This window comes from Rhagoletis zephyria, unplaced genomic scaffold (genome assembly GCF_001687245.7).
Source record: "Rhagoletis zephyria isolate East Lansing unplaced genomic scaffold, Rhagoletis_zephyria_1.1 Rzeph_scaffold_00689, whole genome shotgun sequence".
NCBI lineage: Eukaryota > Metazoa > Arthropoda > Insecta > Diptera > Tephritidae > Rhagoletis > Rhagoletis zephyria.
In genome coordinates, this window is record NW_016157773.1 from 51,126 (window position 1) to 121,199 (window position 70,074).

Below are 70,074 nucleotides of genomic sequence, written 5' to 3' on the forward strand. Positions count from 1 at the left end.
GCTCTCTACAGTAGAGGTGCAAAACTATCGATGGCACTATCGATAGTATCGATGTTTTTTATTTTTCCCTACTATCGATTGTTTTTTGGTCCTATCGATAGTCCGACAGACATGTGATTCAGTATTTATTTTAGTTTTATTTCTTCTTTTCTTTTCATTTCTCTTAAACATCCAAGTTGCATCTCTTAAAATACTGCTAAAAACTGATACAAATTAATTTATACCAAAACTTCCAATATTATCTATGCACCACTATTTACTATTTAATAAAAGGTAGATAAAAACCATTACTTCTCAGATAAAAAATGTTTTCTTCTTCTAGAATTGAAATTTACTTGATGAATGCCATATATGTGACGGAGGATATCGAAAACCACAAATATAAAATTTCAAAATTTTATTCCATTTCAATTCATTTCAAATTTTCAATAACTTTACTTCTTACTTAACGGTTAAACAATTAAAAAAAGTGTACAGCAGTTACAAGGTTATCGAAACGTAATTTCGGAATATATTCTTAAGGAAATCTTCATACGAAAATTGAGCCAAAACCATATAAATACGATACTATCGACGATATATCGATAGTTTTGAAAATAATATCGAAAACTATCGATGGCCTGACTATCGAGTTTTGCACCTCTACTCTACAGTAGTCTTAAAAACAAAAAGCACGGTCAACCAACAGCAATGAACGAATGTTTGCCTTTTACTTGCTGAGTGTTCCATCATTCAGCTCAGCAATGGCTTAAGCAATATTGTTGTCTCCACCATCCACCATCCATAACCGTAGTCGAAGTGAGGCCGTTGCCGTTGCCGTTGCCATTGCCGTTGCCATTGCTGTTTTGTTTAGTGAATACTGCTAGTTGCCACTGGTGCTGTTGTTGTTTTATTTCTTTTTTCTGTCGTGTGAAATTTGATATCTTCAAAAGAGCAGCAGCAGCCACGGCAGCATTAACTACAAAGCCAACAACAAACAACAATAACTGCTGCATACAAAGCCATGTACATACCTACATATATCTATTCGAAGAACGATTTTGACGATTGAGGCGCAATAAATGGGTTGATAATGGAATTTTGGTGGGGTCGTGTACGGGAAGGGGAGTGAGCGAGTGTGAGTTCTTAACGCTGTTAAGTCGTTTATGTACATACATATTTGTTGTTGTGAGGATGTTGATGCTAGATATGATAATTTCTATGGATTTTATCACAGCGTTGCCATTAGCAATTCTCTTTTCAATGGCAACAATTTGATTGGTATTAACCGAAACGTAATTATTTTATGACAGTGCTGAGAAAAACATTTTTTTTTCTTTGCTTTCAACGCGTTGCAATCGGTCGACAAGAGTTTGAGTTTACAAATAGAAAGCATTGCCCCAACAAATTAGACTGAACCAATGCAAATTAAAATAATTTCCTTTTCTTTCCTTTTTTGCAAAACCTTCTCCTAACACTTTTCTCGTTCTTCTCGTTGCAGTGGCGCATCGGACAAACAACACTTGGATTCATCCAGCGATTCAGAGATGGAAAGTTCTTTGCTACAGCAAACGCACATAGCAACCAATAATAATCATCACCATCAAGCGCATCAACACCAATCGCCCCATCACCAGCATCCCGCTGCGCATGCGCAATCACATCAGCCACAATCACAGCAACAGCAAGCGCAACAATTATCCCCGACAACGACGCTCAATAATCACCATCATCATCATCACCATCACCACCATGCCGCCGCAGCCGCTGCAGCTGCAGCAGCAGTTGCCGCACAATTACCGCAATCGCATCACACCAGTGCAGCGACGAGTATGGAACAAACGCATCATCAGCACCCGCACAGCTTAAACGCCACACAATTAGTGGGTCTCTCGCCCACCTCTGTTAGCTCAGGTGGAGGTACGAGTGGCGGCGGCACACTTAGTTCAGCAGCTGTTGCAGCAGCAGCCGCTGCCGCTGCATCGTCTACGAGTAGTAAAAATGGTAATAATGCTGCTGCAGCAGCAGCCGCAGCGGCTGCGGCTGGACAAATGGCGCCACTATCGGTCGCATATCCGCACCTGCACAGCGTCATGGGTTCGATACCCATCTACGATATGAGCGAATATCAGCATTTATGATTCTAGTTGGAAACATCGGCAGAGTGGATGACCAACGCAGCAGTGGCGGCGGCTGCGGCGGGGGTCACTCAGCGCACAGCAGTAAATTCAGAATCGGATGCAAGTTCGGCGACGACGGTGACGTCAGCAGCTGCAGCAGCGGCGGCTATGCGGCAAGAGTTGCAACAAACGACGAATTTTTACTATTAAGTGCTTCGGCTATAACTACATAGCAGGTACATAGATAAATGGCGGAGGTCACCAGTGATACGAAAGTTAATTGCCACCCCAAAATAAGAGTGTGCGCTTAGAGCTTTGCGTGCTGCACTGACAAATAGAATTTGATTGACAAGCGGAACAGCTGTTTACTTGCAGTTTGCTAACAGAATGGTCCGAAACGCCGTCGAAATTTTGGCCGCTATCCCTGTACGATGTGAACTGCGCGCAGAAAAGTTAAACAATTTGAAGTTTCAAGAGGAAAACCTAGATTCCGACTCTTATGTACATACTATGTATTTCGTATTCTGTATGGTAAAAAAAGAAAGTTGCATGAATTTTGTTGGCAATATATCCAAAAAAATTTAGTAGATACAAACAAATTGCAAATGCATGCATCCATGCATAGCAAGTAAATGTAAGAAGTTATCGTAATATGAAGCAACATGAAAAACTGAATTTACGAATATAAAATGTGTAAATGTTAACAATTGAAAAGCTGTAAAAATACATAATTAGGGTATTCCCAGAAAGTATGACAAAAAACAGCACAAACTTCGAAAGTAAACTTTTTTTCAGCTGTCAAAACATGTACGAAAACTATTTTACAGAAACAAGTTTTTCGAGTTTAATGGAATCACCCAACTGTTTATGAATTTAAATAAAAGATGTATTATAAGCTATTAAACAAACATACGAGGACATATCGTACCTATGCTGTACGAGTGGCATACTACAAAAATAAATTTTGCGGGTAGTCTGCAGAAATGATCGCAACCTTTTCTTCTATGTTGTGTAAAAATTGCATAGCTGTATCGATTAATCATTAAAAAAATGCCTTCTTTTAACAAGGGGAACGTACATTCATATGTATGTAAACAGTAAGCTTTAAAGCCGTTTTTCTAGAGATTTTGATTTTTTTCGGATTATGACACCCTTGCAGCAAACGTACGATATATGTACATATGTATGTATATGTAAGTAAATATTTTGTAAATAGAGGCAATTCGAACTAGGCTTAGGAAAATATTAAACATAATATCGAATATGTGCAAATTAAAATCATATTTTTCTTGTAGTTTTTAATTTTTGTTAAACTATCGAATATTTTAAATTATTTAAATATATTATGAATTTACTAAAAACAAGTTTAAAACACCATGCTGATAAAACAAAATCTTTAAAAATAATAAAATTTTAAATTCTGCAAAATAATAAAAGTCAGTGAATCGTTATTTTTTCTATTTGATTTAGATGGACATCACTATACCACAGTTACACACAAAAAATCAATTCCTCCTTTTTCAACAGAAAATATTATTTTGTTCAATCCTACAGAAAATTCTCTTTAATTTGGTACCATTTTATAATTCTACAGTGTAGTGAAATTTAAAAAATTTTTTTTTAATCGATCATAACCTTGAAATTTCAAAGTCAGCGGGAAATAACGGAAAAATTCTAGCCGCGGCGCGAAGTATAATTAGTCTGTTCCTTTGAACTTCGGACTAAAACCTCAGTTCCACAGGTCAAACTACAACTCTCAAGCGAAAATAAAAGGAGAACAGATGCAGAAGTGCACAGGAACGCAAAAAGCACTATTTATTGTAAAAACGTCAGTCGGTTTGTTTACATGTCATTTGTACAACACTGATTTGGCTGAAATATCACTAACTAATTATTACAATCTATACATATTCAAATATTTCGTTGTTTACTTCCAATTTTTTTACAAATATAAGGTCCTTTGCTGAACAACTCTGAAAGCTGTGGAGAAGACGAACTCCGAGCTGAGTTGATAAGGTACATGCATCAACTATTATGCAGAATATGGTCAGATGAACGCATTCCCGACGGCTGGAATTTAAGTGTGCTCTGCCCAATCCACAAGAAAGGTGACCCCGCCATACACGCCAACTACCGCGGGATCAGCCTTCTAATCATAGGTTACATGGCCTTACGAGTGTATTGTGTGAAAGACTGAAGCTCACCTTCAACAAACTTCATGGACCTTATCAGTGTGGATTTAGCCCTGGCAAATCCACCATAGACCAGGTATTCACAATAAGCCAAATCTTGGAAAAGACCCGCGAGAATAGGATCGACACTCACCACCTATTTGTCGACTTCAAAGTCGTTTTCGATAGCACTAAAAGGCACAATACGCCGCGATGTCTGAATTTGGCATACCCGCGAAACTAATACGGCTGTGTAAAATGACGATGAGCAATACCACCAGCTCCGCCAGAATTGGGAAAGGCCTTTCCGAGCCGTTTTCTACCCTACGGGGTTTCAGACAGGGCGACTCCCTTTCAAGTGACTTCTTTAATCTAATGTTGGAGAAGATAATAAGAGCTGGAGAGCTGAACCGCTTAGGAACAATTTACTACAAAAGCGTGCAATTGCTGGCTTATGCCGATGACATCGACATCATCGGCAACAAAAACCGCGAAGTCTGTTCTGCCTTTTCCCAAGTTGGATAATGAAGCAAAGCGAATGGGTCTTGCGGTCAACGAGGACAAGACGAAGTATCTCCTGTCATCAAACAAACAGTCAGCGCAGTCGCACTTGGCACCCACGTCACTGTTAACAGTTATAATTTCGAGAAAGTAGAAAATTTCGTTTACTTGGGAACCAGCATTAACACCGATAATAGTGTCTGCATGGAAATCCAACGCAACAAAACCGTTAGATTTTGTTACCAGTTTACATATAGACCATACACAGTAGTCAAAATCATTTAGATCGGTGCTTTATAAGGCATATCTTCCAACACTGATTGTTCAGTTATGAGATCTTTTATATAACTCATCCATCTATGTACATATGTTACATATACAATTTTTTTTTTAGCTCCCAAACAACTAATTTCAAATGCAGTAATCGGTTGAAGTATAATTTTCTGAGGTTCATGAATGAAGCCCTCGACATAGCACTGCCATTACTTGTTATTTTTTATGATTTCAGCTTTAGTTAAAGAAAAATGTCCTTAGTATCTACCCTGTGGGGAAAATCTCTAGTTCTGAACTGGTGCGCTTCTAGTACATTTAGACCCAGTACTGGTTCGCGATAAATCTCTTTTGCATGCAAGCAACTGGCGAATTTAACATGGCGATGTCCTAGGAAGTGTCAATTGCCCCCCCGCTGCACCCCTTTTTCGATAGTTCCGAACTAGTCCTAAATTCTATAGTTCCGAACCAGTTCTAAAATCGACAGACGAAAGAAAAAAGTATCATGATTTTTCAATGTTTTCGGTTCTTCCGTGTGCGATTTTACATTATTTTCAATTTGAAATTAAATTTGTTTGAATGATTGTAAGAAATGTACGTTTACATACCTTGCTGTAGCTGACTTTGCAGAGGTGCTCGCTGTTATTGGTTAGATTCCAGATGGCCCCAAAATGTTAATATGTTGACACAAAGCTTTGTTTTGTATTACCAAACTATGAAATAGCATCTGCGAAGCACAGAATAGAAGCGTATTTGAACGAAAAAGCCGCCGAACACATATCTATGTAAAGTAAACAAGCCCGCTGCATCCCTTATTCGATAGTTCCGAAATAGTTCTAAATTCGACAAATAGGATCTAGTGCGTTCTGCATCCCTTCTTCTATAGTTCCGAACTATTTCTAAATTCGTCACTTTGGATATAGATTTGTAGTGAAAAAAATTGTTTCTTAAAAGTACCACTTTTCGCCGATTTTGGCCGGGTGGGGATCTAGTTCCTATCGGACTAGTTCCTTTTTGGGGATAACGACCTAGTACGGAACTAGAAATTTGATTCACTAGTCCGCGGTTTCCCTGCAGGGTAGTAAATTTCTGATCATGTTTCTTTTTCTTTTTTGGCATTGCTGGGGACGAAGCCAGATAGTTTTCTGCACGCATTTTTACGCACTATACGATCTTAGAAAAGTTCGAATATTAAAATTTTTAATTTAAGTCAATTCTAGAAAAGAGAAGCAAACATATTAACACCAAAATAGGATTTAAAAAAAAAAAAACAAATGAGTTTATCCTAGGTCGAAGTGTTTTTAAATCTCGTATGTTACAATACTTTTCTAATGAATGAGACAAAACGACACTTTCATTCACAAGCAGGCAGTAATTTCTTGATTGCAACAACGCGCTTACGATGAAATTTTTGTATGAAACCACAAAGAAAAAAAGAAAAAGGCCAAAACAAAGCAATAAGTAGGTGTTAAGCGGAAGAAATCCGCTTAGAGGGTAATTTAACAATTAATAGAAAATAACAGAGGAAAAAGGGCTGATCTCTTCACGCCATCCGCTACATAAATATGTATGTGTGTAAGCATATGTGGCGATTAGGCCTCTCATATGTACATTGGCATACTTCCATGCGATTATAATCGGAGAAATGTCCAATGAATGAATGAATGTGTATAGTACATATGTATGAGGTTTATTTTCTATTAACGGTTTAGATTTGAAAGTCGTTGTTGTAGGTTACACATGTACATACATAAATACTTCAGATGGAAATGGAAATTTTTAATAAGAAAATTAAAATGGGTTTGCAAGATTGCTTATAATGCAAGGTTTTGTTGGGCAAAGGACAACACCTCTCTTCACTGGAAGTTAAAAAGAATTACAAAAAAATCTACATATGTCGCTTTATTTGCATAAAACTTTGTATGACTAACTGCTGGTTTCACCAGCAATTTATGTGAAAAATATTTTTTTCCCCTGTCAATTTGCTTATCAGGTTTTGCCGATTTTTTATTTTTATTTTTTNATGTATAAAAGTTCGTGATTTTATGCACTGCTTTTCGCTTTATTTGCATAAAACTTTTTATGACTAACTGCTGGTTTCACCAGCAATTTATGTGAAAAATATTTTTTTTCCCTGTCAATTTGCTTATCAGGTTTTGCCGATTTTTATTTTTTTATTTTTGTAATGAAAAGAAATAAACTCTCAAGGGAATGAGGAACTTGGTCTTGGATAGAGTCGTAGTCGGCGTTACCACAGTGAGAAGTATCTGAGACTTATCCTGGGGGTGCCTAAGATCAACGTACACCATGATGGTATAACCTAAGAGGCAGTGGCTTGAGGTTGATACATACAGCAAGGCGTCGAAGAGTACCTCTTTTATGGAGAGGCAAGTCCAAATGAGCGCACTCCCTGTAGTATACAAACGGCTCTGGTCAAATCTGAAAAGATGCAGGCTACTCATGGGGAGACCCAGGAGAAAGTAAGTATCACACAGACTTTTTGACGGGCCAGTGCAGGCTAAGAGGTTTTATAAGCTAGGAATCTGATTAGGCGGATCTACATATGCCACTTCTGTGATTCTGGCAAGTAGACACCTCCTTCTGTAGTGAGGAGGGGAGCATAAGGCATCTGTGNAGGCTCTGGAGGCTACTGGCGTAAGCGCATATAACCCCAGACTGTACCTGAGATCAACCTTCGCAGGAATTATCGCAGTGAGAGGTCCCTATCTTTAAAAGTGATAGTCAGTCTGAACTCAAGGCTCTCGTAATCTTGTAGGTCAAATCCTCAGTGGTTCTAGAATAGAATTAGAATACTATCCAATCGCTATGGGTACCATGGGCACATGCGAGTCGAAGGAAATGAGGAAGAGAATCAGCTGCTTCGACCCTGATAGGACCTGGGCCCTTTCATTGAGTAGTTCCCAACACGATAAAGGATGCACTCAGAAAGGAAAATACCGAGTTAAGGGAACTGCACTGGCGTAACAACACGGGTCTTCGTTAAGCGAAAAGCTTACTAGGGGGGGTCAAATCTGAAAAGATGCAGGCTACTCATAGGGAGACCCAGGATAAAGTATCACACAGACTTTTTGACGGGCCAGTGCAGACTAAGAGGTTTTATAAGCTAGGAATCTGATTAGGCGATCTACATATGCCACTTCTGTGACTCTGCCAAGTAGACACCTCCTTCTGTAGTGAGGAGGGGAGCATAAGGCATCTGTGGCGAAGAGTGGGGCACATACACTACCTGTCCCCTGAATCTATTCTGAAATGTATAGCCTCTAAACCGGGCACAAAAGACATATTGGTCGTAGTGCTTTATCTATATACATTAACTCAGTGACCGATTTTTTTTTAAATATGCCCAATGTTTTTCAAGTCAATTTTTTTTTTTTGTTCAATATTATTCAAGTTTTAGCCAAAACCATATAAATCATAAAGGGTCAAAATTTCATACAAAATTAAAAAAAAATTCAAAAACTTTTCATTCAATTTTCGAGCTTTTTAATGTGAATCTTTAGAACATTTTTGGACATGCATGTTTATAGCCAATAAAATTTTAGTCCAATTTCAAGCAACTAAAAGATAGCGTTGATTTTTAATAATTTTCTAATAATAATACTAAAATAATACTAAAATTCTATGGGCTATTAAACTGCATACCGGGAAATTTTCTAAAGATTCAGATTAAGAAGCTCGAAATTTAAATGGAAAAAATATAAAAAAAAACAACGCCAATTTTAGTCGCTGAAATTCTCACTTTGTTAGACTAAANTGCCTCTAAACCGGGCACAAAAGACATATTGGTCGCAGTGCTTTATCTATATACATTAACTCAGTGACCGATTTTTTTTTAAATATGCCCAATGTTTTTCAAGTTAATTTTTTTTTGTTCAATATTATTCAAGTTTTAGCCAAACCCATATAAATCATAAAGGGTCAAACTTTCATAAAAAATTAAAAAAAAAAAAATCAAAAACTTTTCATTAAATTTTCGAGCTTTTTAATGTGAATCTTTAGAACATTTTTGGACATGCATGTTTATAGCCAATAAAATTTTAGTCCAATTTCAAGCGACTAAAAGATAGCGTTGATTTTTAATAATTTTTTTTGCGACCGCTTTTGCGGTTTGTTTTATATAACAAGTGCAATTTACAAAAACTGGCGTTGATGTTTTGAAATTTCGTTGCGAGCGCTGTTGCGAATTTTAATTCATAAGAAATTCATGAAAAAAGTTCAAAAATTCGTCAGCAAAAAAAATATTAAAAATCAACGCCATTTTTAGCCGCTTGAAATTCGCACTTCGTTAATACTAAAATTCTATGGGCTATTAAACTGCATACCGGGAAATTTTCTAAAGATTCAGATTAAGAAGCTCGAAATTTAAATGGAAAAAATATAAAAAAAACAACGCCAATTTTAGTCGCTTAAAATTCTCACTTTGTTAGACTAAAATTCTATGGGCTATAAAACTGTGTGCCTAAAAATTTTCTAAAGATTCAGAATGAAAATTTTGAAATTTTGATGAAGATTTGTGGAATTTTCCTAAATTTTGAAGAAGGCTTTGAAAATATTGTTGTAGTCCTTTTTATGAAGAATACGAGTTACATACTGATATGTAGTCAGCATTTTTAACATAATGGTAAAGGTATTGGCCCAATGCACGCTTGCTTTGCTTGCTTTGCTTACTTTNGTTTGTGGAATTTTCCTAAATTTTGAAGAAAGTTTGAAACTTAGATTTAGGTTTTGGTAAAGGCTTTGAAAATATTGTTGTAGTCCTTTTTATGAAGAATACGAGTTACATACTGATATGTAGTCAGCATTTTTAACATAATGGTAGAAAAAATTGTTTTTTTTTACATGTATTTTTGGATGCTATGCTGAAAATACATTCATAAGNAACTGAATTAATGAAAATGGTTGTAACGCCAGAAATACTCATAGAAAAAATTGTTTTTTTTTTTACATGTATTTTTGGATGCTATGCTGAAAATACATTCATAAGTATGTAGGTAACCAAGCAATACTCGCTAGCAACCAAAATTATTCCATGCAACACGTGCCTAGCATTATCGTCACGTTAATAGGCAGCAGATGCATGCTGTGGGAATGTATGTAAGTATGGGCATGTGCATGTAACATTTAAGGATATAGCTTACAGTACTAAACTGGTGGTGTCACAGGTAAGGAATGATTATTCGTACAAACAAAAATCATAGAAATTAACAAATGCAATAATTAATTTAACTGAAATGAGATATGAGAGCATACAACTCAAATTTCCCACACATATGCATTTATTAGTGATGTGCCGAGTCGATACTGGTACCGATTTAAAAAGTATACAATTCTATCGATACTCGGTACCCAAATGCAGAGGAACTCTTACTTGTCTGAAGCATTTTTGTTCTTCTTCATCCTTTTTTTTGGCTTCTTCATCCGTCAAAGCATTTTTCTTGAACCTAGCCGATGTCATACAAAATAGTATTGAACAAATTTTTTTCTAAACTTGAAATATACATACATATATGTAACGGCGAAGATTTAGTGTAAAAAATCGGTATTGGATACCGAAAAGGAAGTTTTTTGTAGCGAGTATGGGGTATCGACAATTCAGCACATCACTAATATTTATGTATGTATGCGCATATGTATCCTGCCATCGCATTTATGTAATTTGCACCGAACGATGTTAGCGAATCTCATTAAAGGGTTGCTATGAAACTGGCCGCAATGGCTGTGTAGTAGACTCACTTTGAGCACAACAAAAACCAGAATACAAGCCACAGCGCCAGTGCGTATAAGAGGGCGTGTCGTCCTTGGCAACGCCATCTAGTGCAGTAAATTTCGCAGGATTTCTCACCTTATCCTTGGGTTTGTTGTTTAAAGTTGCACTTTTTTTTAGTATTCAAGACTTAACGGTCCATTATGCTTCCCTTTTTTACCATTATCCTGTCAAATTAAGTGCCAAATGCGGCACGCTGGTTGGCTAGCAAGTGTCGTGTTGTGTTGCCAACTACTCCGGTTGATTCACAGTTGTAGTTGAGGCTTGTTTGTGGCTGTGCGCTGGTTGCGGCGGCGAAATGGTTTGTTGGTCCGCTTTTTTTTATACAAACATACAATTATTTCTGCGAGCCTAACTACATTCACCTAATGTTTGGCACGTGTAGACAACAGCCGTCTTTAGCGGCGAGTAATAGCTGGTGCACATGTCTCTTCCACCACCCCCTCTTCAACCCGCTGCTGCTGTGCTACACTGTATCACATTTCATAATATTTTGACTTTGGCTGGCGGATTAATTAACACAGAACAGACGCTTTGAATTGATGAATGACTACAGGAGTATGTATATTTTTTTATATACAGTATTGGCCAATACAATAGCACCCCCATTTCAAAGTGATATTGTTTGCCACTCTGTTTATTTATTTATTTTTAAGAATTTTCAATTAAAATACAGTTCATTCTCTCACAAAACTCACATAAACTCAAGTTTAAAACTTTTTAAAAGACCGCAAAAAAGTGCAACAAATTTTCACCCAAATTTCAACTTTTTTCTCAGAAGCGGTAGAATTTTTTTGAATACACAGTTTTATAGCCCATTCAATTTTAGTCTAATAATGTGCAAGTTTCAAGTGCTAAAAATTACCGTTGATTTTTTAGAATTTTTTTCGCCGAGGATGTTGCGGGTTTCTCCATATAAAAATAAATTGTGTTTAGTCGTTATATGGAAGCAAACGAGAAAAAAAATTCTAAATCAACGGTAATCTTTAGCGACTGGAAACTTGCACATTATTGGACAAATTGAATGCGCTATAAAACTGTGTACTCAAACAAATTCTAGAACTTCTGAGAAAAAAGTTTGAAATTTAAGGGAAAGTTTGTTGCACTTTTTTTGCGGTCTTTAAAAAAGTTTAAAACATTGGTTTATATGGGTCTTGTTGGAAAATGAACTGTATTTTAATTGAAAATTCTTAAAAACAAATAATTAAACATAAGTGGCAAACAATATCGCTTTGAAAGGGGGGTGCTATAGATATGTCCAATACTGTATGTACATACATAGATACGAATGTTCATACATATGTACATGGATACATATTGCGAGTAAATATATGTAAAAACCAAACTCATTAAAAAAGAAAGAAGACTTTAAATGCTTTAAAAAAATATTGTATGAAAATGTCCTTTATAAAGCTTTGTAAGTATGTAGTTACGCATTCCCGACGGTCGAAAAATTTGTTAAAAATGTATTTTTGTTTTGCTGTGGCGCAGATATGAAATTATAGTTTGAACGCGCGCTAACTGCAGTAACTTTGTATTTTGGTTAAAATATTCTTAGCATGCATGTAGTATTTTCAAAGAGAAAATTTGCGATTTGTTATTTTTTTCCCGGCTCACACCTCATCAATCAACTGCACTCAATATTTTGTAAAACCTGGCGTCGTAAGAATCAGTTTGTGGTTCCAGCCATCTTTTCGGCTATTATATAGATGTTTAATAAAAAAAATAATAATTTGCATACCCTGACGTTTTGACGATTTTATTTATTTGTATTTACCATACCAAATTTTTCTAATTTTTTTTTTTAATTTAATTCATTCAACAGCAAAAACCGCAAGAATAAATTTTTTTACTTTACACGGAACCCGGGAAAATGCAATAAGTACCAATAAATTTTCATAGAAATTTTTATTTTTTATAGAAAAAATTTACTTGCAGTTTTGTAGCCTATTCAATTGTAAAAAATTTAAAGTGCAAGTTTCAAGTCGCTAAAAATAATTTTCAAGGTTTCTTTTTGCCAAGGATGTTACCGATTTCTTCCATATAACGTTTTAACACAATCTTTTTATATATTTTTCTCTAAATAACTTGATATATTCAAGGAAAAATAACCAATTTTCATGAAGGTAAAGGACTTATAGGAATGTCAGTGGCAAAAATACATCGATGTTTTTATTAAATTGTTACACCGTGCAACAAAACCCAAAAAATTTAAAGCACTCGAAACAGTCAATATATTCACGAAACTACGGGCTACATATACTTAGTAAAAGTGCGTTTTAAGTTTTTCTCTCTGGGGTAATAATTTTTTTTAATTGACTTTAAAATTTCAATGATATGATTAGTTCCAAAACATATTTAAAAAATGCATGCCCGGTTGCACCTATCAATTTTAATTTATGAGCCCGTTTAAATTTAAAATGGCAAAATTTGTTCGGAAAATTTGTCATTTTAATTTTAACAGTTTGATAAATTTTAAAATTGATGTATGAAACTGAGGATCAGTATAATCTATATAGAATAGCAAAAAAATCTTTGGAATTTAAAAATATGTATGAATTTTTTGGTTCACAAGGGCGAATTGGTATTGAAAATTATCTTTTGTTTTTATTTTTTAGCTATTAAAGTAGAAGAACGAAATTCGAGGATTTGGTCGTGTGTTATTAATTCTTAACCCGTAATTTTTTCCAAAATAAATACTGCAAATGTGCAAGGATACTAAAGGATAAAATTTTTACTTATTTAAATTATTTTTTTAAATTAATCACACATTTGAAATTTCGAAGACCTTTTAAAATAAAATCTGGGTTCGACTCGTAGCATCCGTTCACGGATCGGAAACCATACGAAATAAAATTACCTGGTAGATATATAGATAATAGAGGTATCACTGCGACGAAGAGATCTATTGTGCCCTCAACTATTTACAGTACCTCATCTAATCCTAGAAAATCCGAAAATTTTAGATCTCCTAACACCTGGAGATTCTATTTATTCTTCACTTGACCAGAGTTGGTCTAGGTACCTTTCCCGCCTGGCTATCACTCAATATTGAAATTTTCTCATTACGGTAATTTCTAGGTAGGTTAATCTCTGCACACAGCCTAATGGCATAGACGTCCACTTGAAAGATTCTCGGGGTTCCCCCATCGGTACCGAGAGCTCCCGCCTTGGTCCGTAGACGCCTGCCCCAATGGCGTCCGGAGTTTTGGATCCGTCTGTATGCCATTGCAACCAGCTCGCTTGTATATACCTCTCCATGAGAGAGGTGCTTCAAATTGACTTGGTGCAAAGCTCTATTTTGAGTTTCCTGTCAAAGTTAATCACCTTAGGCCTATCATCTCTGGGGAGCAAAGCTAATGGAATTTGTGGGCCTAAATGTATAACAGCGAATTCTCAGTAAACGGAAAAAGGAAGTTGCATTTAAATTAGTTTAAAGTTTCACAGAATCTGGAAATACTTTAATTTAATTTAAATAAATTTTCATTGAACCTGGAAATAGTTTCATTTAATTCGAAAAAGATTTCACTTAAGGGCAAATCCAAAAAACAGGTAACCTTCGTGTTATTTAGCTTTATTTTTATTGTTGTAAACTATACCAATTCATAAACGTATACTTGAAGCTTCAAAAAAAAAATTGGATCAATTTCCGGTTTTTAATATTACCTTAACTATTCCATAAAATCATCAAAAACGGGTCACTATAACATCTAGCTCTCATACAACTGATTGATCAGACACGTTGTTCTGCGTTATAACTGCTCCAATTAAGCAGGACAAAAATTTAGTATAGGTTCAATTTAACATATAGCACGCATACAATTTATTATTCAGATATGAATTTAGAGTTATGTCGCAATTCAGTTGATTTTTGAGAATTTTTTTGGTTAAATTTGTTTCACGTTTTTTCCATACAAAGTATGTCGACAATTTTCTTTTATATGGAGGACACTGCCAGCAAAAAAATTGCCAAAAATCAACGGAATTTTTTAGCCGCTTGAAACTTGCACTTCTTCAGACTAGAATTGAATGTGCTACAAAACTGCTTACCAGAATTTTTCTAAAGATTCTGATTAAAAAGTTTGAAATTTGGGTGAAAAATTGCAAAATTTTTATAATTTTTATACAAAGTTTAAAATCTGAATTTATATGGTGTTTGTTGTATAGCCAGCTAGGCTTTTATAAAAAAATAATAAACATTAAATAAACAAAAGACAAATAGCCAAAACTGGTCAAAATATCGCACTCCTATTATTTTGTGGACAACTGTATATGTTAAATTTAACCTATATCGATAATTTTAAGGAATCATTAAGGTAAAAAACCGTTATATGCAAAACTTCATTAAATTAACTTCAAAACTGAGGGAGTTATTTAAAAAATAGTTAAAATTTAATCAAATTTTCAAGTTCCGTTATCTCGAAAACCGGAGCCAATCTGGTAAAACGGGGGATGCCATTGAATTTAGAAAGTCCCAGTTAAGTGGGTTCAACTTTCAAAATCTTTGCTCAAAAGTAACAACTTGTACAGCGTAATTTGAAGAAATTTTTTTTTTTCTATTTCAGCGATCTAAATGTTTATTCCTCGTCTAACTTTTGAAGCACTTGATGAAAATGAATTACACTTATACTTATCGATTTATCAAAAGATTACGTATAGAATCATATATAAAACATAGATGTGCTCACAAATCAAAAAATTCAACTTTTTATTTTGAAAGGGCACCTGTTTTTTAGGTTTGCCCTTAACTTGAAAATGCTTTCATTTAAACTGAAAATGCTTTATTAGCAAATAACACGATACATTTTTAAATATTCATTCAACAATGTAGCAATAACAATTAAGAAATTTGTATTAAAACTACTCACCTTATCACATGTAAATCACATGATTTTGATGGTTATTTCACTTGATGAAATGTATGCAGTATGAATAAGTTGATTGGCAAATAGGTCTTAAAGAGTATTGATAGTATGTAGTAGTTGATGTCGCAAGTTGATTGTAGCTTATACTTTTCAAGTGATGGGAGTGTGATCATAGGACGTGATGTGATATGCCTACTTCTGAATAAAACATGTATGGAAAATTTTAATTTTCGCTGACATGAAGGAAAATCAAGTGATGTTAAAACTGCATATGATGTTATATTAAATCATATGATGCATGATGAGCAATCAGATTTCACGGTGTGATGTGAATATGATTTGAGGTGTTCGTTGCGATATGGTTAATGTTGCAATGGCGAAGTATTTTCAACTTGTTTTACGATTTTTTGGTTAGTAGCGTATCCTGATACAAAAATTAGTGCAAATATATTATTAAATGTATTTTAGTTTTCATATCAAAAATGTCCCATGAGGTTACGATTTTCACGAGCATGGATTTTAATATTATTTATTTTCTATTTAATTTCTAAACAGTGAAGATGAATTAAAAATTATATGATTATTCTAGTTGTAGGAATTGTGTTTAGTTACCTATGTATTTTAAGTTTTCTGCTAGTTACTAAACTATATTGAAATAATTATATTTGTAGAATATGTCGTTTATGGATTCAGTCCGTTCATTTTCGATTGCCACGTCCGCGCTTGCGCTGCGGATGTTGTTGCTCCGCATCATCCGAGCTGGCAGATTCTTCGATGACTTTACTGCGTGGCCCAGTGCGCGATTTATTTTCGGTCACACTTGATTTCGAAGCGGTTGCAGCTTGTCTGCTCTTAACACTCGCCGCTGACGCTGCTTTGCGTCCACTGTGCGCTGGTTGGGCAGTCTCTTCTTCTGAGGAGGATTCCGAATCCACAATTGCCACTCGATTTCGTTGTTGTTGTTGGACAGAGCGTGCTGGCGTTTTACGCGGTTGTTGCTTTTGTGTTGGCGGCGCTTCATCATCACTGCTGCTACTCGATTCGCTAGTAGACGATTTACCGCGTCGCTCACGGCGTCCGCCGCGCGCTTGTTGAGCACCTCGCGACTTAATGTTTGTGCGTTTACTACGTGTTTCGGCGCGGCCAGTACTCGAATCACCACCACCACCTTCTTTATCTTCACGCGTTTTACCGTCATTTACTTCGAGACACTCATTGATGCGCGTCTCTAATTCCGCAACGGCAGCTTTCAATTCGGGTTTAGCCATTTTGGACGTATTACTTATGATCAACTTGAATGATTGATAAACTTCGTCGATTTGTACCTTATCCTTGTAGTGCTGTAAGTTGTCTATTAACTTTTTGATGGTGCGTTCATTGTAGGAGAGCAAGCTGAGACAGTAGGCGATGTCGCGCCATTGACGTTCTTCTCGCGTCACCGGAAAACGCAAGCACAACTTCTCCACCAACGTTTCTACCTGGCGATCTTTCTGTATCAAACCCAGTATGTGGCGCATTATGATACGATACTTCTCCTCCTCCAAATTCAAATTAATATCGCTCAGTTTTGATATGATATCGGGTAATACATTGTACAGGATATTCGACTTGTTGGCAATTTCTTTGAAGAACTGCTGAGTGATGTTCTTAATTTCCGCATCAGGATCTACAATACACATTGCCAAATCAGCAATTTGTCCTTTAACGCGTATCATCTCATGCAGAATAAGATGTGAAAGCATCTTCACTGCTGTCAGCCGTAATTCTGTATTCTTTTCATGCAGCGTCGAGTAGAAGTGACNAGTTCATTTTCGATTGCCACGTCCGCGCTTGCGCTGCGGATGTTGTTGCTCCGCATCCTCCGAGCTGGCAGATTCTTCGATGACTTTACTGCGTGGCCCAGTGCGCGATTTATTTTCGGTCACACTTGATTTCGAAGCGGTTGCAGCTTGTCTGCTCTTAACACTCGCCGCTGACGCTGCTTTGCGTCCACTGTGCGCTGGTTGGGCAGTCTCTTCTTCTGAGGAGGATTCCGAATCCACAATTGCCACTCGAACCGCTGGCGTTTTACGCGGTTGTTGCTTTTGTGTTGGCGGCGCTTCATCATCACTGCTGCTACTCGATTCGCTAGTAGACGATTTACCGCGTCGCTCACGGCGTCCGCCGCGCGCTTGTTGAGCACCTCGCGACTTAATGTTTGTGCGTTTACTACGTGTTTCGGCGCGGCCAGTACTCGAATCACCACCACCACCTTCTTTATCTTCACGCGTTTTACCGTCATTTACTTCGAGACACTCATTGATGCGCGTCTCTAATTCCGCAACGGCAGCTTTCAATTCGGGTTTAGCCATTTTGGACGTATTACTTATGATCAACTTGAATGATTGATAAACTTCGTCGATTTGTACCTTATCCTTGTAGTGCTGTAAGTTGTCTATTAACTTTTTGATGGTGCGTTCATTGTAGGAGAGCAAGCTGAGACAGTAGGCGATGTCGCGCCATTGACGTTCTTCTCGCGTCACCGGAAAACGCAAGCACAACTTCTCCACCAACGTTTCTACCTGGCGATCTTTCTGTATCAAACCCAGTATGTGGCGCATTATGATACGATACTTCTCCTCCTCCAAATTCAAATTAATATCGCTCAGTTTTGATATGATATCGGGTAATACATTGTACAGGATATTCGACTTGTTGGCAATTTCTTTGAAGAACTGCTGAGTGATGTTCTTAATTTCCGCATCAGGATCTACAATACACATTGCCAAATCAGCAATTTGTCCTTTAACGCGTATCATCTCATGCAGAATAAGATGTGAAAGCATCTTCACTGCTGTCAGCCGTAATTCTGTATTCTTTTCATGCAGCGTCGAGTAGAAGTGACCCGTCCATGGCTCGATTATGTTGGGGAAACGGAATGTTAGATCAGATAAACCAATTACAATATTGCATTTAATTTTAATATTTTTGGTGTGGCTTAAGATGTTCATGAGAAATGGCATATTAGCTTCGCAGAAGCTCGAGGAAACGCACATGAATCGTATAAGTGTGAGCGTGGCAGCCTGCTGCAGTGACTGATCACGATATTTCACTGGGTATTTGCAGATCTCCATAACATAGGGAAATATTTTTGCAAGCAGTGCATTTTCGGAATAGAGAAGTACATTCTCGCAAATGTGATTGATAAGCTCAGCGATGTTATCTTCAGCGGTGGCACCAACAAGATCTTCATCGGGCTGAAAAATATAAGTCGATTTATATGAATTCAAAACGGGAAACGTTCAGCGTAAAAAGCCATTTCGTTTCTTCCGCCCACTTACCTCTTGTTGTGGTTCAGCAGCTGTGCCCGACAATCGCTTCAACGACTCGGTTGCAGACATATTCAAATTACCCGTCTTACGTCTATTCGTATTGAACGCGTTCTTTTTTTTCTTCTCCTCACATTCCGTTAGCTCTTGTCGAAACTTCATATTATTGTACACATCAATATCGAGGAAAATCATTTCCTTCAGCGTCATGTAGCCAATGGTGAAGAGAAAACGCGTCAGCAGGAAAACTGGCATGCGCTGTTGCTGGGCGTTCATGGCATCGGAGTTACGAACTGTCGCCTGGCTATCTGGTATTTGTTGCGAAAATGGCGTTTCCAGCGAATGCGCTTGTTGTGAAGGTGTAATTTCCGTGGTGCATACAGCGAAGTCACGGAATTTTTTTAGTAAAGCAACAACGATTTTCTGGCAAATCACATCTGGCGTTTGACACAGATGAAAGAAGAACTCAAGTGTTCGCATTGTCAGCCTATCGAAATCCGACACGCCGGGATGAAAGAAAAATTGCTGATATAAATCAGTGACTTTTTGTACAAGCTGCGAATCAGGCTCATAACGTTTGTAGAACTTTGAATGAATACTTGAATCGATCGAGGTCAGCATAAACTCCATGCAACCAGTATAAATGCGTGGATCAGATTTGGCGCGATCACCAAGGCCAATGGTTTCAATGACATTAATGTTTGCCGATGCAATAGACGACTTGGCGTTTGAGGCCATTATTAACAATTGGAGTGCTAGGCGCGATTCATTATCGGAAGTGCCCTCTAATTTCANGTCAGCATAAACTCCATGCAACCAGTATAAATGCGTGGATCAGATTTGGCGCGATCACCCAGGCCAATGGTTTCAATGACATTAATGTTTGCCGATGCAATAGACGACTTGGCGTTTGAGGCCATTATTAGCAATTGGAGTGCTAGGCGCGATTCATTATCGGAAGTGCCCTCTAATTTCAAAGTAAAGCGCTCGAAAAGCACTTGTATGATGGCAACATCAATATCATCAGTGGAAACCCATTCGCGCATTAAGCACTCCATGGCGGTGTAATGTCCGTACTCGAGTTCCGCAAGGAAGCGCATAAGATTTTGAACCACTTTGATGGCATGAGCTCTAAATAGGGGGATTGGAAAAATATTAAAGAGTTTAACATTTCCTCTCCCGCTTACCTGCCAGTTTGGTCGGTAGTAAATAGCACTTTCTTATAGGCGTTAGAAACAGCATCACGCTTNCAGGGGGATTGGAAAAATATTAAAGAGTTTTAACATTTCCTCTCCCGCTTACCTGCCAGTTTGATCGGTAGTAAATAGCACTTTCTTATAGGCGTTAGAAACAGCATCACGCTTCTCTTTGTCCGAGGACCAAACCAGATACAACATCCGACGCATACCACCTTCAGTGCCTTTTATACCAAACATATAACCAGTGGTGAAGAGATCAACGGCTTCAAATACATCTGAATTGGTTTTTGAGAGCAGCAGTTCTTGTATTTTCGGCACAGCCTTTGTAATGACCTTAGAGAACTCAATGGAGTCTTGCAGAAATTGGACGGTTTTTATTTGGGTGCCCAATTCTTCGTTCTATTATTAAAGATTAAAAAATGTTGAGTGTTATAGTGCCTTAACAGGCGTTAGAAAAAAACCTACACTATCCTTGCAACCGTTCGCCAAGAAGATATAAGACTTCAGTAGCGCCATGTAGTAAGCGCATTGCTCTTCCAGTTTCAAAGTGTGCCTGTGAGCAAATATAAGCAAACTATTTAATATTTTTATGTCGAATCATTATTACAATACATCTTGGGCAAAATCTTACCTCAATTCTGCATTTCCAGCCACCTGGTCAGCTTTACGTACCAAAACTACTGCCTCACGATATTNAAGTTGAGTAATACAATGCCTTCACAGGCGTTATAAAAAACCTACACTATCCTTGCAACCGTTCGCCAAGAAGATATAAGACTTCAGTAGCGCCATGTAGTAAGCGCATTGCTCTTCCAGTTTCAAAGTGTGCCTGTGAGCAAATATAAGACACACTATTTAATATTTTTATGTCGAATCATTATTATAATACAACTTGGGCAAAATCTTACCTCAATTCTGCATTTCCAGCCACCTGGTCAGCTTTACGTACCAAAACTACTGCCTCACGATATTTTTTTTCTAGCAAAAGTCCAGAAATGCGTTGTATCATGTCTTCGTAGTTTTCTTGTGTGTTCTCAGGTAGGTCTTCGGTGCCTGGAATGTAATAAAGAAGTATTAAACTTCATGAGTGGTTTTAATTAATTTTCTTTACTTACATTCCTTTAGGTGCTCTTCTACAATGGGTAATATTACTGGTATCAGAACATTCCACTTTTCATCCAGCTCATCTGCCTTTTTTCGCTCCTCCGCCAGCACTTCACTCAACTTTTCCATCTTCTCACACTCCTCACTATGCTTATTGATTAGCTCTTCCAAGGTAAGCTTCGCTGCAAAAGGATTGCGCTCCAAAAACGATTTGATCAACTGAACAGCGTGTTTTCGCACAGACGACGTTTTGTCCTCCAANATAGTTTTCTTGTGTGTTCTCAGGCAGGTCTTCGGTGCCTGGAATGTAATAAAGAAGTATTAAATGCACATCGACTTCATGAGTGGTTTTAATTGATTTTCTTTACTTACATTCCTTTAGGTGCTCTTCTACAATGGGTAATATTACTGGTATCAGAACATTCCACTTTTCATCCAGCTCTTCTGCCTTTTTTCGCTCCTCCGCCAGCACTTCACTCAACTTTTCCATCTTCTCACACTCCTCACTATGCTTCTTGATTAGCTCTTCCAAGGTAAGCTTCGCTGCAAAAGGATTGCGCTCCAAAAACGACTTGATCAACTGAACAGCGTGTTTTCGCACAGACGACGTTTTGTCCTCCAAACGATCTACTGCCTCACATAAAACTTTCAGTTGAAACGATAATGGCACTGCGTTTTCTTCCTTCATATTATTCCATATTTGGAGCACTTTAGCTCGCACGTGGGCTGAAACATCATTGATGTGTGCCAATAGATTTTCTAGAAACTCATTTCTAGCCTCTTTTAATTCCTCAGAGAGCTCTTCCGATGTCAGTTCACCCACAATAGCATCACCCATAATCTGCAATATGCAATTTCGCAGTGTGTGGGATTCGCAATTGAGCAGCTCATCGCATAGTGTTGAAAGATGAGGTATCATTAGCTTGGGTGCAATCGTAGCCAGTTCCATTAAAAAGTTGGAGAAGTTACGAGACACTGCCGTATCGGCTGAATCGACCGTCAACGTTTCTACAATATCCTTGATTAGCACCGAGAAAACGCTGGATATACCGTACTCTTCATGCAGCACATTTATGCCACTTGCAATAGATACAGCAGCATGCTCGGTGGTACGCAAAATTTGTAGCACGCGCACAGGAAAAGTAAGAGCATGATTGTAGCGTTTTATAGCAGTGCCGAATATTTGAAATACGGTATCTGTGATATGACGANCAAACTATTTAATATTTTTATGTCGAATCATTATTACAATACATCTTGGGCAAAATCTTACCTCAATTCTGCATTTCCAGCCACCTGGTCAGCTTTACGTACCAAAACTACTGCCTCACGATATTTTTTTTCTAGCAAAAGTCCAGAAATGCGTTGTATCATGTCTTCGTAGTTTTCTTGTGTGTTCTCAGGTAGGTCTTCGGTGCCTGGAATGTAATAAAGAAGTATTAAACTTCATGAGTGGTTTTAATTAATTTTCTTTACTTACATTCCTTTAGGTGCTCTTCTACAATGGGTAATATTACTGGTATCAGAACATTCCACTTTTCATCCAGCTCATCTGCCTTTTTTCGCTCCTCCGCCAGCACTTCACTCAACTTTTCCATCTTCTCACACTCCTCACTATGCTTCTTGATTAGCTCTTCCAAGGTAAGCTTCGCTGCAAAAGGATTGCGCTCCAAAAACGACTTGATCAACTGAACAGCGTGTTTTCGCACAGACGACGTTTTGTCCTCCAAACGATCTACTGCCTCACATAAAACTTTCAGTTGAAACGATAATGGCACTGCGTTTTCTTCCTTCATATTATTCCATATTTGGAGCACTTTAGCTCGCACGTGGGCTGAAACATCATTGATGTGTGCCAATAGATTTTCTAGAAACTCATTTCTAGCCTCTTTTAATTCCTCAGAGAGCTCTTCCGATGTCAGTTCACCCACAATAGCATCACCCATAATCTGCAATATGCAATTTCGCAGTGTGTGGGATTCGCAATTGAGCAGCTCATCGCATAGTGTTGAAAGATGAGGTATCATTAGCTTGGGTGCAATCGTAGCCAGTTCCATTAAAAAGTTGGAGAAGTTACGAGACACTGCCGTATCGGCTGAATCGACCGTCAACGTTTCTACAATATCCTTGATTAGCACCGAGAAAACGCTGGATATACCGTACTCTTCATGCAGCACATTTATGCCACTTGCAATAGATACAGCAGCATGCTCGGTGGTACGCAAAATTTGTAGCACGCGCACAGGAAAAGTAAGAGCATGATTGTAGCGTTTTATAGCAGTGCCGAATATTTGAAATACGGTATCTGTGATATGACGATTGTCAGAGCGTGGATGTACCAATTCTAGTGTGCGATAACAGATATCACAAACGAGATTCACGAAATTTTCCTCAGCTACAGGTGGATTCCAAAGTTTCTCTATCGGAAATTGCAAAATATTATAAAGTTGTACGAGAAAACGACCCCGCTTTGCATCCCAATCGGGATATTGCTCAAGTGTTTCAGTTTGTTTTGCACGCTTTTTCTGTTGTAGCTGCTGTTGTTGCTGTTGCTGCGCTTGTGTAGCTACACTATCCAAACGCCGGACGGTATTGACTTGTAGGAAGAGCGCCATTTTTGTGAGATTAAGATAACTCTGGCGGTCTTGTAAACTCTGTGCCACATCGCTGCAGGATAGTATCGGTGCTAAACGTTGACCCAGTTTGTCGACCGTGATGTACAGTAGATCGAAGCTACGCATAAGATTGGTAATGGTAGCGGGATCACAACCGCGACCTTCTATTATGGTGAAGTACGTGTCGAAATGATCAAACATGTAAAATGGGTCCCCTTGTTGTACCATCTGTTTGCATGCTAATGGAGTTAAGACACGACAGTTTAAAGGCAAGCACTTTTTTGCCGCCACGAAAATGTACTTACCGCGTAAACGCTCACCAATTTCATTAGGAGCATAGACTTGCTTGACATAATAGCTATCCCCGCTTGAGTTCAGCAGTTCTGCATTGGTTGTTGGTAGCACGAATTGGAAATCCATTGCGTGCTCCTTTTCCGTGGAGATTTGTGGGTACTTCTATATTTTTGCGACTTCGCACTGTAATTTTTTCTTGTTTTTAAAGGGAAACTCACAAAAATTGCGCGAAAGCAAGCAGAAAAAACAAAACGCTAAAATTGGAAAACTTTTCTGGCGTCCGCTGTCAAAATTGAATTAACGTCAAAGGCAAACAAATGACGCTGAAAAGCACAGAGTTGATTAGAGTACAGTACGATTGGAAAACATGTACGATCGATAGGAATTGCGCAAACCAGAAAACCGTCTGATACTAAAAATTCTTTAATAGATCAACTTCATTTTTTTTCATTTTCGGTTGCCTTGTGTAATTAAAATCAATATATTGATGTTTGAAGGAGAAACATTTTTTTGAGGAAATTTATTAATATATACTTAACATTTTTGAAAGCAGATTTGAAACTAAGAAATGTGTTCTACTACGCTTGATGTAATTTTTTTACTTTCCTTTCTTACGCCTGGCGCCCTTTCCATCGCTTCCTCCACTCCCACCTGCACCACCTTTAGCGCCCATAATCGGAGGACCGCCACTTACTTTTTGCATACGTTCTACTTTCATATCTTTTAATTTGGATTGAAGCCGTTTCTTTGCCTGCGCCAAATCTGCTTCTGCTCGCACTGTCTTCGCAGGTTTAGGATGCAGGAATTTTACCCGTTCCTCTCGTTTCACTGCATCGCCGCATCCGTGCACTTCTGGTAGTCCGTGCTTGAAACAAAATCTCTTGCGACATAGTTCGCAATCTTGTCCCATAAGCTTTGTCTTGGTTTTGCAGCGCGGATAATCACACAAGTTGTCTACATCTTTCACCGCGGTCAATACATCATCCAGCTTTAAATTTACCACCTCAGTGGGAATGCGTTCCAATAGCTCTAAGGTGTTATTGGTACCATAATCGGGACGGCTCTTACCGGGCGCTATAGGGAAGAGTGGGGCATCTTGAACTTCATCGGGAGAGCTTAGTTTCTTAGTAGCTAAATTATTGGCAGTCGATTTATTTTTAATATCTACGTTTGGAAAAGGTAATGAAATAAATTAAATATAAATTTGTTTATGTTTACCTTCCCGATCCATTCTTTCTCGAGTTTGTTTACAATTGAAATGAAATTATCGAGACAGCTGATTTTGACATTTTTAATCAAACGCTGTTGACGTTAAAGCAAGACGCAAAGATCCGATTACTTTTCGGGGTAACCGTTTGTAGAAGTTTGTATGAGTACAGTGTTTATTTGCACGTCTGTAACTTATTCTGCAAATAAACTGATTGATTAAATTTTCTGCTGATTAAATTAAATTAAGTTTAATTCCAATCGCTCTAAATGTATAAAAAAAACAGCATAAAAAAGCGCTATTTAACAGGAACGAAAGTAATAATTTTTTAATAATTTTCTTTTTAATTTTAAACAAAAAAAAAAAAAACAAAATTTAAGTGTCGTAAAACAGTTGAGGGATTCACAACGGTGTTGCAAGTATCGTATTGTTGTATGTCGTAAACTTTAAAAGCTTAAATAAATGTTTAGGGAACTTGAATGTACAACCAACTATTCTTTAACAATGCAAAATCTGATAATATGACTGTGATGGTACTTTGCGAACCATCTTAATATGATTTTTAGGCGTTTAAAATTTGCGACATACAACAACATTTACGACACCGTGGTGAATACCCCAAATGTTTACCAAACTCACATATTTGTATTCGTACGTCCTACTGTAATCTATAATTTTGTTTCCTTGGTTTAACAATTAAACACCAAAGCTAATAATTAATATTTGGGTTTCATTTTTTGCTTAAAAGAAATTCTTTCCACCATGACTTAGATTTTTTTTTAATCAAAAATAATGCCTATTTTATGATTTTTATTTTTTCAGATTTAGTTTTTCGCTTAAAAAAGCTGTACTAGCGTGATATCCGACTTATCGTTTTCAAATGTAGTGACACCATAATAAAAGCAATGTCCTAAAACTTTCAGGTAAAAATTTGAGTTTGCATATGTAGGGCCTTCAAAATTTGATAAATACATAATCACTATTTTTAAGTGTAAAAATAAAAGATATGTATCTCTGAAAAAAGTCATAGAATAATAATTTGTTATCGAAAAACATTGAGCGTAAAAAATAAAGCTCAGTAGTAAATTATTTGAAAAATAAAATAATTTAAATAATGATTTAATTTCGATTTAAATTATTTTACTTATAATGATTGCTATTTAATCATAAAAACGCTAAAAAAAACAAATAGGTATAATGAAAAAACGTTTTATTTTTTAAAAGAAATTCAATTGATAATATCCTTAAATAGCTTATCGACCTTCTGCTCCTTATTCGCATGCAAACTCGCCTTCCATTGAGTCGCGGACAACCTATATGTCTCCACCCGGAATTTATTATACAGTAGTCTTCCGAAGGGTGAACCCTTTAACATGTTCACCTTATCTGCCAGCTCTTTTACTATTCTCGACTTTTGTGATTCTTGTGCGACCGCAAAACAGCTCTCGATTACACGCGAACCAAACTTAGTGGTAGCTAAGTCAACATAGAAGCCCTCCAAATTTCTAATGAATTTTTCGCGTGATTTCTCGCCAATATATTTGCTCTGTAGGAATGCATCCACTATATGCGAACCATTTGGTGTATTAAATATGCTCACAAGTTGTTCAGGAGGGGTCTCCAGTATACAGTTGACCAAGAAAATAGGTTTATTGAAGCGTAAAATGTGCTGTACTATTAATGAGCCATGAAGATGGACGAAACCGCTGTTGTCCGCTTGCGCCACCTCATATGGCTTCAATTTGATCATACAATGGAAAAAACACTTCACTTTTACTTTATCGCTTGCAGGTGTATGAAGCGCAGTTTGGAGTGAAACAATGCATTGTGCTTGTTTTGCACCAACCCGTAAGCAGGCAGCTGTGAGCGCTTCCACAACACCGGTATGCCCAATTTTAAGTAACTCCTCAACGTCGTTTACCAATTCGCTGAAAACGTTTTCGAAATCATCTTTTTCCTTTATATTTTGCAGAAGTTTTTGAACTGCAAAATTGGTAAGGGGTTCTTTCGCCAGCAGAGCCAAGCGTCCAGTGAATAGCATGGCATAGAGTTGAGTGAATAGCTTGGGACCTGCAACAGTAAGCAATGTCTCGAGCAAGATGACGGCTGATTGGTATTCAAATACTTTTGGGAGTTGAATCTTATTAATAGGCTCCTCTCTTTTTTCATTTGCTTCCTCTTCTGCTATTGTATCGCTGTTGTTTTCAGCCGATTTCTCGTCTTCATCATCTAATATTTCTATTTTCTTTTTCTTCTCTTCTTCACTTTGCTCAACCTTTAGAAATGCGTTCATTAATATTTTTTTGCCAAAGTGTTTCAAGAGTTGTTTGTCGGTTGCACGTAGAGCTATGCAAATAACACCAATCAACGCTGAAGAATGTTCTTGGTAGGGAAAATCAGGAAATTGGGGCCACATCTCTAAACGTTGCGGAAACTCTTTAAGTACATCCACCCACTCATCGGGTACAGTGTACAACTTTCGATTTTTAGCCATATCTGCCCCACCTTTTTCGAAAGCTACTTTAGCGACATGCACGCCAGCCAAACTAAGGATGCTAGTACGCATTATGTGATTAGCACATGAGTCCCAAACAAAGTCTTCTAAATTGTTGAGTAAGAATTTACTCACGCGCTCAACAAATTGACTGCAACGAAGACGATGCTCAGAGTTAAAGTCAGCCTCAAGATTGTATAATTCTTCGTTGATTGCTGTTACCTCGGTTTTTGCACGCTTAGCCACGGGCGTATATGAGATACCATTCGCATCATCATCGCCATCTGCAGGATTCTTTAATTTATCTTTCCCCAAAGCGCGTAAGAATGCAATCTCCACCATTTTTTGCAAAACATGTGACGCAAAACGATCAGAACAAATAGGTCGGAAATTTTCAGCAAAAACACTAAAGAAGCGCTCTAAATTTTCCGCATCCACGAAACCAATCAATGACTCCAGAACTTTACACACAATCTGATTCGAGGCTAGATGAATTTCTTGATCGTTGGTTTGGTCGAATACGTTATTGGCCATGTTGACTAAAAATAATTCAAGTGGTAAAATGTACTATGGTAATTCAAAAATAAGGCCTATGTACCTTTTTCCTCTAGGTCTTCAAAGCCTGTTTTCATCGCGTCCAATATATTGATGAAATAATTGTACTGATCATCATCGATGTGTGTGCCGCGACCATAGATACCCTGTTTAGCAAAACCCTTTGCATTTCGCAGAAACCTACTATTTTTCTTCTTTTTCTTTTGTCGCCGTTTGTTGTTATCCATTGCAGATCCATTAATTTCAGTTTGCATAATTGTATTTATTAAATTTCGTAAAATTGAAAATGCTCCAATTCCCCACTAGAACGTGTTTTTTGTGTTATCTGTCAACATTTGTAACAAAACAAAACGAATAAACATGCGGAAATTAGTGCTGCCAAATTCTCAACTAGAATGCAACCCAGCCAGTGCATGGATGTCCCCACTTTATTGCTAGAGATTCCCACTTTTACCAGTATTTTACTTTCTACCATTTTTACAAACAAAGTCTATAAGTCTACCAATATTTTCCAGCAAGAAAGCACATAGATTTAATTGAAAGCGGTGTATACATACACTAAGAATAAAAATGAAAAACCAACTCTTTCCGTAATATCCTGAGCTCCTTTTTAAATAAATACAGGACCTGAATCATGCCATCCGTGATCGAATAAAATTTGAATCGAAATTTCTACATATTACGACGGCATTTTGTACCGAGTTCGCTTTTTCAATTTAAAATGTATTTGAGAGTAAGCAGCTGTCAATTTGTATCATTCGATTCGAATCGATTTCATTCGATAACGGTTGCCGTGAAGTATGTTTTTTGTTGAATTTTTTATTGGCGTGAAATACATTTGATGGTGTTTTATATATCCCAATGCGAATTCATAAAATGTATCTGAGAGTAAACAGCTGACATTATGTATCATTCGATTCGAATCGAGTTTCATTCGATGACGGATGCCGTGATTTGGTGTCATTTTTATGTTTTTTTTTTTTGTTGAATTTTTTATTGGCGTGAAAAAAATTTTCTGTTGTTTTATATATCCCAATGCGAATTAATATAAGGTGATAGAAGGATTTCAAAAACCAAAATTGCCCTACCAACTTTACAGTTCCTTGTATATGTAAAAACTAACACTACTTATTGAGAGTCCGTGCACTGAACTCAGCGCAGCAAATGTTTTGTTTGTGCGTCAAAAAGAAATTAGACAAACAGCTGTTTGAGGAGGTAATTTCTGAACTTTTGTAGATTTTAATAAATTTAATTCGATCTATTTTGTACATTTTGTAGCATTCCCTTCGAATAAGCTTGAGTAATCATGTTTTCACTTTGTAAGCAGTCACATCCAGCCACAGGGGTGGAATTTTCAATCTGCTGTCGTTTCTTCAACAATTCAGAGGAGAACCTGGTCATAGCAGGCGCCAATATACTCAAAGTGTATCGTATTTTTCCACATCTTGATGTTGCACAACGCCAAAAGTTGCTTAATATTAATGACTTGCGAGCTCCACCCAAAATGCGGCTTGAATGCCTCGCAACTTATACCCTCTACGGCAACGTGATGTCCCTGCAGAGCGTTTCGTTAGCGGGATCGTTGCGCGACGCGCTTCTCATTAGTTTTAAAGATGCCAAATTATCTGTAATGCAACATGACCCGGATACATACGCTTTGAAAACATTGTCCTTGCACTTTTTTGAAGAAGAGGACGTGCGCGGTGGTTGGACCGGTCGCTATTTTGTACCAATGGTACGCGTGGACCCAGATTCCCGTTGTGCAGTGATGCTGGTGTATGGTAAACAGTTGGTGGTGTTACCCTTTCGCAAAGACAACAGTTTAGACGAAATAGAGTTGGCTGACGTAAAGCCTATTAAGAAGACTCCTACAGCTTTGGTAGCACGCACACCAATACTTGCCTCGTATTTAATAGCTTTACGAGAACTGGATGAAAAAATTGACAACGTGCTTGATCTACAATTTCTCTACGGTTATTATGAGCCCACACTGCTGATACTCTACGAGCCTGTGCGAACATTTGCCGGACGTGTGTGCGTACGTTCCGATACATGCGTACTTGTAGCCATATCTTTGAACATACAGCAGCGTGTGCATCCTGTGATCTGGACTGTAACAGGATTACCGTTCGATTGCTTACAAGTGTTCCCAATACAGAAACCTATTGGTGGATGCCTCGTGACGACGGTGAACTCCATAATTTACCTTAATCAAAGTGTGCCGCCTTACGGTGTAAGTCTTAATAGTTCAGCGGATCATAGTACAAGTTTTCCACTTAAACCCCAAGATGGCGTACGAATTTCTCTGGATGCGGCCAATCTTACATTCATTGATATTGATAAATTAGTTATCTCGCTTAAAGGTGGCGAGCTATATGTACTAACATTATGCGTTGACTCTATGCGTACGGTGCGCAATTTCCATTTTCATAAGGCAGCAGCTAGTGTGCTAACCAGTTGCATGTGTGTCTGTCAGTCGGAATATCTTTTTTTGGGGTCACGTTTGGGAAACTCATTGTTGTTGCACTTCACGGAGGAGGACCAGAGCACTGTAATAACATTGGACGAAGTGGAAACAAAGGAAATGGCAGCAGCTAACGACGAATCTGTGCCGAAGGCGCGACGTATTGAAGACGAAGAGTTAGAGGTAGGATTGTAGATTCAGCATTTGTTAAATCCTTGCCAATACAATCTTTTTTTAGGTATATGGCACCGGCGCCAAGACCTCGGTTCAATTACGCAAATACATTTTCGAAGTTTGCGACAGTTTGCTTAATGTTGGTCCCATCAATTTCATGTGCGCTGGAGAGCGAGTTGAATTCGAGGAAGATGGTGTTACTCTACGACCGCATGTAGAGAATTTGGCTGAGCTGAAGATTGAAGTTGTCGCTTCTAGTGGTCATAGTAAAAATGGCGCAATTTCTGTATTTGTAAACTGTATTACACCCCAAGTCATTACCAGTTTTGAGCTCGAAGGATGCTTAGACGTATGGACTGTGTATGATGATGCCAGCAAAAAGACTTCACGCCAGGACCATCATGATTTCATGATCCTGTCGCAACGCTCATCATCGCTGGTACTACAAACTGCTGACGAAATCAATGAAATAGAGAACACAGGTTTCAGCTGCCAACAGCCAACAATTTTCGTCGGAAACCTTGGTCAAAATCGTTTCATAGTACAGGCAACAACCCGTAATGTGCGATTGCTTCAAGGGACGCGCCTCATACAAAATGTACCTATTGATGTAGGCTCCCCAGTGGTGCAGGTCTCCATTGCGGATCCATATGTTTGCTTGCGTGTATTGAATGGTCAAGTTATAACTCTGGCTCTTCGTGAAACAAGAGGTACACCTCGACTTGCAATAAATAAGAATACCATCAGCAGCATGCCAGCAGTAATTGCGATTGCCGCATATAAGGATTTGTCTGGTTTGTTCACTGCGAAGTCAGATGATGTGCTCAACTTGACGGGCAGCGGTGGTAACTCATTATACGCTGGCTTGGGTTATATGAAAGCAGAGCCACATATGAAAATCGAGGATGAAGAGGATCTGTTGTACGGCGAATCAGGCAACGCTTTCAAAATGAACAGTTTGGCCGAACTTGCAAAGCAGTCCAAGCAGAAAAACACCGATTGGTGGCGTCGTTTACTGCCCCAAGTGAAGCCTACTTACTGGCTGGTTACTGCTCGCGAATCGGGTACTTTGGAAATTTATTCAATGCCCGATATGAAGCTAATGTATTTGGTGAATGATGTGGGCAATGGCGGTATAGTGCTTAGCGACTCAATGGAGTTTGTACCCGTGCCGCTTAGTAACCAAGAAAATAGCAAAGCTGGTATACTATTGAATTGCATGCCGCAGCATGCAAATTCGCCCTTGGCACTGGAAATCAGCATGGTGGGTTTGGGTAACCAGGGAATGCGTCCATTGCTTTTGATACGCACGCGGCTCGAATTATTAATATACCAAGTGTTCCGCTATCCCAAAGGTCATTTGAAAATACGTTTCCGTAAATTGGAAACCCTCAACTTGCTGGACTTGCAACCAACCAGTATGGAAGTGGATGAAAGTGAGCTGGAATCATACAATCTACAAGAGCGATATGTTAGCAAGCTACGGTACTTTGCTAACATAGGTGGGCACAATGGTGTTATGGTTTGTGGCGTGAATCCACATTTCCTTTTTCTCACACCGAAAGGTGAGCTGCGCGTGCACAAATTCTTTGGACATGGAGTGATTCGTAGTTTTGCGCCTTTCAACAATGTTAACTGTCCCTATGGTTTTTTGTATTTTGACCACACGACAGAGCTAAAGATATCTGTACTACCTACTTATCTTACCTATGATTCTGTGTGGCCCGTGCGGAAAGTGCCGCTACGTTGTACGCCACGCCAAATAGTCTATCATCGAGAAAACCGCGTTTATTGTCTGATTACGCAGACTGAAGAGCCTACTAATAAATACTATCGCTTTAATGGGGAAGACAAGGAATTGACAGAGGAAAATAAAGGTGAACGTTTTATCTATCCCAATGCTTCTAAATTTGCTATGGTGCTTATGAGCCCAGAGACATGGGAAATAGTGCCAGACGCTTCCATACAATTCGAGGAATGGGAGCATGTGACTGCTTTTAAAATCGTAAAACTCGCTTACGAAGGCACACGCTCCGGCCTCAAAGAGTACCTTTGTATTGGCACGAATTTCAACTACAGCGAGGACATCACTTCACGCGGTAACATACACATTTATGACATCATCGAAGTCGTTCCTGAACCAGGTAAACCTCTTACGAAATTTAAATTGAAGGAAGTTTTCAAGAAGGAGCAAAAGGGTCCCGTCTCGGCGATATCGGATGTGCTTGGCTTTCTAGTAACAGCGCTCGGTCAAAAGATCTACTTGTGGCAGTTGAATGATGATGACCTCATTGGTGTTGCATTTATTGATACAAACATTTATGTGCATCAGATAATTTCGGTCAAGTCGCTAATTTTAATTGCTGATGTATACAAATCCGTCAGTTTGTTGCGTTTTCAGGAAGACTTCCGCACACTCTCACTAGCGTCACGTGACTTTAATCACCTGCAGGTCTATAACATTGAATTCATGGTGGACAACAACAATTTAGGTTTCCTAGTAACAGATGTTGACAAGAACTTCCTAGTGTACATGTACCAACCAGAGTCACGGGAATCGATCGGTGGCCAGAAGTTGATACGCAAAGCCGACTACCACCTCGGTCAGGCGGTGAATACAATGTTTCGTGTACAATGTCATCAACGCGGTCAACATCAACGTCAACCATTCCTCTATGAAAATAAGCATCTTGTATTCTTTGGCACATTAGATGGTGCACTTGGCTACTGTCTACCACTGCCGGAGAAGGTATACCGGCGATTTTTGATGTTGCAAAATGTATTGCTCTCATACCAAGAACATCTTGGCGGTTTGAATCCAAAGGAGTTTCGTACAGTAAAGTGCTCGAAAAAATTATCACTAAATCCATGCCGTTGCATAATTGACGGTGATCTAATTTGGTCATACACAATGATGTCTACCGCGGAGAAAAACGAGGTGGCAAAGAAAATCGGTACGCGTACAGAAGAAATTCTCGCTGATCTTTTGGAGATCGAACGTATTGCAGCGGTATTTTAAGACATTTGAAAACTAATTTAAAAAACATTTTTATATTTTAAAATATGTAGTATATATAAGAAGATCAGACGATAAGTTATGTGTACGATAAAGCGCCGTTTGCATGTTAAGTGCAACAAATAACATCAAAGTGTTTATACTTTTCATTCTTAAATGCTTATATAGCTTTTCATAGCTATGTAATCTTGAAAACTACTATAATCCATCATCGATTCGTTACTTCGCTGCTTGCTATGCTTGAGTTCCGGTCGCATAACGAATTTTATATGTGAAAGCAACAACAACTTAGCTAACAGGGATAAGCGATAGCGAGTTGGGTGTTTCGTTTGTTTCGCCACTAGCTAGCTGTTAGCTAATCGATACCATACTTTAATTCCGTTAAAAAAAGAATTTCGTGGTTAACTTCCTGCTGCCATAAATTTTTTTACCACTACATACAACTTCGGACAGGATATAATGCTGACTACACACGAAGCGACCATTGAAGCAACGTGTTGATGCAACCTGTTTTTCTTGTTCAATACACACGGCACAACCGTAGAAGCAACCATAGCGGCAACCTCAGTAGCAAGGCGAATTTATACAAGGTGGTGTTACTGGCGAATTTAGATTACAACAACGACAACCATACGTATTTTGTATGGAGGGTGTTATGTCAAATCTCAATTCGCTCCAAAATGTACATGTATTTTGTTTTTGCTTTTGATGGGTGTGCTGTCAAATCAGTAAAAGCAAAAACAAAATAAATGTAAGGCGAAGAAATCAACTGATTTTACAACACCACCTTGTATAAATTCGCCTTGCTCAGTAGTGTGTAATATATTTTAAAATGCGAAAGTTAGAGAGTGTTGCAATTTTCTTTCCCTTTTCCTCCTTGAGCGAAGAATAGCTGCAATTTGACATTTTTGTACCGAAAGCGAAAACAAAACACAAATGTAGTTTTTTTTGTACTACCGCTACCACCTTCTATGAGCAACAATGCTACACACGAGGCCACAGTCTAAGCCAAGGCGAATTTATACAAGGTGGTGTTGATGGCGAATCTGAGTATCCGCCGCGGTACTTCCTAATGTCAAAATGATGTGTTTGTTGTAAACAAAGCGAATTCATACTACAACAAACACATCATTTTGACATTGGGAAGTACCGCGGCGAAAATCTAAATTCGCCATCAACACCACCTTGTATAAATTCGCCTTGGTCGAAGCAACATGCACTGGTTGCCTCAACGGTTACCTCGTGTGTAGTCAGCATAAGAGATAAGCTGTTTTTATTTTGATTATGTACTTTTTGCGCCCGCCGTTTTCTTTTGCCGTTCAAACTAAAATAAGCAAGTGCCATCAAAAACTCAATCATAATCACTTGAGTGAAAATTTACGCGTTTTTGTGTGATAGTAAAGTTTTATTAAAGCAAAGAAGAAAGAATTCAAAGTAGTAAAGTGAATAAAAAGTGATTAAACTAATGTGAACAAATTTTACGGGGACAGCTTAGTCTTTTTGAAGCGAAGCCTGGAAGCTAGAAAAGTTTTTGAGCCAAAGGTAAGCTTAATTTAAAATTATTTACGTATAACTATAAAACGGCATATCGTAGAACTGCCATATTTTCGGTTGCTTCTTATCGACTACATATCGGATGCAACGTTGAACGAAAGTCCCATTCTGATATTCGTGGCATCTAATAATTGGATAACCGTTAGCGAAACACTTTTTCCTTGCGCTAAAGTAGACGCGTCCCATTGTACTTGACATCGTATCGTTGGCGGCTTGCAAGCAGTTTAAGAAATTTTGCTCGCAAGTGCATTTCAAGCTGAAAATGTTCATGTTTATAAAATTTCTTTTATTACTGTGTATGTATGTATGTATGTACATATGAGTGCTTCCATGATGTCCCTGCAGGGGTGACGTTAGCTTATACCTAACTTTAGTTGGTTTACGCGAACACTAGTTCTAACTGTATATTTTGTTCGAAAAAAGCTAATTACTTTTGAGGGGCGATGGCCGCAAAAAATTCAGACCTGGATACATCTGAATTACATGTCAACTAGCTGCTTGTGGACATTAAATATCAATAAAAAAAAAACATTTTGTAAATTTTTTTTTACATTTTTATTCAACCTTGCATATTCGTTTACATATTCTGCAGTAGTTGGTCCTATATTAGAATTCCGTCAGACTTAACATCAAAAAGATAATATAAAATTTCAAACTTCATTTTATTTATCCTGAATTCGAAAAAGAATTTGTGAAGTGGAGAAAAAGTAGTTTTTGTATGAGGATTTTTAAATATAAACTTATAAAGAAAACAACCTTCCGATTGCGTCTGCATGACTCCTGCACGACTTTACAGCTCACTTTAAGTTGGTTTTGTCATAGCTAATTAAAAGTGAGGTATTTATCAAAATCCCGCCAAAAAGCTAATTACAAGTCGGTTATTTTTAACAGCTGATAATTTTTCACTGCAGTGGTCGGTCATGACATTCGTACGAATTTATGGTTAAATAAATCGTACGAAAACAGAAGTCACTTATGAAAAAAAAATCGCCGTTGTGTAGCTTTAATACCGTACTTTAGAGGACAAAAAAAAATAGGGGCGATTGGAACACTGGTGTCGGGAAAATCGATGAAAAGGGAGTCATAGCGGACGTGACAAAAACCTCAGTGGTTTCAGAGTTCATGTAAATATTAGCAAGAGTGCGAATCCTGTGATGTTTTCCTTTCTTAAACATTCTTTAAATAAAGACAAATTACGGACCATTACAACCAATTCATATTTAATCAGAATCGTTGTTGGTTTCACTTTAAATTAAAATGTGATAACGGACGTAACAGATTTTACCCATATACAATATTTTTACTAATAATACATATACTTTTACTCACAAAATTGAGTATACGGTTTGTTTTTTGTTAATATTCGCAAAGATTTACATGCTAAAAATTTTTTGTAAATTTTGTATTAAAATATGGCTTGTACTTTAGTAAACCTTATTTAAAACTATACGAAAATTAGGAAAAACTACACGAAAATTAGGAAAAATCTGCAAAGTCTCAGCAAAATTGCAAACTTTTTAATAATAATTTCAGAAATCAGGTGTGCAGTTTTATAGCCTATTTAAATTTTGTACAAAAGTGTTCAAACTTTAAATGTCTAAAAATTCGAGTTGATTTTTGAGAATTTTTTCGCTGGCTGTCCTACGCATTTGGTCCATATAAAGTATTTTCAGAATTTGCTTAGAACAGTCTGTAAAAAAAATCTCAAAAATCAACGCGAATTTTTCGACATTATAATTCTATAATTCTAATTATAAGATCTATAGAAATTCGCACATTATTGTACTAAAATTTAAAGGGCTATAAAACTGCATACTTACCTGATTTTTTTTTTAGGTCTTATTAAAAGTTTTGCTGAAACTTCGCAGATTTTTTCTAATTTTCGTATACAGTTTCACACTTGGATTTAAATAAGGTTTACTAAAATACAAGCCATATTTTAATAAAAAAATTTACGAAAAATTTTTAGCTTGTGAAACTTTGCGAATATTAGTGTCCGTAAAAAGTTTCATACTTTAATTTAAATGGGGTTGCTAAAATATAAGCCATACTTTAATACAAGATTAGCAAACAAAATGTTTGCATGTAAAACATTACGAATATTATAAAAAAAAACCGTATAATTTAATATTTTGTTAAATTGTTTTCACTTCTCCACCGTTTCGCCTTTTCATAACCTTTTTTCAGCATCTTAATACGAAATTTAAAGTTATAAAGTCATTTGAATCCATTTATTTGTATTTTTAGTTTAAATTTTCATGGAAACACCCATATGCTATGGCGATCCATTGAGGCATACTTACATACAGAATAAGTCCGTGCTGTTCAGTTCGTATAAAGTTTGCCCTGGTTCTAATATCTCTTCACAGTGGTCGTGAGCGCGACAGCATGTGTCCGTCTCACGCTGTGTACCCAAATCATCGTAATCTGCAGCGCTATCACCAGGACCACACCATTTTGTACCTGGTACTGTTATGCCAGTGAAAGGAAGTGGTGGTAATGCTGGATTGTTTATGTCTTCATCTTCGAATATAGACTCATCTTCGAATATAGACTCATCTTCGAATATAGACTCATCTTCAAATGCGCAGGCAATCGTAGCCAAAAGAATGAACACTGGAAATCCAAATTTAAGGCACAACATGCTGTTTAGTGAATTGTTAATAGACTGAATTATGAATGCAAAAAAATCACAGTCTCAAGCAGCTATATATCTCAGATCATTCAGAAAGCCTAATTAAACGTGAGCGGGACTAATACGACATATGACCTTGCGATGAAATTTCAGTTTTACGATCATTCAATATTTACTTAGGCATACGAGTGGATTTTTATAAGTACATATGTACGTACATACATCTTGCTCATTTACTAAAAGGCTGGCATAACTCAAAAAACGATATAGCTCCGGAGGCATGTTTAAAGTTTTCAATTTAATCGCAAAATGAAGAACATTGAGCTGCATATTCACTTCCCACGCGGAAACTATACAATAATTATTATGCACCAAATTTTTAAATAATATGAAGCATTCTATAACGAGTACTTGCGCATCATTAGCTCAAAAATTAAGTTTTTTGAGATGCGACAGTCCCTTAGTCAATGAGCGATATGAATACAATATTTTCTCAACCAGGCAATTTGATGCAAAAACTAGGCCCGTGAGTTATATCCGGATATTCGAATATCTGAAATTACGATTATCCAGATATCCGAATAGTGTGCTGATATTCGGATATTGGAATCTAAAATTTTACGAATCTTTTCAAATACTTTTTTGAATATCCGTATAATCAAATGAGCGGATATTAACGGGATATTCGCATTAGAAAATGAACAAATTTTAAGCGGATATCCGTAATATTTGTAATTTATCCGTATACTCGACTATCTGAACGGATCTCCGAATATACGTATATAGTCCCAACCCTAGCAAATACAAGATGTATGTAGTAGGGATGTTAATTTTTCGGCTTTTTCCGATCCCGGGATTTTCGGGATGGCATTGTCACAATCCCGGGATCCTGGGGTTGGTCCCGGGATTTAAATATTCATTACTTTTCAACAACTTGAATCGAAAAAATTGCTTCTATATTGTTTGAGAAGCTCTCCTACCAAGAAATAAATAATAAATAAATGGGTTTGAAACCTACTTTTTTATTTAAAGTGGCGTTTTTGTTTTATTATTTTTTCACTGAAAGCACGATTTATTTTGAAGGACTTTATAACTTCAGATATATGATTAATTCCAAAACTTGCTAAAAAAAATCAATGCAATGTAGAACAAAAATATGGATAACAAATGCAATAGGAAATCTTTTTAGAATTTAAAAAATTTAAATTTTTTTGATTCACAAGAACGAATAGGTAATTTTTAAGCTGACAAAGTTAGAAGAACGCAATTCGAGGCCGTTATCGAGTTTATATTAGCCCTTAACATATAATTTTTTCAAAAACAAATATTGCGAAATTTCAAGCATAAAATTTTAAAATTACATTTTCAATATTTACCAGCCCTTCTGCACCAGAAACTTGAATCTGTTTAAATTCTACAGGATTTCCTTATTAATTTTATACCCATACTTCTTCTCTAAGCACATTTCTATGCATTTTTTAAATAATTTTTGGATTACTGACGTCAGAGTGAAAGACTAAAAACGCAATTTTTTGTATAATGAGCTAGACATTTATAAAAAAATATTAATTATTAAAGTAAAAACGAAATATAGCCAATACTGGCCAAGAAAAGGAGTTTCTATTATTGCCATCAGTGCAAATTACAAATCCCGAAAATCCCGGGATTACTTGTCAAGAATACCGGCATTTTCGAGACCTTAAAAAGTCCGGGATTCCGGAATTAACATTCCTACTATAAAGGTATGTATAGATAGATAGAGGTACTAAAGCAGAGGTTCCCAATCTTTATTTTCTCTTAGACCCCTTTCAAAACTTTACTGGTTTCGGTGGACCCTTCCCCATCTAACATATTTATTCCCAAAGCTCACCAAATATAAATATAAATAAATATGAAAATTCGCAGCGTGCGTGAGTTCCAAAAATAAATTCGGAGTGCCAAAAATAAATATAAAATATTTTCTTTCGTTCTATTTATTAAAATAATGTGACTACACACTTGCAAGTTTTAAAAAACAGAGCTCGTAAAGCCATCAAAGTACTATCTCGCCCTGGGGTTATATTTTTTAAGAACACTCCATAAACTCCTCACATGTTCGGCTCGCTCCTGACTTTGCTATTTGCAAGAAGTTTTAAAGTGATGAGAAAAATAGTTTATCCCCATTAACTTCGAAAAAGATTCCCCCTCAGGGAACTCAGCATTATGCTCAAATCTCTGCCGCCAGCAATTTCCGCCTCGTGCAGCAGTGCACTAAACACCACTCAAAAAAATTTAAGTTAAATAAAGAGGCTATCAAGCAACCATTTTGGTTATTTACTATCGAAACAGGATACATTGTCGTGGACCCGCACTTACAACTCGTGGATCCCCATATTTTTTTAACGCCAACGTAGACCGCCGTCGAGTTGCCCGTGAACCCTTGGGGGTCCACCTGGACCACTTTGGGAGTCGCTGTACTAAAGTAATATGCACGTAAAAGCTTTGCCTGCAATTACATGGCCTAATAGGATTTCGAGACCGGCCATAACTTAACTCTGCAATTAAACAAGAAAATAGAATAAACAGATGATTTGGAATTTTTTCATCATACAATCATTACTTTCGACAACACAAGAAATTTTAATAGTTATTAACAGGGAACGGATTTCTAGGATCTATTTAAAAAAAAAAAAGCAAAATATACTAGCAAAATAGGCAGGAAAAGGCTCTTGAAAACGCTAACAAATCCCAAAGGGGAGAAAAAATGTTATAAAAACCGAAAAATAGACAAGAAACACGAGAAAAATTGTACAGACTACTGTTTTCTAACAAAAAACATTCTTTGGTTAGACAAAATTTTAAACGAAAAAATCAAGAGTAATAAAATGCCGGAAAATGGGAGAGAAATCTTCAGAAAAGAAAACATTTCTACAAGGGAATTCCATGTAAAAGAGGAAAACAACATAAATTTAAAATGCCTTTTTTCAGTAGTAACGCGTTTTTAAATGATAACATTTCGTTAATCTGTCGAAAAAGTAATAAAAAAAAATAAAAAGAAGCTGTATTTTTAGTCTATAGAAACTTTTACTTCATACATATGTAATTATTTTACATCAGTCACAAGGACCTATCTGGCGGAGTCACAATTTTAAATCTTTTTAAATATTTCTATGAAGATTAATTGTATCAGCTTAGTTTTTAATGAAAACGAAAGTGTAAATTTTACTACACAAAAATTGTGGCTTTGAAATTAATTGTTTTGGCTGAAATTCGTCTTTAAGTGCAAAAAGTTTAAGGATTTTCGATGTCCCACAAGCGCCAGTCATTCAAGTTATAGTTACAAAGAATTTAGGATTCGCTTGGTATTTTTTTAGAGGAATTTTATAAATTCCTTTCTTATCTTTGTTAAAAAAATATCTTTTACTGTTGTACTAGCTCCATCGACATAGTTTTTATACACAATCAATCACATTCCGGAGTCATATAAAATAGATACATTTTTCTCGATTGATGAATTTGGGCCGTAAAAATACCGTTGAAAATTTGGTATACCTAATTTGAAAAAAAAAATGGATCTACTAATTTTGAATAGAAATATCTTTATCGTACATATTGAAATATTCACTCACCACTTTAACAAGAGGTTGAAAAAAGTACATAAAATATGGATACCTTTTCTGGCTCAACATTTGTTTAAGCAAAAAGAGCCTTTGTAAAAAATAAAAAATAAAAATATAAAATATTTTGTTTCAAATTCGGCTGAGGTAAATATGGTGAATACAATCAAGCTTGTAAAACCCAGATTCACTTTCCAAGTGTTTGCATTACGTATCGATAACAAAAACCACTTGAATCGCGATTTCTCAAATTCTGTTTTTGTTTTACGTTCCCGTACTTCTGGACATAGTTCCATTTTTGGGAGAAAATGTTTCGCTTATTCTCTAATTACCGGATCCGGGCTGTACGGGAAGAAACCTTCTGTTAAAAAACGCGTTCGTGGTCAACTTCCTGATACCATGACATTTTTTTTGTCGGTACATGCAACAGTGTGCAGGATATAAGAGATCAGCTGTTTTTTTTCCTGGTTTTTCTTGTATACTTGTTAAACGCGTAATTTTTCTTTGCCATTCATATTAAAATAAGCAAGTGCCATAAAAAAACTAAATCATGAACAGTTTTTGTGAAAATTTACGAAAGAATTGAAAGTAGTAAAGTAAATAAAAAGTGCTTAAACTAATGTAAAAAAAAAAATTACGAGGGCAGCTTTGCTTTCTTGATGCGAACACTGGAAGCCCGAAAAAAGAAGATGGTAACGTAAATTTTAAATTAGCTTATTTTCAGTCTCTTTTTATTATTTATTTAAATTTCTTTCAAGGCCTAACGCCCGTAACTATAAAATGGCATATCGTAGAACTGCCATATTTTCGGTGGTCTTTTACCCACTTCATATCGGATGCAACGTCTTCGAAATGTCCCATTCTGATGCTGCCTGCATCTTACAATCGGATAGCCGTTAGCGAAACACTTCTTTCTTGTGCCAAAGTAGACGCGTCCCAGTGTATTTGACATCATATCGTTGATGGCTTGCAAGCAGTTTAAGAAAGTTTGCTCGCAAGTGCACTTCAAACTGAAAATTTGCAGGTTTATGAAATGTTACTTATTGCCCGTTTACATACATACATACATATGAATGCTAATGCAATCCATTGAGGCTTACTTACATAGGAAACAAGTCCGTGTTGTTCAGTCCATATAAAGTTTGCCTTGGTTCTAATATCTCTTCACAGTGGTCGTGAGCGCGACAACATGTGTCCGTTTCACGCTGTGTACCCAAATCATCGTAATTTGCAGCGGTATTACCAGGACCACACCATTTTGTACCTGGTACTGTTATGCCAGTGTGTGGAACTGGCGGTAATGCCTGTTTATATATGTCTTCATCTTCAAATATAGACTCATCTTCAAATGCGTAGGCAATCGTAGCCAAAATGAGGATAATGAAAATTGAAAAACCAAATTTAAGGCAATACATTCTGCTCAATGAGTTGTTAATAAACTAAATTTTGAATGCGAAAATTTCAAGCCCCAGGCTACTGTAAATCTCAGATTGTTCAGAAAGCCTAATGACCTCAAAAGTAAACGGGCCTGATAAGGCATGTTTACCTTGCGACGAAATTTTGTTTTACGAATATTTATTTACTTAGGCATACAGAGTGGATTTTCAAGCACATACATATGTACATTAGACTGCATCACCAAAAAAGTTTTCTCACCCTTTTTAAAACCTTTACAATAAAACTCATTCACGTCCCAATTTTTTCTTTATCAAATACCAACACATGGAATGAGGCTCGTTTCTTTTCATATATGTAATACTTCTATATTGGCAGTAAGCTAACTTCTCAATGTGTAAGCATTCCGAAATCAAAGCGAGACAGTCTAGTACCGTTTTTATCAATGTATTGTGTACTTGAGTGCCGTTTTTGTATATGTGTTGTGTACATGTTTATTTATAAACGTATGTGTTCCTTTTCTTTCGTACGTGTTTATTGATATATCTGTACTGTAGTGTTTTCGGACGGTACTAGCTCTTACTGCCAATATAGGAGTATTACATATATGTTTCTTTTACCTTTCTCTTTCATGCTTTGAATGAGCTTATTTGCAAAGAAATAAAAAGGGTGAGAGAATTCCTTTCCAATGATATTTTTTCATACATATGTCTGAATCGGTAAAGTTTAGGCTGAGTTATTCAAGTTTTTTAAACCAGTCTTTGAAAAAAGTTCAACAAACAGTATCAAAAATATCATTATTGTGATTCCGTTGAATTTTTTTTTTTTAATATATTTATGCAAATTTCTTAAGCTTAAACTGTTTTGTCGTTTTGGCGTTGAAATTTTTTTTAAATATATTTATGCAAATTTCTTAAGCTTAAACTGTTTTGTCGTCTCAGGTGACTTTTTGCAAAAAATACTTAAAAAAAATTGTTTTTATTCATAAAAACACTAAATTTTTGGAGGCATTTTCGAATTGGTCCAGCTCACGTAAATCGCAATATTTTTGGGAAATATTTCGGTGAAAGTCCTGAAACATAACAGATTTTAGAATTCCGGTGGGAAAACAGTACAGTTTGTATGGGGAGTGATGCAGTCTAATGTACATATTTATGTCTGTATGTAAAATTCTCTCAATTATGCAGTTAAATGCAATATGCATACATATGGATCTACGTAAAAGGTATGCAAGTGTTTACTCATCTGAAATATGTACTATTCCATTAAAGCTCCTGATTCAGCGTACTACCTCTTTTCTTTCTAGTTCTCCAGTTAAGGTGTTACCTTAATAACATAAAAACATGGCATTGCTATAAAAATTGTGGGAAGTCATTTAACCTTAATTTTTTTTGTTAAACACATAAGTATGTATATGTACGTATTATCCCAGTGGGAAAAGGTAATGTCTGGGAATGCAAAAAGTAATGGATAGCTCCTATAACTAAGCTGGCCACCGTCCGCCTTTGAGGAGGATTGCCCTCCTCAAGCGTGAGTTGTCTTCCTCAAAAATTTTGTCCTCCTCTGTCCTCCTTTTAAGTAAAAATTTCCTCCTTGTCCTCCTTTTCAAGTTTTATAGCAGCGATGAAGATTTAAAGAAATTTCGTGCAGAATACTATTATTTCCTAATCGTACACAATAATTTTAATTAAAAGGCGTTTACATTGTTCAACTTTCAGTTAAATGATGTAAGCTTTTGATTCAACTAAAGAACGCAAATCTATAAGAGGAGACAGCACGTTATAATTATAGCAAGTGTGAACATCAGGAGCGTGCCTTCTCCTTTCATCCAATTACAAAACGTATTTGTGCAAAAAACTAATTAGCGATTTGGCTACGTATAGGTACCACACTACCAAATATATAATAAAAAATATCATCACGAAAATTGTACGAGAAAATAACTTTTATAATTTATCTTAGCATTACCGTGCATTACTAGCGTAATTACATATTTCCTTCTGATTGACTTAGTCTCTTTATGAGTATTATTACTAATACTATTGGGTTTTAAGTAAAAATTCTATTCTAAGTTTGGCTTTTCATGCAAATTGCTAAAGATTCTAGCATGTAGGTGCATGTCGTCAATAAAAATAAAATTTGACGTACTGGAAAAGAGCCAAAGATGTATTTAATTTAGCACACCTAGATATAAAAAAAAAATAACATAATTATTGGAAAGGGAAAAAATTAGATTTCAGAGACCTGCGTTATCCAATAGAAAACAGCTAAATTTGTCTACCATACTAAAAAAACAACCGCCACTAAGTTTTCGCGGAAATGGAAATCTGGTTGTCAAATTAACTGACAGTTCAGGGCTGGCAATATTTATGAAGATTACTTGCTGTCTCCAAAGGCAAAAGTATTTATCTTGATAATGTTATCAGGCAAAATTTTGCCAGTGGAGACGGCATATTGCTCGTTGCAAGCGATAGTTATCAGAGCTTTTATCTTGATAAATATTGCCAGCAATTTGATACTTTGACAGCTACATTTTCATTCGTGGCGGCAACATTATTGATATTTTAATATAACAGCAAAAAGTTAGCTGTTTTCTATTAAAATAGTTGTTACTATGTACTTGGACGTGAAATGGCATATTTTATAATTTTTTTAAACGATTAAATCCGGCAAAATAGCCATCTAACAAATTATTTTATCATGATAAAAAATGCACACGCATAAAATTTTGTCTCTGATAAAATTTATATCAGGCAATAAAAATGACAGTTGGTAGGCAAAAACTTTAGCCTGTGGAGACGGACCATTATCAAGCTCTGATAACACTATGCGACAGTCAAAATCGGGATGGGATGAAACCAACGGGAAATATTATAATGGTCAAAAACAAGTTATACGTGGCGCGGCGTTTCGCTGGGTCACGTCTAGGAATCGAGATATAACGATTTGAAGTTAGTAACTATCATATAGGGGAAATTGTCACCTTTTTTTGAGATACCTTCACTTAATTGTGAATAAAAGCGAAACGCGTCCATCGATTTTCATGATCTATGTCTCATTTTGCTTAAAGGTTATGTGACTTTGCGTGAAAGTAATACGACTTGCCTTTTTTCCGTTTTAGATTTTTTATGAATTTAAAAAATAAAAAAATTTAATATTTTAGGCAAAAAATATTTTTTTTCTTCATACATTTATTTTTACCGGCAAAACTGTTGATTATATAGAAAAATGAACAGATTAAAGGAATTGTAATTTTTAATTTTTTTAGATTTGTTTGAGCAAACTCGGACTAGTGGTTCTCGAGTTATGTCAAAAAAAAGACCACCAAAGGTGACAATTTCCCCTATATGATAGTTACTAACTTCAAATCGATATATCTCGATTCCCAGACGTGACCCAGCGAAACGCCGAGACACGTATAACTGCTTTTTTACCGATATAACTTTCCCCGGTAGTTTGAACCCTTCCCGATCACTGACCCCTACCATTTGTCTCACAGTGTAATTATTGCTTTCCATGAGCAATATGCTGTCTCCATTGACTATATATATATTGTCTAATAACATGACCAAGATAAAGCGTTTGCCTGTGGATTTAATATTTCCACTAGAATTAAAATGTCTACGAAAAAAGATGCCACTTGACAGACTACTTAAAATGAGATTTTCAATTAATATTGTTATATTGAATAAAATGAATAACATATGTTTGTAATATGTTTCGGTCTTATAATTATGCAACGCAGTGTACTATTAAAAGGCTTATTACACGGTATGTATTTGCATATGTAAATGCTACTTTTTTGTATCTACTCGTATGAACGCACCAGAAAAGTAGTATTTACATATGCAAATACACATCGTGCAAGAGCGCTATAACTTGTTTGGCTTGTGTTTACCAACACTTTTTTCACAATGGTAACTTATTCGTTATTTATGTGTTCAAATAACTATAAAACACATTTTTTGGGTTTACAAAATTCTCCGTCCTCCTGGAATGGTAAAAAATTGTGGTCACCTTAAGCTATGCGCACCTTGGTGTCATTACAAGCATTCCTCCTTTGTTTATTCTGATTGAAAAATAGGCCTGCTGAAGCACCGTACGACTGCCCAATACGTACGGCCATAAGCATGAAAAGTGGAGTTCTTGGGGTCATTTGGAGGTTCTATCTGGGAGCCCACAATGGCGTAACGCTGTGGTGGGTTTCGGAACACGAAGGGTTTAAAGCAGCCCTGGGAAGGGAAAAAATCTAATCGTGGCAACACTGCATACATATTTAACTCCAACCTTGGAGAAATTCATAGTTCTCAAGTTGATATCCAACATCATTCTCCAACTCATCTCTAACCGACGCGCAGATACGTAAAAAGTGATAGAGAAACGAATTTTTAATTATCAAGTGAAAAAAGTTGAGCTCAAACCTAAATGTTTGTTGGGTTTTTGCATTATTCTAGCAGAGAACTTAGATAAGTATCTAAGTTCTCTGATACAATCAGCTGAGTTTTGTTTTGATCTGATAACTGCGTTTGAGCATTTTAAATAAGTGAAAGAATTTTTTAATTACAAAATACCTAGATTTGATTNTACAATCAGCTGAGTTTTGTTTTGATCTGATAACTGCGTTTGAGCGTTTTAAATAAGTGAAAGAATTTTTTAATTACAAAATACCTAGATTTGATTGCTCTTAGAAAATGTTGCTTAGGCATTTAATAGGTTCCGCTAAAAGTAAAGTGTATAAAACAAACCAAACTAAAAGTATAAGACGTAGCTCAATACGTGCTATGAGCTATGTACAGGGCCAGGAACCAGAGCCAAAAATACGTGAATATTTCTATTTTATAGATCATGAGGGAATGGTAAGTTTCTATTTAGTTTAAGATTGTAAATTACTGTGAATATTAATAGCGGTAAAATTTGAAATCCTTTCAGCTTTTCTTGGACGATGCTAAAATGAAAAACTTTACCTCGTGCTTCAAGGAAAAGAAATTTCTCAAGTTTTTCTTTAGTCGTATTAAATTGAACGACACAAACCGCTATCGAGGGGACTTTCCGTATCTATCACTATGCGGACGCGAAAGAAATTTTATACGCTGCGATGATACACCAATTGTTTTTACACACGTGTTGCAAGGCGAGAATGGTAATTAGAACCAGTACAACTGTGTGTATTGTCTGTTGTAAACCCCTCTCAAAAATCTCTTTTTCCATTAAAGGCAATGAACGGTTATCGTACGCACATGGTGGAGAACAGCTTACCACCGACTTTCTTCCACAAAAAATTTATATGAACCCAGAGACAGGTCGCGTTTATCATCCAGCCTGGTCCAAAGTAGGTGGCATTGGTCTGATACGCTCAAAACTAGCTATTGAGCTGAGTCGTAACTTCGAATTTATGAACAATGAGGAAGAAGCGCCAATACATTTTACGTGGCGTGGCCACCGCTTACAATTGGAAAATGATTGGGTCGCGCATACGCAGCGCTATGGAATGTTTAAACAAGAAGCATGCAGTTAAAGTCATAAATTTAAAAATCAGGTAAATTTTTAATTATTTTAAAATTTTTAAGAATATTTTGTGTAATAAAACTAAATACGAACAATGCAGTAAACTAAGCTTATTTGTAACGTTTTCTATATATGTAACTACTGCGTACATATGCCCAGTTTCATTAATCCACGCTAAGCGGTTTGAATTCACCTTCCTTAACCCATGAAAGTCCATTTGTTGGGACGGCTGGACTTTCAGCTGCCTCCTTGCCTGCAAAAATGCGATCTCGTACGGGCCCATGTACATCGGCATCGAACTTCTCGAATACTATATAATGCGGATCTTCAGTAGGTGGTTCATCGTAGATACGATCTTTGCTAGCTGTAGCACAGTCCTTGGCACGCGCTATGAATTCAGCACGATTTTGTGTAAGCAACTCTGCAGCTTCGGCATTGTTATATTTGGCGCCAGTAGCGGCGAGGCGTGTACATTCAATAGGATCTACAAATATAGCTTGAATATATTTAAGCACTTGCCAGATGTGATCTTCGCCGCTGCGCCAATAAGGAAAAGCGCACGAAATATCTAAGGAGCCAGTGTAGGGGCAAATTAGTGGATGTGTAATTTCATTTTGGAAAATGATTGTCTAAAAATTTACAAAGAAATACCGTCAATTTTTAAATACATACGTAGTGGATTATGTGTTTTCTTACAGGCAGAGTTTTGTCATCAGGAAATTTATCTGGCAAGAGTATTGTGAAGCGAAATACTGCATCTACGTAAAATCCTTGACGAACAAAGATCACGCCAAACCACACTGCGTTTATTGAAAAAAGTTTAGTTACATCTATAAATATATGCATGTGCATATAAGCAACAATAAAAAACTTACATAGCGAGTTTCCATATGAGGGTACAACATAAACCCCGCCTATTTTTTCCGACTCAATCATTTTGCTATAAAGATTAGACTTAGCAGTTATGAGATGGCTGTAAGTATGTGGACCGAATATTTGAACTTACTATTCTGCAAGTATTTTATATTCCTGTTGTATGGTGGTTAGCAGTTTATCATCTTCCTTATGTGCGTCCAGTGTCATCTTTAAGGAATATTTTGGTGAAAATGGCTAATAATTGTGATGAAAAGTGCAATAAAAAATAAATAAACTTTAACAACTGTCAGTAGCGGTTGGGATGGCAAAAAAAAATCAAATAATCGATTAATTAATCATATGATTAATCACAAGCAAAAAAAAATTTAATTGCAATTATTGAGAAATAATCGATTAATCGAATTTTTAAAGGCACTTTTTTACAGTAAGTTTTCACAAAAACATTTTTCCATAAAAAATTTCTAACTCTTGTTAATTAGCTGTAAATAAAATTAAACGAGTATTTTTAATGACGATAATTATTTATTATTTAACCAAGTGTGCAAAAACAAAAGCTTTGATAAATGTTTTGTTGTTAATCGGCTGCGTTTCTCGGTGGTGGTAGCACCATACATATTATTTAAGTTCGCAAGAACTTCATTACTGAGGCCAATGCCAACTGATCTTTGTAATCAAAGTTTTCGAACCTCGGGTCGAGTAAAGTTGATGTAGCTATCAAAAAAGAATTTTTCGATGGCTGGTCTTCAGACAACTACAGAACTCATATTTCTTGAAAATGTTTTAACGATTATTTTGCAATTAATCGATTAATAAAACTACGATACAACTCAATCGTAAATTGAACAGAAATGATCGATTAATTTAATAATTATTAATGATGTTAATCGCTGCCATCCCTAAGTGGCGGTGCTGCCAGTTGAGTAGTAAGCGAGTTATTTTTACCTGCATTGTTATAAAAATGTGGTTAGTCAGTTACTAGCTTTAAATTTAATAACTATTAAATTAGTTATGATAAAATAATTAGAGTTTTTGAATCAAACCCTTTTATTTAAGTTTTAATGAACTCTGCGAATTAAAAAAATTGAGCCACTTAAACACAGCTCATTCAAACGTCAAAGTAATCACATGTTAACAAAAACAAAAAGAAAACATAAAAACAAAAAACTGCCACTGTGTTTTGTTCATAAAATACATAGCCAAAAAAGGTGAACGGAGCAGGTAAATTTGCATATTTTGAAAATTTGCTAATTTAATTAGTAAACTTAATTAGGTTTCCATCTTTTCTAGGCAATGTTTATAACAAAAAGGGCCTGCAAACGGTACATATACATAAAACTACCAATAAATTTCTGAATGCTGAAACTGGAATTGAAGGCCAACAAAAAACAAAGCACTATTTTTGTCAATCAGCAGACGACGTTAAGATAGCATTAGTAACACATTTGCTATTTGCTAATTCGCAGATTAACACTCGTCATACAACCTGTCTCTGCTGAACAAACAAAAAAAAAAGAGTGCATCAGCATAGTAAGCATTAACAGGGCTTAAGTGAGTAATACATATGTAGTTTGAATTGCAATAACTAAAGGGTATATAATTAACGCTTTTAGCTATGAGCGCATCGATCATTGCCAATTTGTGCGTATACATTCTTACTTGGAATGTGGGAACACATCATCCGGATGATATTTCCATGACCAGTGCGTTATCCTTAAATGGAACTACTGCATGCCCGGAACAGCGATTGCCGGATATCTATGTTGTGGCATTGCAGGAGGTTAGCACTCATGCCAAAAATCAATTCCTCAACATATTCCATGATGATCCGTGGACATTTAAAATAAGTGAGCACCTCAGTCCCCACGATTACATCAAAGTGGGGACGGAGCAGCTGCAGGGAATACTTATTATGTTGTTTTCGCAGCCCAAACATGAGCCCCACATGAAGGATGTGGAAGTGCAAAATACGCGCACAGGTTTGGGCGGCTTATGGGGCAATAAAGGTGCTGTAAGTATTCGGATGAGTCTTTATGGTACCGGTGTGACATTCGTTGGCACACATTTAGCTGCACATGACAACAAGTTGAGTGAACGCATTGAAGACTACAATCAAATTGTGAATAATCATCACTATAAAACACCGAAATATCGGAGCATCTTCGATCACGATTATGTTTTTTGGTTTGGTGATCTTAATTTCCGTTTAACCGGCACTGACTCTGCATGGGATGTGCGCTCATTAGTAGAACATGGGAAGTTGGATGAGTTGTTGGAACGCGATCAACTATCATTAGTGCGATCAACAGGCAATGCATTTGCACTACTCACCGAAGAATTGCCTACTTTCCCACCCACTTTCAAATTCATCGAAGGCACATCCGAATATGATTTAAAACGGCGCCCAGCATGGTGTGATCGCATCTTACATCGTGTGCAAGAGAATCGATATCCAGATATTATATTGAATATTACACAGCTATCTTACAAATCACATCCGGATTACACGCTTTCCGATCACAAACCCGTCTCAGCCGAATTTCTCTACAAAATAGAGGCACAAACGCAAACAGATGAAGAGTTGTATGAGCTAACGCATGGTGGTGGCAGTACCGAAACACCTTTAGCTAGTGTAACTATCTTACTTGTTACAGCTTTATTTATATTGTACTAAGCAAACGGAACGATACTTGTTTGTCATAATTTTTTCTTGTTTACAGCCCGATAGCGAAAATGCTCGTCTTGCGCCAATATATTAAAACACAAGAAAAGCGTTTACAAAACAAGAATCTTAGGCAACAAGTTTGATAAGCAGAAAACATGAGCTTGGTAGCGTGATAAGTGTCAAAGTGCCCTGCAAATTAAACGTATTTAAGCAAATTCTGTATTTTATCTCAAATTTGGTTGTATTAAATTTAAAACGTCCAATTAATGTTTTTGTAGAATATTTTTGCATATTAACATTACCTGAATCTCACTTTGAACAGAGATGTCTTATTTGATATTTCGTTCTTAACACGTCTTTCAATTTTATATTTAATTATGGCATATAAATTGTTATCAAATTATGTTAATTGCTTATTACTTTCAAAGTTACCAATTTTGCACTTTTCAATGATAGCAATACTAACCGTACCTCCAAAGTGATACATATTACAATGTAGCATAATATATTCAAAAAAATTTACATTACTCGAATAAAACTAAAAAAAGATAATTCTTTATAAATAAGACGACTATATACTCTTGAAACTGTACATCCTATGTGCATACATATATGTATAATATACATATATAAATTTCCTTGCATATGCTGTTAATTTTTAGAAACTAATGCCGCAAAACTAATGGAAAAATGCTATTAAACGGAAAATTATATGAAAGTGTCACTTTATAAAGCTTTTTCTCATGTATGTACATACATAGGTTTTAAAATTTATTTGCCCTTTAAGCACAAACTTCGTTTTGAAAACATGTGTTTTAAGGGCAGCTAAATTTTGAAAACTACATGAGAAAACGGCACTAAATCTATTAAATTTGTATAAAATCTTATTGTGCTCCTGAAATGCTCAGATTTCGAAAAGGTTGGAATTAAAGTAGTATTTTCTTTTTGTAATATACAAACATAAATCTGTAAAAATTGCCTTTAGAAAAAAAATGTTCACATATCAAAAATCGGCCAAATGCGAATTCTCGTAATGATCATAGTTGTAGTATACATACATATATAACGGCGACTTAGCGCATTTTTTGTACACATTCATACATACCATGTACACTCAGTTATATTGCGAATGTTATGTGCAATTAAGTATGTACATATATTTGTAATAAAAATAATAAAAAAGACATAACCGAGAGAAAAATCAGCATCTTTTACAATTTATGGTACTAAACTTTTCGGTAATCATTGCAGATCGAGCTCTCTGGAATACAGGGAATACATATACCGAACCTAATGGGAATATGGAAAAAACTGGGGGTGGCATAGTTGAGCCGCACTTCCAGAAAAATAGATACAAATGGGCAACTTCCTCACCATCTTTCAAGCGGAAATTCATGCAATAGAAATTTGCAGCCTAGAATGCCATAGAAATATATCCGTTTTATGTCGGACAGTCAAGCAGCTCTGCTGGCGCTGAAGTCCCACATAATAACTTCAAGTACTAGGCCTGATTGCTCAGTGTTCTAAAAGCTCTTGGAATCAAGAACACGGTTTTACTGAGATGGTTACCGGGTCATCAACGTACTGATCTCAATGAAGAGGCGTGCTGCCTAGCTAGAGGTAGCATTTCATGGTCCAAAACCCATGTATGGACCAACAGCACCAAACAGGACCAAAGCAGACATACATAAAGGGGATCATAAATAACTGGGTAGATAAAATGTTCAACATTCATTGGCTGGAATGTCCTAGGCAGAGACAAGCCAAACGATTTATCTGCACTCCAAATTAGGCTTTAAATAATTCCATTCTTAATTTATGGCCTCAATATTTTCGCTGGCTACTATACGTGACACTGCTCTCGATCAGTGATAGCATTTTCGCAAAACAATCTAACTACGATGGAATCAGTGAATAGGCGCTGAATAATACCAATAGTTTATGCTACTGAAAAATTGCCCTAAAATGTTTTTACCGTTACAATTGGAACTAAATGATGACTGATCTGTTGCAGTTAATTTAGAGCTAACTATCATTTAGATATAAGCTAAAAAAACATTGTACTTATACAAAATTTTTCTTTGTAAGGCGAGCCGAAGGTGTTACAACACTAGTGTTTCTTAAATCATAGTAAAGTCGTGATTCATTCACTTCTTTTCTCATAATAAATAAATAAATTATTTGCCTATAGTTGGTAAGTGCTCTGCTTGCTGTTGTTATAACATTGGCCAAAAAATATTTTCCCCAAATGTTGTAGTGCTATGGCACGCTTTTGCTTGTTTTTTTTTTTTTTTTTTGTAGTACATATGTATAGTTCTCTTATAAAAATTAACAAGCATTTTAAGTAAATTGCTGACAATGGACTCATTTCCCTTTTAAATGTCGAATTTGTAAACTCCCTTTCTTTGTTATCAACAAATAAGGTCAATGTTTAATCCCTTAATTACAAAAAAAAGAAAATAACAACATATAGCCGAAAAGTACCCATAATTAAATTTTTGTTCCATGCATGAAGTTATGTTGCTGATAAGATAGTACTTACGATTATGTGCGTGATTCACCAATCTTACAATCTAATTGCAGTTGTTCACATTTGCCTGGTTATCAGGTTATGTGATTATATGGTTATATTTTTTATTCAGTTTTCAACAATAAAATACACTACACAATAATAATTTTTAACCAGATAACCGGCAAGTGTGAACAACCTCATTATAAATCAATCGACTCTTCGATCAGTGTATGGTCACTATTAGTCTGTTCCAATAGCAGTCCGGTTTACAGGATATAGTCAGAACTTACAGGAAGTCGTTCCTATTGACATAAAACCTGTAATGTACGTACATATATGCATTTTTATAACGTATTTTCACGAGCACTGTGTATTTAAAAAATTAAGGCAGGAAAAAAGTATTAATACAGTATTTTGAAAAAAAACCTCAGTATCCATTTTTGGAATTAATAAAAAAGTATTACACTGCCAAACGAATATGCTAGAGAAACTGTTTTCAACTAATATTTTTTATGAGTATTATGTATTTTCCGCTAACACCGTGCGACAGAAACTTTTACACACAAAAAAATCAATATATTCGTAAAACTAGGGGCCAAGGACGATTAAGTATTGAAAATGTCCTTTTAAAATTTCCTACTTGAAAATACTTGAAAATTTGCAATATTTATTTTTGAAAAAATTACATGCTAGATAATGCCTAATACATACACGACCACATCCTCGAATTTCGTTCTTCTAACTTTATTAGCTTAGAAAAAAAAATTTTACATAAAGGGTTTTTGTTTCAATACCTATTTGTACAAATATTTTATTTATTTTTTTTCAAATTACATAATTTTATATTTCATTTGGTACCCATATTGTTGAGTTTTTTAAATAATTTTTCTAATATTCGTGAAATTTTGTAAGTCCTTGGCAATGTTTTGTGTTACGAATAACCCAAAACCCCAAATTTGAGCTGGAAGATATTCTAAAAATATGCAACACTTATCTATAAATCGTCTTAACGTAGGTATGTATGTGTACTTTAATTAAAACTTTTGCACATATTTATGTAGTTCTGCCTGCGCTGCCCATGCCTGATCCAAATTAATCGGCCCTATGCGGAATATCGTCATCGTCGACGATCTTCAGCACATCAGTAACATGGCTGACGATGGCCGTATCGTCACTTTTACTGACGATGACGATAGCACAGTATACCAGTAGAAAAGGTTTTTGTTTTTGTAGCTGTTTCGTGGTGAAAGTCCTTTATGGGGACCAAATTTCGCCACAAGAAATTGAGCGCATGGTTGCTTTTGCGTCCCAAAAGAATGAATATTAGAAAACATTTAAAAAAAGTCTAAGGTAATACAATTATATGCAACTAAAAATAATCACAATAATTTGCACTTATGAGTTAATGTGATAATCATGTGTAAAACTCTTTTCAACTATTATTTTTCACAAAATAATTTTGCGGATCAGTTTGCTCTGAGCGCTTGTGTTGTTTACCAAGAAAATGCAGCCCTGTTGGTTTTTATTTCTGTATCGCATCGCGGTGAGTTTCTATTTCTTGGTAATTCGGTTTGTGAAATGGTAAACAAATTATTGAAATTTATTTATTTGATGTGTATAAGATTTCATTAATGCNTAAGATAGTTTGCATTTAACTCATAAAGTACATATTTAACTACAAATATTTTTAAGATCATTTCGAATTGCAAAAATAGCGCTAATTAGTTGTATTGAAGTATAAAACATTTTATTACGGTCATATTTACTTATAAAGCGCACAACAATATTTCTCTCGCCAGTTATCCGATGTTAAAATTTTTCACCACATTATTTTGCTGCACAGCACCCTGAATGCGGCAAAACAGTTGCTGGCAACCCTCAAGTCCTTTATGGGGACCAAATTAACAGCCACAACAACAAAAACCTTTTCTACTGGTATACTGTGGACGATAGTCAGCATAGGGCCGAATATGTGCATATCTATTAACTGGAGCATTCATCTACTCAGTGTGATTTACCTTTCTTTTGGCTATTGTTATTATAGCAAAATACTATAGTATATGTAGCTGTAGCTACATGTACACACATAGATGCGTATGTACGTATTTAGGTATATACTATTGTACATACTAATTCCGAGAGCTTATGCCGTTGAATTTATTATTATTATTTTTTTTTACTGACTAAACTCTGACTACGTGTACCTTGTGAAGGCTACGGGGATCCACCGAGACAAGCATTAGTTATAAAAAGTTTGACATCTAATCAATATAACTTTTTTGATAAAAAGGGTATATAATGATTAATATAATGATACGGTTTCAGGACACGCATAATGATAAAGTTTTGACTGTTTATTTATTATAAAAATATTTTTCATTCTTAGTCAAAATCAGATAAATCAAGCTTCAAACTTTTTGCTAAACTTAGAAAAATGCACTAAAAATCACACCCTTTTAATTCAGAATTTCTAGAAAAATTTTGGGTACCCGTATTCTGTTCTGTAGCCCATTCAATTCCAGTATAATTACGAGCGAGTTTGAAGTGCCTACAAAATACCTTTGATTTTTGGCAATTTTTTGGTTGATGGTGTTTCGCAACAAATTTCCAAAAAAACAACGGTAATTGTAGTCATTTGCACTTTATCATACTAGAATTGAATGGGCTACAACCCTAAATAATAGTTTTTTCTAAAAACTCTGAATGAAAAATGATGTAAATTTGATGAATTTTGAAAAATTTTGCAGAAAGTTTGAAACTTGGACTAACATGGTTTTTGTTACAGAAATTAAAAAAAAAAAATTTTAAAAAATTTGAAAAATAATAGTTAAATGTATGTATGTATTTATTTCTACATTTGTGTACATTTAATTAACATGAAATGGTATTATAACTTTGGCTTGATGTTTGTAAGAAGAAGAAAACCGCCAAAATAGCGTAAGCGACATTTTTTTCAAAATTTTCTGTTTGATGCAGAAATGTTCCTAGAGCATCTATGTAGCATTTATTTACTCTGCATTGAAAAAAAATAATTTGTTTTAAACTTTTTGCCATATTTTTGAAAAGCAAGGCATTAGAGATAGAATGGCTATCATTTGGGTAGACAAAATTATGAATTAATCGTTAAAATTTGGTTTGAATAAGTTTTCAGTATTCATAATTTTTTTAATATTATTTCTTTTTTATATTCATTACACAGGTTTACAAAAAAAGTGTTTGTATATTGAACCAAACCTCTATATCCCTATGTTGTTTGACGCGCTGAATGCGAATCTGAGGTCGGTTAGCCTCTAGCACGTCAGGTCCGAGGTCATTTGAAGGTCAAGTAGGAAAAAAATTCATTGAATAAACCTGAAAATTCATATATATGGTTTTTTAGATTCGATGAACCCGAATCCGAGGTCCGTTAACCTTCATAATGTCAGGTTCGAGGTCATTTGAGAGTTAAATAGGACAAAAAATTTATTCAATCCGAAAATAGGGGTCCCCTGATTCTTCAAGGTCATCTAGAGGTCATGACAGGGTCATCCCAAGGTCAAATTCCGAAGAATTGTATTGAACTTTCAGGATTATTCAATGAATTTTTCCCTACTTGACTAACAAATGACCTCGAACCTGACGTGATGGAGGCTAACAGACCTCGGATTTGCATTCAGGGTGTCGAAAAACTTAGGAATATGGAGGTTTGGTACAATATGCAACAACTTTTTTTTTGTGTAAACGTGTGTCATTTGTAGATAATTTGGTTATCGATCATCTTTGGTTTATTCTGATAAAAAATAAATTAAAGCTATAAAATGTTATAAAATTTATTCCAATTCCAACGACAGTGGGCCTATTTAAGCGGAACGATCCAGATTTATATCTGGCCAAGGACTTGTCACTCCAGCAACACTGCCCAAAAACTCTTTGGGGAATTAGTATGCTTCACAACAACAACAATCAAATTTATTCCAAAATAACTACATATGTATGTACATACATATAGAGTCATCATAGCAACAAGATAAATACTGACCAAAAATTAATGGTAAATAAAAAATATAAGATCAGCGTTTGTTTTTTTATAGCGAATAATAAAACAGCCATCTTGTAATGAACTAAAGGTTAAAGTCTTCCAAGAAATGATTAATTGCTCTCCCTACAAATTTTGATTTTTTTTTGGTTATACACTACGGTGGTCCAAAAATACGTGGGGGGGGAAAAAGAGTCTAAATTTTAAACTTTAAAATGTTAAGCCCCTAAGATTTTTCTAAGTAAGGAAAAGAGCCGTTTTTAGAACTGCTTTAAAGCCCATGTCTGTATTTTATGTTAGTATATGGGGAAAAGACGTTTTCGCAGAAATGGTATAGAATTCTTGAAAATCAATATTTTTCGTACGGAAACTCTGTTTCTCTTTAGGAGACTGCCATTAACAACACCCAATGGTATACTTAACCGTTTTTTAATATTAGCTATTTTTTATAGGCCCCCCAAAAACTCCAGTTAGTGTTAAAAAATTGTAAAATAAGTAATTGTTTATTATTATTGGAAGTCTCTTGAAGAGAAACGGAGTTTTCTGATCAAAAAATATTAATTTTCAATAATTCTATACCATTTCAACGAAAACGTGTTTTCCTCACATAAAGTACATAGAAAACTTCATAGGCTTTAAGGCAGTTCTAAGTATAATTTTTCTTTTAAAAGAATATGGCAATTTTTCATTCCATTTAGAAAAATCCTCGAATGTGAAAGCTTAACATTTAAACGTTTTTAGAATCACCCTGTTATACACGCCGAGCTAATTATAAAAATTATGAAAAACTACTAAAAAATTCGTTGTTCGTCTAAATATTTATTCTTTTAGCCCTACATAATACTCATAAAAGAAAAATCTTAAATAATTTTTATTGGCAAACACGATGTCTAATATTAAATAATTATTCTTAATAGCTTATTAATAGCTCTTAAATTTTGGTTTCTTTTCCTATGTATGTACTTATGTATCTGCACCGATTCTATTAAAAGCGTGAGGCTAGTTATTGGCGAAGCGTAATTTCTTGTGCTTACGTACATATAAATTTATTGCATAAAAGTGGCTTGAAAAGTGTAAATCGTTTAGATAAATNTACATAAAAATTTATTGCATAAAAGTGGCTTGAAAAGTGTAAATCGTTTAGATAAATAACAGCGGATAATACAAATAGTCCAAGTATGCCCATGTAAACATGCATGTATAAATTCATAAATATGCATACGAGTATTTTGGGGATTCACTGAGGATAAATAGTAATTTGAAAATCTATGTATTTACTTACACGTGTGAATATCTACAAAAGTTAGTAGACGCTTTCCTGCTAAAGGTACCCTGCGGGAAAATTTGCGCTTTCCGACGATCACTTCTTATTGTATGCGAAAATATTTACAGATCTTTTTACTTTCGTTCTTCACTCTTTTTACTCCTTTCTTATAATATAGTATACATAGTATATACCATCCACTATACAACCCGGTCAAAATTGTAAGCGCACCACATACTGACAAATTTTAACATTTTATCTATTTTTAATTTGATTTTAGCAACTTTTTTCTAAAAAATATAGTTTATTCTTTAACAAAGACTGTATAATTCCAATTTTCAAGCTTTGTGCAATATAAAAAAATCGGTAGAATTTTGAGTGTTTAATTAGCTTATTTAGAAAGATGTATTTTGGACCGAATTTCGGTCATTCGGGCACAAGGGATGACGGAATGTCGTTCCAAAATACATCATACACCCCCCCTGTCGGAAACAACAACAACCATAAAGGAAATATTTAGAAAGACTTTTAGCTTGCAGTGACTGGAAGTCGGTAATACGACCAAAAGATAGAGCATCCTCGAATTGGTAACTTAATCTTTTCGTTTTGCGATAAAAGTACTTGAACTAATTTGAGAAGTGTTGAATTTAGAAGATCCTTTAGAGGTTCGAAAAAGGCATTTTCGAGAAAAAAATTCCAACCAAAAGCTACATACGTATTTTTATCCCCAGAATCCGAATCTGTAGTAAATGTATGTCTAATTAAAAAAAACAAATGTCTACCGACCAATTTAACCCATTTCCAGTCGAACCCGGAAGTCGGTAATACTACGAAAAGATAGAGCATCTCTGATTTGGTAGGTTTTTTCGTCTTTCAATAAAAAACATTTCCCTTCATTTTAGAGGGGCTTTACGGGTGACCTAGGACACCCTGTATAAATATAAATATGTACATATGTATGTATTTAGCATTCTCTGATGAGAGCTTTATTATTAAAAGTACTCTTAGAAAAATATGTATAATTAAAGACACTGTCCTTTCTATTGGGAAATGCTTAAATAGTTACTAATGCTTTAAATTTCCCATATAAGCAACCAGCGTTGCCACAGACACATTTTTTTTCCTACCAAAACTTCCTACCATAACCAACCAAAACCTACCAAAGATTTTTTTGAATTTTAATATATTTTTTTTTCAGTGTCAAATTTATTAAAAACATAGCTAACATGTAACAGTACTAAATGTTGTAAAACTAAAACTCAGCTAGTACAATAAAAACAAATTAACTGCGTATAACGATTCATTTTACTGTGCATACATACATATCGTCATTAGATACGAATAAAGACGCGAGCTCAAAAGTTGACAGCGAAAACAGACGCGTAAAAAAATTTTGGCGAAGAAGGACTCTTAACATAGGCGAGGGCAAAGAAAGACGCGTTAACCTCTTTACGGCGAAGAAAGATGAAGAAGACTTATTTTCGCGGTCAACTATGTTTGCGAGTATAGGAATTCCCCAAAGAGTTTTTCCGGAATGATGTTGAATCCATGTTTACGCGTCTCTTTTCACAATTTTTTTTCACGCATCCTTTTTCGCCGTCAAAACACCCGAGCGTCTTTATTCGTGTCAAGTGACTATATTATTATTATTACGTCGGAGATACCCGCGTTGCGACCTAAGAAGATATATTGTGCTAGATCCTAATTGTAATCGATCCAACGTTAGGCTATTTAAAAAGCTCAGCACTTTGGATGATGCCATGTTCCAAATTTTAGATGGAGAAGACAATCCTTCTCCAAGGTGCATCAATCTACTATTCATGCTTCGTGGATAGGCACATAGAATATACTCTGGGGTTTGCATCACCGGCCCACAAAACCTAGAGTCAGTCTCTACAGAAAGACCCTTTAATTCAATCGGTATGTTAACTTGCAGTGTGCTGCTATTTAGGTAGCCATTAAGAGTTTTAAGTTGAAGGTATCTTTTCGAGTTGCTCCTGAAAAGGTATGAATCTCTTTGATTGTCTTATTCCATTCGACCTCCGCCAGCGTGCAGCAATTCCCAGCTAGCTCCTAAGTAGGTCTGCAGTGTATCCTTTAGATGTACCGCAGAAAGGCTCGGAACCATGGTTCAAGAGTTCACAAGCCTTGATGCCGTTTTAAAAGACTCTAAGGCTTCTAACGCTGCCTGAATATCTGACATAATATATAATCTGGCTTCATTTGCTTTATACGATAAAATTCGCGAACACAGACTTCGATTGCGAAGACCTCCGCCCAGAATATGGTTGGGTACAAGCCCATTGGCAGACTTTCCTGGAATCTTGATCCAAGTACGCCATAAAATATATATGGATGTTCGTATTGTATATTGGCAATAATAAGGGTATACGTTTGTACTGAGGAATCATGTTTGCAGCCGCCGTTATACGAACGCACCGGTGAAATATTCATATAAAAAACATTGCTAAAAGGTTTGGAGATACATATTTTCTATTTTTCTCAAATAACTATTACTCGTAGTCCCGACACCTACCAAAATACAAATAAGCCTACCAACCTATAAAATGGAAAAAAAAACCTACCAGTTTTGGTAGGAAAAGCCCATGTTTGGCAACACTGTAAGCAACTATCGATTACCTTTAAATATTTCTTTTGTACTTGCATTATGTACATGCATCGCCACAAAAAAAAAATGATTTGACAAAAAATCGGCAAACGGATACCCGGCGGCGAATGGAAAAATCAAAAGATTGTCATTTATAATTCCCTTGAAATCTCAAATATACTTGGGAACAAAGTTCATTTTATTTGTAGATACCAATAGAAAAATTGATGCATGACTTTAAATTTTTCTTCAGAGTACCGATTAATTTAAAGAAGAAAAAAAATGTTTACAATGAAAGCTGTTATACGCATACAAGCTTTCAAAAAAATTACATTGGGGGTATTCACGACCCGGTACATACTGTCTAGCATGGTGCATAGATAGCATATATAGCATGATTGGCTAATTTTGTTGTTGTTTGAACACATGAAACAACAACAAGAATCATGATATTTATGCTATATAACTATTAGGGATGTTTCGAATGTAATTTTTCCACATTCGCGATTGCGAATGCGAACTTTCAGAATGCGAATACGAATGTTAGGAATAGCATTAAAAAAGCTATAATCAACTTAAGTCATTGTTTTTCTTACTTAAACATTTTGTAAATTATTAGATTATTGAACGAGTGCTTAACCTATGCCATATGTAAAATGATGCGAATCATTCGCAAAACGAATGCGAATGCAAATATTCGCAACATTTCTGCTATCTATGCACCTTACTAGACAGTAATGCAACGGATCGTGAATATTCCTATAATAGGTACGTTCGCGTAGCTGTTAATTGTTCATGTTTAACCAAAACTTACAAGTTTTTGCGTTCGCGTACGCAAAAAACTTGCAAAGTAGGGGAAATTGAGAGAGCAAAGTGACATTTCATTTTGAGGGGAAGCTGCTGGTTTCTGCTGGAAAAATTTTTGCCAACAGCAATTTGCCAACAGGAAAACAGCTGATCAAAAACAGCTGGTTGGCATTTACGCAAATCACAAAATTGAATTTGATGGTTTGGAAGTTAAAAATTACAAAATGCGACTAATTAAACTTGTAAGAAATAAGTAGTTATTTGTTTAATCAATAAACTGTGTCAGTATAACACTTTGCGACGACTTTGGGTACGTTTTAAATTTTAAACTTTTGTATGTAAACAAAAATTATATCAGCTGTTTGTCTAACTTGCAAGTTTCTGCAAATTTTCTGTTCGCGTACTATTTGGATATTTCTCTCTTGCGAGAGAACAGATGACATTTCGCCGGAATTTGGCAGTTGGTTGGTTTCTGCTGGAGATTTTAAACGAACGCACCTTATATTAGCTATGACTTCCCTACCATTGCACACAATTGATTGATTGCTTGGAAATCACGAGGTTAATGTACATACATATAGTAAATACAAACATATGTAAATATTTAAAATTTCACATTGACTCATACATAGTTCGAGACACGAGCGTTAAATTTATTTGCAATATTTGCTTTATTGCCTCTTTAATACCCTATTAATTGCGCATTATATGGCATTTAAGCTCCAATGTAATCCCTCATGTACATAGGTTAGGGAGGGTCGAGTTTTTATAAGCCCAACCAGATTGTTGTATGACTTTATGAGATGCACAATTCACGCGGAATTTCACCTTTGGATGCGATGGGCAATTCCCCTCCGCAGTGACATGAGAAGCAAAACCGGTATAACACCAAACCAGTGAGTACTGGCGTGTAATTAAGATTACATAACTTTGTAAAAAGTTAGGATTTTTGAGTTAGTAATACCTACTCGCAATAAATAATTTATTTGCTTAACAACCATACATAATAATAATAATAGATTGGCGCTTACACATATGTTAGTGTTTGGCCGAGCTTCTCCTTCGACTTGTGGCGTGCGCCTTGATATTGTATATTGTCACACAAAGCGGAGGGACCTACAGTTTTACGCCGACTCCGAACGGCGATTGTATTTTTATGAGAAGCTGTTTTTCATGGCAGAAATACAATCGCAGGTTTGCCATTGCCTGCCGACGGACGACCGCTGATAAGAAAAAACCTTTTTTCTATATTTTTTGCGATGTTGCTTTGACCAGGGTTTGAACCCGGGTCCTGCGGAGTGGAAGCGCGCACTGCTTACCACTACACCACAGCGGCCGACTACAGCGGCATACATACATAGTACATAAATAAGGGTTTTTTTTTGTAAAAATCGGCCCACTCTATTGTATATACATATGTATATGCATACATATGTATGTGGTGTAGATATTTACTTACATTGCACCCATTGACATTGAATGTCATTCTTGGTACTTTCATTTTATTTTACAATTTTATTTGTATATGTATCTATCGCTATGCATTCAGCCTATAGGAATCAGCATTCATTAGAATCGATAGGCGCATTTATAGTAAAAAAATGTTCCAAATAGGTGTGAATGCACTATAGTACCCCGGTATTGGAAAAGGCGTTCGATGAGGGCTTTTCTTGCACTAAATGTCAAAGGTCGTTCTGCACGGCTCTGTTGTACACTTTTAGTGCACTCATCGAACATACCTAATGTTATCCAATGTTCTGTGTGTCAAAATTCATTTAAATTCATTTTCTGAGTGAAGAGGTTTTTTATATCAAATTTCAAACCAAAATAATTACTAAACTTAAATAATAAAGGAAAGTAAATTGTTAAAATTCTTTCGTTTTTTTAATATTGCATAAAGTTTGAAACTTAATGTAATGTGGAACGATTTTCCGTCATCCCTTGTCAAATTTGGTTTGGAGACAAACCGGTTACGGCGTTGTGCCATCTTCAGTGTCATTTTTCGTTCGTTTCGAGAGCGCTAAGATGAGCCAAAACAAATACGAAAAAAGTCCACCTGAGCCCTTTTTCAAAAAGGTTCAAACTACCAAAAACTCCGAAAAGATTTCAGCAGCTAGATTCTAACATTGGCTATCGCTAATTTTTATCGCCAAAAATCTCCAAAAGAATAACAGGCGCGCTGAGTAAATAACATTATACTAAAACTGAATGACCTATAAAATTGCATAAGCGAATTATTTATAGAAATTCCGATTCAAAAGTTTGAAATATTGATTAATTTTTTTTTGAAGAATTTTATAAATCTTTCAAAATGTTTGAAACTTGAGTTACATGGTTTTAGTAAAAAAATTAAAAATAAATGGTTTCAACTTAAAAAAGGAGCTTCCCTAGTTATGTGCCCACCACTGTACTATGTATTTTTAGAAAAAAAAACTTGTGAAATGCTCCTCGGCTGATTAAATATTGCATACGTTACTTTTTCATGTCGTATACTTTTGCGCCTTACTTCTTTTTATTTAAAGAATTTTGACGACGAAAATTTAGCTTAACTTTTCTTTTGGCCTCTAAGTCTTCACCATTTTAGGGTTTTAACATCTTAAAATATGGACTCAATATTAAAAAAAAAATCTTAAAAAATTTATTTTTGTATGAAACATAAATACGCTGGGTTTAGGAAAATTTTATTATAAAATCGATAGTCATGGCTTTTGATTTACTCATATTAAGAAAAAAAAAAAAACGTTTGAACTCCTTTGGACAAATATTCATAGTACTAAACCTCCAGCTTATTGTGTTATTTAGATTTAAGCCATTTCCTAGTGGGGTTTTTTTTACTAAGATCTCGTGTACATTTAGAATTTTATGACGTCCTTTTCTGTATGCCACCGGATGGTATTTTAGCTTTTGTTGTTCATTTTTCATATTGCAGGCGCAAATGACGTGTTGATTAAAACTGTAAACAATTCACAAGAATAATAAACATATCGTATGTTATAAGCAAGTGATACTCGTTTAAGTTTATAAGTTTGAAAGTATGCGAGATTGGATGAATGAAAAGGCGTCCCCAAGTTAGGTAATTGCAAACTGCTGTGACATCATTCGGTTGATTGAGCTCAGTGAAAGCTTATAGAAGATGCATACGTATATACGTACATATGTACATACATACATACATACTTACAAAGGTCCAACATAACGTTCATAAAGTTCATTGATGGGCCTTCAACAAGTAAATACTGCTAAAAGTGTTATAAGCAACTTAGAAATAATTTTAGATTCCTCCAGCGAAAGCGAAGGCTCGAATGTAGAATCTGGAGACATGGGCGTAGCCAGGTAGTGGCAGGGGGGTGCTCGAGCCCCCCCCCCTCCCCCTAACTTTCAAATTTTCCTTATATATATATAAAATAGTACCCTGAAATGCCAGCTTAATAGGGTCGAGCCGTCACTGTACACGTTTAAACAAGAATTATCAAATCTCTATAAACTTGAGCCATTTCAAACAGTCTACATGCAGGGGCCATTGTTCGGGAGTCTTGCCAAAACAGTTTCAATTAGCAGCTGGTATTACCAGTTTATACATGCAATATTTTTTTTATATTAAACAAGGGGTAAAGTACAAGAAAACTGGATTAAGTCAAACAAATTAGTTGCTATGGTAAATTTAATTATTTCATACATACATATATGTATTTATAAGGAAGTGTTAAAACCATAACAATGATTATATGTATAAGTGTATTCGCACGTGCGCAAAGACTTTGTTAAAACATGTATGCATGTATATATTTATGTCAATAAATTTAAGTTAACGTGTTTAGGAAAGTGCTAAACAATTTGTTTTTGAAAAACCTGTATTTCAATTATGTATATTCCTTTTTGTTTTTGGATACGTTTTTGAACTGCTTTGTTCTACAGATTATGGCTGATAAATATCTACTCTACAGAATCATTTAAAGATTTGAATCAAGTAAAGACTTTTGGCAATTTATGTTTGCCAATAAATTTCCTTTTCTGTTAAATTTCATGCTACTGGACAGCGAGCTGGTGTTAGAACGACCAAGGTTATTTTTTATTGAAATACTACATTTCAAAAAATGCTCAGTTTGTGCTTTGGTAACTCATGCATGTAGTTATTATTTACCCAAAAATAAAGTATGCATCTCAATGCTTCTTATAAATATTTTTTTTGTCTTCACCCTTTATTATTTTGTCAACGCTCCTTATACCGAAGAAAACACTTCAGTGAGTCTTAATCTGTCTGGTTTTTCATCTACATAAATTCAAATCTGATTTTGAATTTGTTAAGTTTGCAAATATTTGCAAATTTTATGAAACAATGGGTCATATTCATAGTCAAAATAAAGACGAAACTAAAGTTAGTGGCAGCTTTTTGACATAATTATCAATGTAATATCTGCCAAAAAGCTGCTACTAAATTTAAAGTCGACTTTATTCCGACTATGAATAACTCTCTGTTTAGCCTTAAAAGCGCGAATGCGATTTATGCATCACATTTATAACCGTTTTATTAGAGCCTTGCAGCTTATTTTTTTTTTTNAGATTTATGCATCACAATTATAACCGTTTTATTAGAGCCTTGCAGCTTATTTTTTTTTTTGCTATTCGGACCTGTTCTCTTGGGTGTGAGTAGATCTTGTACGTGTGCCTTAGGTTCGCCAGCGCTGTTATAGACTATTAACTTCCTAATGTATATATTTAACGCAATATACATATGTATGTACATATGCAACTTGAGACATCGTTATACGTTTCATGCTATTTAAATGCTATATTGTCAACCTAAATTTATTAACGTTCCTAAAAAATGCAGTTGCTAATACCGGTAATTACATGTTTTTCATGTGAATTCCCTATTGCACAAACACTCAATTTAAAACGACCTAAAATATGTTCTAATTGCATAAATAATGATAAAAATTAATCTAACAAAAATTGCTATAACGGTGGGACAGTTACTAATGCAGTTGTAGATAATGATTGTTAAAATGTGATTTAAAATTTCTAAATGTAGGGTAGTCGATTTAAAAATTTTGTTGGTCTTACTGCTATAATCAAACAAATATTTATTCTGGATATTTTGATGTTTTATTATTACTTATCTATGTTTAAAAAAATTTATTTTTTAGAGTGAAATCAGGCCGAACACTTTTCGTTTTAGGGCAACGTAACATGACCTCCTTTTAAATTATTTTAGCTAGAGCCGAGCTTCTTCTTCACAGACTTTTATGAGAAGCTGTTTTTCATGGTAGTAATACAATCGGAGGTTTGCGCTAGCCTACAAATTTGATTGCACATTGGAGGTATTTGACAGCTATAGTTCTTTGCAATAGGATATGCACCGACGCATGGTAGGTTTGGTGGGGTAGTTACGTTTGTAGCATGCAGCGGGACGGAATGAGTTGAATAGCGTTTTGCTTGTAGTATTAAAAAACTTTAGGGATCACTCTCGGAATCGCATTCAGGGCGTCGAATAACATAGGGATATAGAGGTTTGGTTCAACTTGCAGGGAGTTTTTTTTTTTTGGTAAACCTGTGTAATAGAATTTTTCACTACTGCAAACTAGTTTTCTGGTAAATATGCTTCTTAGAAGAATATATTTTAGATTTCTGCCTACATTTTTATATTTCGATACTTTTAATGAAATTTTTGAAATGTTTTTAATAAAATTTTCATGATAACTTAAGTGACTGCGCCATTCCTTAATCAANTTAAAAAAATTTATTTTTTAGAGTGAAATCAGGCCGAACACTTTTCGTTTTAGGGCAACGTAACATGACCTCCTTTTAAATTATTTTAGCTAGAGCCGAGCTTCTTCCTCACAGAATTTTATGAGAAGCTGTTTTTCATGGTAGTAATACAATCGGAGGTTTGCGCTAGCCTACAAATTTGATTGCACATTGGAGGTATTTGACAGCTAGAGTTCTTTGCAATAGGATATGCACCGACGCATGGTAGGTTTGGTGGGGTAGTTACGTTTGTAGCATGCAGCGGGACGGAATGAGTTGAATAGCGTTTTGCTTGTAGTATTAAAAAACTTTAGGGATCACTCTCGGAATCGCATTCAGGGCGTCGAATAACATAGGGATATAGAGGTTTGGTTCAACTTGCAGGGAGTTTTTTTTTTGGTAAACCTGTGTAATAGAATTTTTCACAACTGCAAACTAGTTTTCTGGTAAATATGCTTCTTAGAAGAATATATTTTAGATTTCTGCCTACATTTTGATATTTCGATACTTTTAATGAAATTTTTGAAATGTTTTTAATAAAATTTTCATGATAACTTAAGTGACTGCGCCATTCCTTAATCAAATTTCATTCAATCTACTCAAAATTTGTCTGAAAAAAATGTCAACACTTGCGATCGTGCACCTTATGAAAATATTTACTAATACGCATTTACTTAAACAACACTACTTCATGCAAAGTCTGTTGGCACAGCAACAAATTGTAGTATTTTCTCGCGTGTTACTCACGCGTATTTATACATATACTCGTGCAGCTC

The 70,074-nt window shown here is 35.7% G+C and overlaps 10 protein-coding genes across 12 annotated transcripts; 4 read left to right on the top strand and 6 right to left on the bottom strand.

Moving 5' to 3' along the window:
• Nucleotides 1–1,469: 1,469 nt before the first annotated feature.
• On the top strand, nt 1,470–3,243 carry LOC108361050 (protein sine oculis; the record flags this gene model as incomplete). The annotated part of the gene is made up of 1 exon (XM_017613581.1): nt 1,470–3,243. A coding segment is annotated over one exon (651 nt), but the record flags the coding sequence as incomplete, so codon positions are not given.
• Nucleotides 3,244–16,379: 13,136 nt separating this feature from the next.
• Nucleotides 16,380–24,677, bottom strand: Cap-D2 (CAP-D2 condensin subunit). Its single transcript, XM_017613568.1, has 9 exons — nt 24,223–24,677; nt 22,783–24,156; nt 22,576–22,720; nt 20,940–21,027; nt 20,302–20,597; nt 19,881–20,130; nt 19,012–19,698; nt 17,934–18,927; nt 16,380–16,862 (listed from the first exon to the last, which is right to left on the bottom strand). Exons 1-9 carry the CDS (start codon nt 24,335–24,337, stop codon nt 16,390–16,392), a joined length of 4,422 nt encoding a protein of 1,473 aa, XP_017469057.1. The 5' UTR covers nt 24,338–24,677; the 3' UTR covers nt 16,380–16,389.
• Nucleotides 24,678–24,695: 18 nt separating this feature from the next.
• LOC108361040 (DNA-binding protein SMUBP-2) lies at nt 24,696–25,486 on the bottom strand. The gene is made up of 2 exons (XM_017613567.1): nt 25,430–25,486; nt 24,696–25,375 (listed from the first exon to the last, which is right to left on the bottom strand). The coding sequence occupies exons 1-2, from the start codon at nt 25,440–25,442 to the stop codon at nt 24,810–24,812; spliced, it is 579 nt and encodes a 192-aa protein (XP_017469056.1). The 5' UTR covers nt 25,443–25,486; the 3' UTR covers nt 24,696–24,809.
• Nucleotides 25,487–26,613: 1,127 nt separating this feature from the next.
• LOC108361051 (uncharacterized) lies at nt 26,614–28,824 on the bottom strand. The gene is made up of 2 exons (XM_017613582.1): nt 28,511–28,824; nt 26,614–28,451 (listed from the first exon to the last, which is right to left on the bottom strand). Exons 1-2 carry the CDS (start codon nt 28,719–28,721, stop codon nt 26,647–26,649), a joined length of 2,016 nt encoding a protein of 671 aa, XP_017469071.1. The 5' UTR covers nt 28,722–28,824; the 3' UTR covers nt 26,614–26,646.
• Nucleotides 28,825–29,532: 708 nt separating this feature from the next.
• Nucleotides 29,533–34,242, top strand: Cpsf160 (cleavage and polyadenylation specificity factor subunit 1). The gene is made up of 3 exons (XM_017613569.1): nt 29,533–29,682; nt 29,746–31,114; nt 31,170–34,242. Exons 2-3 carry the CDS (start codon nt 29,774–29,776, stop codon nt 34,122–34,124), a joined length of 4,296 nt encoding a protein of 1,431 aa, XP_017469058.1. The 5' UTR covers nt 29,533–29,682; nt 29,746–29,773; the 3' UTR covers nt 34,125–34,242.
• A 1,099-nt stretch (nt 34,243–35,341) lies between these two features.
• LOC108361052 (phospholipase A2-like) lies at nt 35,342–38,352 on the bottom strand. Its single transcript, XM_017613584.1, has 2 exons — nt 37,979–38,352; nt 35,342–35,931 (listed from the first exon to the last, which is right to left on the bottom strand). The coding sequence occupies exons 1-2, from the start codon at nt 38,317–38,319 to the stop codon at nt 35,685–35,687; spliced, it is 588 nt and encodes a 195-aa protein (XP_017469073.1). The 5' UTR covers nt 38,320–38,352; the 3' UTR covers nt 35,342–35,684.
• Nucleotides 38,353–42,604: 4,252 nt separating this feature from the next.
• On the bottom strand, nt 42,605–43,420 carry LOC108361053 (phospholipase A2 large subunit-like). Its single transcript, XM_017613585.1, has 2 exons — nt 43,011–43,420; nt 42,605–42,916 (listed from the first exon to the last, which is right to left on the bottom strand). Exons 1-2 carry the CDS (start codon nt 43,319–43,321, stop codon nt 42,667–42,669), a joined length of 561 nt encoding a protein of 186 aa, XP_017469074.1. The 5' UTR covers nt 43,322–43,420; the 3' UTR covers nt 42,605–42,666.
• Nucleotides 43,421–47,885: 4,465 nt separating this feature from the next.
• LOC108361055 (UPF0598 protein CG30010) lies at nt 47,886–48,903 on the top strand. Its single transcript, XM_017613587.1, has 3 exons — nt 47,886–48,157; nt 48,231–48,441; nt 48,515–48,903. Exons 1-3 carry the CDS (start codon nt 47,993–47,995, stop codon nt 48,814–48,816), a joined length of 678 nt encoding a protein of 225 aa, XP_017469076.1. The 5' UTR covers nt 47,886–47,992; the 3' UTR covers nt 48,817–48,903.
• On the bottom strand, nt 48,832–49,977 carry peo (ubiquitin E2 variant domain-containing protein pendolino). Its single transcript, XM_017613586.1, has 4 exons — nt 49,813–49,977; nt 49,682–49,746; nt 49,503–49,606; nt 48,832–49,435 (listed from the first exon to the last, which is right to left on the bottom strand). Exons 1-4 carry the CDS (start codon nt 49,887–49,889, stop codon nt 48,971–48,973), a joined length of 711 nt encoding a protein of 236 aa, XP_017469075.1. The 5' UTR covers nt 49,890–49,977; the 3' UTR covers nt 48,832–48,970.
• A 719-nt stretch (nt 49,978–50,696) lies between these two features.
• On the top strand, nt 50,697–53,533 carry LOC108361043 (phosphatidylinositol 4,5-bisphosphate 5-phosphatase A). 3 transcript variants are annotated; one of them, XM_017613573.1, is made up of 4 exons: nt 50,697–50,900; nt 50,970–51,230; nt 51,293–52,311; nt 52,400–53,533. In XM_017613573.1, exons 3-4 carry the CDS (start codon nt 51,295–51,297, stop codon nt 52,436–52,438), a joined length of 1,056 nt encoding a protein of 351 aa, XP_017469062.1. In that variant the 5' UTR covers nt 50,697–50,900; nt 50,970–51,230; nt 51,293–51,294; the 3' UTR covers nt 52,439–53,533. The 3 variants fall into 3 exon arrangements, with proteins under 3 accessions (XP_017469062.1, XP_017469061.1, XP_017469060.1); XM_017613572.1 differs by having other exon boundaries at nt 50,700–50,900; nt 50,953–51,230; nt 51,293–53,533; XM_017613571.1 differs by having other exon boundaries at nt 50,700–50,900; nt 51,293–53,533.
• Nucleotides 53,534–70,074: the final 16,541 nt, after the last annotated feature.

Bases quoted from the DNA above. Each gene is read 5' to 3' on its own strand.
- Cpsf160 (XM_017613569.1), top strand. From the start codon at position 29,774: ATGTTTTCACTTTGTAAGCAGTCACATCCAGCCACAGGGGTGGAATTT. The intron at 31,115-31,169 runs GTAGGATTGTAG...ATCTTTTTTTAG, and splicing joins TTGAAGACGAAGAGTTAGAG to GTATATGGCACCGGCGCCAA.
- LOC108361051 (XM_017613582.1), bottom strand. From the start codon at position 28,721: ATGCAAACTGAAATTAATGGATCTGCAATGGATAACAACAAACGGCGA. The intron at 28,452-28,510 runs GTACATAGGCCT...AATTATTTTTAG, and splicing joins TGAAGACCTAGAGGAAAAAG to TCAACATGGCCAATAACGTA.
- LOC108361052 (XM_017613584.1), bottom strand. From the start codon at position 38,319: ATGTTGTGCCTTAAATTTGGATTTCCAGTGTTCATTCTTTTGGCTACG. The intron at 35,932-37,978 runs GTAAGTATGCCT...GAACATTTTCAG, and splicing joins AGCACGGACTTATTCTGTAT to CTTGAAATGCACTTGCGAGC.
- LOC108361055 (XM_017613587.1), top strand. From the start codon at position 47,993: ATGTTGCTTAGGCATTTAATAGGTTCCGCTAAAAGTAAAGTGTATAAA. The intron at 48,158-48,230 runs GTAAGTTTCTAT...AAATCCTTTCAG, and splicing joins TTATAGATCATGAGGGAATG to CTTTTCTTGGACGATGCTAA. The intron at 48,442-48,514 runs GTAATTAGAACC...TTTCCATTAAAG, and splicing joins CGTGTTGCAAGGCGAGAATG to GCAATGAACGGTTATCGTAC.
- LOC108361053 (XM_017613585.1), bottom strand. From the start codon at position 43,321: ATGTATTGCCTTAAATTTGGTTTTTCAATTTTCATTATCCTCATTTTG. The intron at 42,917-43,010 runs GTAAGTAAGCCT...GCAAATTTTCAG, and splicing joins AACACGGACTTGTTTCCTAT to TTTGAAGTGCACTTGCGAGC.
- Cap-D2 (XM_017613568.1), bottom strand. From the start codon at position 24,337: ATGGATTTCCAATTCGTGCTACCAACAACCAATGCAGAACTGCTGAAC. The intron at 22,721-22,782 runs GTAAGTAAAGAA...ATTACATTCCAG, and splicing joins AGAAGAGCACCTAAAGGAAT to GCACCGAAGACCTACCTGAG. The intron at 20,131-20,301 runs GTAAGCGGGAGA...CCCCCTATTTAG, and splicing joins ACTACCGATCAAACTGGCAG to AGCTCATGCCATCAAAGTGG.
- peo (XM_017613586.1), bottom strand. From the start codon at position 49,889: ATGACACTGGACGCACATAAGGAAGATGATAAACTGCTAACCACCATA. The intron at 49,747-49,812 runs GTAAGTTCAAAT...TAATCTTTATAG, and splicing joins TATAAAATACTTGCAGAATA to CAAAATGATTGAGTCGGAAA. The intron at 49,436-49,502 runs GTAAGAAAACAC...GTAAATTTTTAG, and splicing joins CTGATGACAAAACTCTGCCT to ACAATCATTTTCCAAAATGA.
- LOC108361043 (XM_017613572.1), top strand. From the start codon at position 51,295: ATGAGCGCATCGATCATTGCCAATTTGTGCGTATACATTCTTACTTGG.